The sequence below is a fragment of the Podarcis vaucheri genome, assembly GCF_965113315.1.
Source record: "Podarcis vaucheri genome assembly, chromosome: 9".
Taxonomy (NCBI): domain Eukaryota; kingdom Metazoa; phylum Chordata; class Lepidosauria; order Squamata; family Lacertidae; genus Podarcis; species Podarcis vaucheri.
This window is the reverse complement of record NC_138767.1, coordinates 49,376,685-49,448,773: the sequence shown is the minus strand read 5'-3', so window position 1 is coordinate 49,448,773 and position 72,089 is coordinate 49,376,685. Positions and strand designations below refer to the sequence as shown.

The 72,089-nt window shown below is 43.3% G+C and overlaps 2 protein-coding genes across 2 annotated transcripts; one reads left to right on the top strand and one right to left on the bottom strand.

Annotated features, from left to right (window-relative positions):
- The first annotated feature begins 15,799 nt into the window (after positions 1-15,799).
- AGA (aspartylglucosaminidase) lies at positions 15,800-27,881 on the top strand. The gene is made up of 9 exons (XM_082237278.1): positions 15,800-15,989; positions 17,791-17,944; positions 19,060-19,172; positions 20,705-20,817; positions 22,665-22,782; positions 25,018-25,093; positions 26,084-26,191; positions 26,861-26,994; positions 27,639-27,881. The coding sequence occupies exons 1-9, from the start codon at positions 15,851-15,853 to the stop codon at positions 27,737-27,739; spliced, it is 1,056 nt and encodes a 351-aa protein (XP_082093404.1). The 5' UTR covers positions 15,800-15,850; the 3' UTR covers positions 27,740-27,881.
- An 18,502-nt stretch (positions 27,882-46,383) lies between these two features.
- On the bottom strand, positions 46,384-71,595 carry NEIL3 (nei like DNA glycosylase 3). The gene is made up of 10 exons (XM_082237228.1): positions 70,942-71,595; positions 65,578-65,696; positions 64,235-64,369; positions 63,035-63,248; positions 61,852-61,926; positions 59,083-59,249; positions 55,299-55,468; positions 50,746-51,124; positions 48,609-48,783; positions 46,384-47,116 (listed from the first exon to the last, which is right to left on the bottom strand). Exons 1-10 carry the CDS (start codon positions 71,251-71,253, stop codon positions 46,934-46,936), a joined length of 1,929 nt encoding a protein of 642 aa, XP_082093354.1. The 5' UTR covers positions 71,254-71,595; the 3' UTR covers positions 46,384-46,933.
- Between the last annotated feature and the right edge of the window lie 494 nt (positions 71,596-72,089).

Genomic DNA, 72,089 nt, shown 5'->3' with positions numbered 1-72,089 from the left:
CTGAAGAGAGGGCTGAATGAGACCTGCAAGCAGAGAATTACAGTAATCCAAACCTGGTGTCACAAAAGCACAAATTAACATTTTGGTATCTCTGCAAGATGAAAGTCTCAAACTTGCTATATCTCTAAGCTGATAATAGGAGTTTTTCTCCTCGAATGCACATGATCCCCAAAGAAAAGCCCTCAATTAAAGTTTGCCCCTGTATTCAACACAGATACAGAATCCCGCATTTCACTGAGATACGGAAAAGGCAAAAACAAGAAGAAAGAACAGAAAAACCTTCAGGTACCATGTTAACAAAATTATTAAGCACCGAGGTTCATCTTTTCCACAACTGATGTAATTTTGAGGCCTCACAAGCTAGTCTGCACAAGATAAAGTGGAACCAGATGCCCCTATTTAATCTGTAGTGAAATAATTTTAAAGGATCATTTCTAATATCTGTGCCAACTTTTCAATTGTGCTGTCTATATCTTTTCCTTCTGATCTGTTTTGTCCACAATGCTAAGTCAAATATACAGCAATTTGAGATTCTAAGAAGCCTGCAACGAAGGCTTCATTACCCACAATTGTATACAACAAAAGATAGCAGCAACTAAATTACCCAATCAAGTCTAGACAGCAATGTCAGCAGGACGTTATCAATTCTTAATCAATCTCCCTAAGGGAAATCACAAATGTGCTCACTCTCTCTGTCTGTCTATCTCTCTCTCACACAAACTCATAGAGCAAAGGGTAAAAAAATAGAGATTTGTTGAAACCCAAAAAGCTGGTTTTTAAACGCGAATGGTCATATGCTAACTGTTTATGGGCAGGGACATAGATTTTTTTATCTGGCAACACAATATATTTTTCTACACTTTAATCAAGGTGTGGTAAAATCGCCAGTTTCATTCACAAGCAAAATAAAATTGTTTTGCAAAGGAAAGCTATTCAACATTTGAAGACTCCTTTTTCTCTCACACAAAGCCCAATTACATGTGTGTATGAGACCCACTTATATGTGTGCAGGCAACTTTATCACCCATGAAGCTGTTGATTTCTGTCGTAAATACACTCCTGCTCCCTGGACCAATAACAGGAAAATAGGACCTATATTGTGTCTGTGCTTTTGAGCTTGTTCATAAATGATCTGGAGTTAGGGGTAAGCATTGAGATTATTCTGAATGGTAAAAACAAAAACAGGGATTGTGAGCAGTTCCAAAAGGATCTCCCCAAACTGGGTGAAAGGGCATTAAAATGACAAATGTAAAGTGATGCACATCAAGGCAAAAATAATAAGAAGAATCTTAACTTCACATATACACTGGTGGTATCTGAGCAGGAAAAGGAATCTTTGGCTCATAGTGGATAACTCAATGAAAATGTCAAGCCAGTGTGCAGCAGCTGTGAACAGGTGAAATTCAATGCTAAGGATCATTAGGAAAGGAATTGAAAATAAAACTGCCAATATCATAATATATTTATACAAATCTATAGTGTAGCACAACTGACATACTTATAAAGTTTTGGTCACTGCATCTCACAAACCATGTTGTGGAAAGTACAGAGAACACCAAATAAAATGGTCTACATACTCCCATACTACATCCTGCACCTTCCAGTCAGTGTTTGGGGCATGATATACACAGGACATTAGCCAAAATCCATATCTATCCAGCTTTTTCTTATGAGATATGGTGTCTTGGTTTGTTCTTCTCCCTCTCTCATAATATTTGTGGAGCGATTCAATAAAGCTGAATGAAGGAGATTCGAGACAGACAAAAGGAATCACTTCTTCACACAACACACAGATAAACGATGGAATTCACTAACACAAGACATGGTGCTGGTGGCCACTAAGTTTAAAGGACAATGGGAGAAATTCATGGAGGACAAGGCTGCCAATGGCCACTAGTCATGATGGCTGCATACTACCTATAGGATCAGAGATTGCATACCTCTGAGTGCCATTTGATAGGGAACAACAGCAGGAAAGGGTTATTGGCCTCATGTCCTACTTGTGGGCTTTCTGTAAGTACCTGTTTGGCTTTGGCCTGATCTAGGAGGGGGTCTTTTAAAAACAGAGAAGCTACTAGTAATACAGAAGTATGCCAGTCATCTCTAGAAAGAACACAGTATTTTGAGAAAATCTATTCCACAGAGCCATGCTTCAACAATGATCTCGCACAGACAGAAAGTATGGTTGCTGCTCACAGAGAGGAAAGGACTAGTTATAGCTTTGCAAATGCTCTGTATAAGTTATTCTGCTTTAAACACATGGGTTTACAGTGCATGTGTGCTTATTTTTGTTGTGGCATGAAAGTGCTGCCTTGAGACCTTCTAGAAATCAATTAGGATTGTGACAACACACAGTCTGGACAATAGCTGATGAGGTAACTGTTGCTCATTCTTCTTCTCAGCATTCCAGTTTTAAGAACAGGCTTGTTTCTACATGGGGGAGGAAAACAGCAGTCAAATGACTTCATGCAAATCGAATCATCAAGTCTCGTTCAAATCTTGCTTCAGCTGGATGAAACAGCAATGAACACCTGTGCAGAAAAGAAAACTGCTAAATTCTGAGGTGCTTTGATCACCCCATTAAGTATCATCTATTTAACAGGATTTTCTGCCTCATTTCTTTCACAGACTTATAAGGCTAGTGAAATGTATGAACGAGATCAATGCAGTTCAATAAATATAGATCAGGCTGAAAAGGAAAACAAGCTATAGGGATTGCTTGTTACTATCACTTGCATGCACCATCCATGATGCCTATTTTTGGTGAACAAACAAAGAAATATCTCAAAAGATATCTAAAGCTGTGCACCATGCTTTGGACCTCATGGAGCACTTCCTGGGACCTGGAGCCCCAAACCAAGAGCTTTATCTCAGACAGGAAGGACAATATTAATGACAGACATCCAACATGTTGTCAAGTGCAAGCCACAGGTCTTATGGTTTGGGATGAGAGCTTGAAACAAGGTGAGCATATTTAGAAAAAAATGATTTCTTTTCCTTCATCAAATTTACTTTTAATTTATGGTATAAGTTTATATAATCCTATAGCCCTTCCAATGCAATGTAGCGATACTTTAAATCAGAGTCCTGCACTGTGCCAAACTGTTGTCCAGATGCCATGATGATGTGATGTATCTGTAAGGCTGCTCTGCATTGCAGGCTGTCAGTTCCCCTTCTCCTTCCATCTTTCCTGTCTCTCATAGCTAGAATGTACCATTCAGCCTTTAGTCCAAATTCAGCTGCCAGTTTTGAACATCAGGAATGCAACTCCTATCTCAATAAATCCACTCTAAAGAACCCCAGCAATGCTCAGTTTCCCCCTTTCCCAGTTTAAAAAGGGTCGGAAAAAACATTTTGGCCCAGCAGGCCTGTTCATTACCTGTTTCCACCCATCGGGCTAACTTTAAATGATGGGCACAACAACCAACTTGTCCACTGCCTGGTGTCATTATGACATCAGATGGGCTGTCTCATCCATTTGTCAAAGCACAACACAAACTTCAAAGGCTACATCTATTTCTTACAGTAATCCAGTCTCTTTGGCAATTTTTGTCTCCTTTCCTTAACCTTCTGCCACAGATATATTAGGGCCCCCTTTAAAGGATGACAAGATCAGGCATTTGCTGCTGCCCCAAGACTAGCAAAGGGCCGCATGGGCAAATGGTTGAGTTTTAGGTCATCACTCAAATCTGTATATCCAGGCTAATTCTCACCTTGCTTTCTTGCTCCTGCCACGAACCTGTGGCTCTTTAACAAATAGCGAACCACATTCAAACCTTGTCTAATCTCATATAATACAAAATGCTACTGAAAACTAAAGGGTGGCCTTCTTTCCCCATTTCTATGATAGGGAGATGGAATGCTTAGGATGACAATGATTTTTTAGCCGCCTTTTCAATTACCATGAAGATAAAGCATTGCATTACTGAATAGCAGTTGAAATGTCTGGTACAGTGGTACCTCAGGTTAAGAACTTAATTCGTTCTGGAGGTCTGTTCTTAACCTGAAACTGTTCTTAACCTGAGGTACCACTTTAGCTAATGGGGCCTCCCGCTGCCATGCTCTACTGCCATGCAATTTCTGTTCTCATCCTGAAGCAAAGTTCTTAACCCAAGGTGCTATTTATGGGTGAGCGGAGTCTGTAACCTGAAGCATCTGTAACCCGAGGTACCACTGTACTTTACATAAGATCTGTAACAGTTACATGGGGTTTTCTTAGGATACAGTGTTTTTATATGTTGATGTTCGTTTTTCGTTACTTTGGTCATGCATTGAACTTCTTCCCTCCTATTATGTTTGGCAAAACGAATTTGCGGCTCCAGGAAATTGCTGTGTTGGTGCATTGAAAGTGTTCTCTTGTTGCATGAGCTTGCACATTTTGAGCCATTTTCAGCTTTCAGGATCTTCTGATATGTGTAATTAACCAGATGCAGAGTGGAGGTGCCGAGGACTGTGCCACTATACATCTTTGCATTACTGCTTCTACACAATTGGGGGATGGAAATGTTCTGGGAAATTGAAATATGGAATGCTCAGCAACTGTACAACTTTAACAAAAACACTTATACAGGTAGTTTTAAACCTTGATTTTTCCAAAAGAACAAATCAATAACCACTGTAAAGTTGAAAATGTACTACAGGCCTAGCCTGATCATAATTAATGGGCAGATATATCAGGACCACCAAGGAATTAAAAGTTCACCTAACAATTACAGTAGGGGCTCAATCCACCAATGTAATATTGCACTAATGGAGACATTTCGACAAACTGTTCATTCCAAACCGACACTGGGTCAAGCTGAATGGGAAAACAATGTTATAAAGTACAAAAATTGCTTCAGAACAGAAGCGCTGTTGCTTTTGAAACAAAAGATGCACAATTTTCTACACAACCAGTTTAATAACATTTAGGAAAGCAGAAATCTAGCTTCAGAAGCATGAGCAGCCATCTAACTTTCCATGAGTTTGGTACACACACACACACACAGAGAGAGAGAGAGAGAGAGAGTAGCAAATCAATTTCATGTAAATTATTTCATTAAATTATAAAATATATTATGTTATTATAAATTATTGCAAGTTTTATAAAGATCCTTGAACTTTAATTCAGTACCTTTAATGCTATAGTATCCTGGTGTGTGGTTGTGCATGCATATATAGGAATCCAATTCATTTTATATAGAGCTGAGCAAAATGTTATATTTTGCTACAACATGAATAAATTTAATATTCTTAGTTATATACTTACTTGGTTTCAACTTCAATTGAAGGCATTTTTATTTAGACAAGCCTTCCCAGCAGTGTAATCCCAAGTACACCTCCTGCCAGTTTTATGAAACAGCAAGGTAATATTTTATATTGTTTTTCATATGCTCTTACTATTATCTTATATGCTTTGATTTGATAAAACTCCTGATAAAACACCACTTAGATATTCTTAAAATATCGGTATTGGTGCATTTTGTAAATAAATACATTAAATACATTGTGGCTTATTTATTTGTTTCTAAATATATGTATAAACTGCCCGTGCCTACAAAATTTCATGGCAGCATACAGCAATATATACAGGTACAATGAAACAATGCAGAAGAATCACTAAAATACAAACAACCAAATAAGGTCTGTTGGCATAAAAGGGTCTTTAAGCAGCACTGGACAGTGTGATTGTGCTGTGCCACTAATCTGACTGAGTCACTACAAAATATTGGGATGGAGGGATGCAGAGGTGGCAAGGTTGATATGGTGCAAATGTGTCTCACAGTCGCTGTGCTTGTCCCCCTCTCCATCCTGGTGTACTGCCATGACTCAGCTACACAGAGGTCAGCTGAGTGGCACAGCCGCATCACACCATTTGCCACTGACTTCGAGAGATGTCTTAAAATTAGAAGCAAAGACGCCTGCCAAATCTCAGGCTTCTGAGACATGGGGGACAACCAACAACATTCTTCTGGGTGATTGCAGTGATTGAGCTGGGATTTCAGGGCTTGGGTGATCCTTAGGGACCCAAGTTGTGCAGAACTTTGCATATTAATGCAAGAACGCTGAATCTGGTCTGGTACCATATGGGCAGCCAGTGCAGATGTTTTAGCAGAGGTGTGACATGCAGTCAACTGTCTGTCCCCATCAGTCTAGCCATTGCATTCTGCACTAGCTGCAGCAAACAGCACATATTCTAATGTTGGTACATTAGAAAAAAAAACTCAGCCCATTTCCATTTCATCTACAAGTAATGCTGAGAAATGGCCACATCCTCCACAGTCATTATAGTGAATTTTCACCACATTCTGGGAAATCAGCCCTCCAATGTATGAAGTGTCATAGGATGCCACAGAAGGATATGTGGCTAACCAACATATGCAATTCTCCCTATGCAATTCTAATTGTGTGGGGAAATTGACCACCTGAATAGGGCTAGTTCATGTCAACAGTTCTCAGGATATTCATTCAGGAGCAGTAGTGGTCAGCAGGATAAGGCAGCACCACTTACGTGATCTCCCATCACTGGCACCCCTGTGAGGGAGGGGGTTTGGTTGGTCCAGTAGAAATGCAACAGTGGAGCCAATCCAGCACTCCCAACAGTGTTTTTGCATTGCACTAGCCTTGCTGCTGACCTTGCCCTCCCAGTAAGCCCAAGTGACACTGGTGGTGGGAAGCCAGGTAAGCGCCACTGCCCTGCCTTGCCCTGCTGACTGCTGTATTTTCAGTCATTTCCACTGAGTGCAGTGGGCTTATTCCCAAGAAAGTGTGCACAGGGTTGCAACCTTAGTCCTTCTCCTATTCCTGATATCCGGCTTCAGATGCCTGGTTTTCTCCAATATAGGGAGATAGATAGATATATCCCTATATTGGAGAAAACCAGGCATCTGAAGCTGGATATTAGGAATACACACACACACACACACACACACACACACACATATATAATGAACTAATTACTCACCTAGGATCCTATGGTTATCCTTTACTGAGTACCAGCTCCCAAACCTTCCTGGATAACTGCTCTTGGTCATCTACGCTAGGCATAGGCAAACTTGGCCCTCCAGATGTTTTGGGACTACAACTTCCATCATCCCTAGCTAACAGGACCAGTGATCAGGGATGATGGGAGTTGTAGTCCCAAAACATCTGGAGGGCCGAGTTTTCCTATGCCTCTTCTGCTTCAATAAAGACCAAAGAATTATGTGTTGTCCTTCAGGTCAAAATACTATGGGTTGGATCCAGTGGAGCCATCTTGTCCTCAGGACTGTGGGCGCCCAACGCCTCAGTACAGACATGCAGGTGTGTGACGTCACACATCCGTGTTGCGGTGGCCAGCAGCGACTTCTCTTCCTCCTCCTCTCCACAGTCAGGAAGGCACCCTTCTCCAGGGGGAGAGGCTTGGACTCAGAGGCAGAGAGACTCTGCCTCCATATCAAACACCCCCACCCCCGGAAAAGGATGCCTCGCTGGCTGGCTGTGGAAGGTGTAGCTGAACTGCTTGCCTCTTGGGGGCAGCACCACTGCCGCCCGCCGGGTTTTTTCATTGACTTTGTGGGTTCCCAGCCCCCATGGCCCCCTGGAGTTGGCTCCTGTGGTTGGATCCATGGGAGTGTCCTTCAATGAAAAAAACGAGTTCCTAGAGAGCCAACAAACACTATGCACTGCATCCTTTTTCTACAGGCAAATATTTTTCACGTAGTGGCTTGGACAAACCCACCAAGTTTTAGATAAGTTTCCAGTGTTGTACAATGATATCCAACCTGTGAAGCAGCACAGTAGCATAATCACTCCCTTTCAGTAGTACAATGCGCTCATACAAGATGCTACTATGCCCATGTTGGTGTACACCACTCAGGGCGCCTTCGGAGCTAGATATATGTGTAGCTTTTGGGTGCAAATCAGGCTTATATCTCACTATTGGGATATAATTGAGCTATAGATGCCATTAGCCTTTATGAAAACGGATAGCTTTGGTACATGTCATCGTTTTTACAGTTTTTGTGGTGCTTTCGTTTCACTGTGATTTATTGCCATTGAGTTTAAAATACATTTTGGCTGATGCTTAATCTCAGATTCATTCCCAATACACAGAAGTCACCAAAATGGATGTCATTTTCCCCCATCAGCAAAAATTTCTAGAGCATTTTTGATTACTGCGCTTTTTATTCCTGTTGGTTTATCAACTATAAGTGAAAATATTCATCCAAGCAGAGATGCGCTTTCTGTTCGCATTAAAATGCCTCTCAATGAAAAAAACAACCCAGTGGGGGTGATTCCAGTGGAATAATATGTACCCCCTCTATTTCAGTTGTCGTGGGTGGATATGAATTTTAAATCTCCAGCTGGAATTCAATCAAGCAGAACCAAGCACCAGATGGTTATCGGTGCAATAGCCTGACAGATGTGTCCCTGGCTCCACAGCTGCTCTTGATACTCAAATGGCAATATTTAAATTACATAAATATACAATATTTTTTTAAAATGTAACTGAAGAGAAAGAGTAGCAATGGCTGCCCTACTGGTCCTCCTCAAAAATAAATATAAACGGTAAGTCACTGATTCAAAACACTAATATTTGTTTGTTAGTTTTGGCTGGGAGGCTGTTTTCTATGCAAGCACATCCCAGTGTCAGTCATATGCTACATCTTCCTGTTTCTAATGGTCCTTCTGGGTAATCATCATGCACTATTTTTCTCCATAGAAAAATAAGAATTCAGTTTCTATTTTAAAGCTAGAGTGTTTGGGAAATGAGTCATAATGAATAGATATGTAGCAGACCAGCAGGAAATGAAGAGCTATTTGGAAAGAAGAATCTAAGATATCGTCAACAATTCCGATGCTAGGAGTCCTTTTTCCCGTCCCTCTTGCTGAGTCTCGAAACCTACCTACTGTTATGTTTAACAAACAATGTTTAATAAGTAGCCTACTTTTCTTTACCCAAACCTCAAAGACATAAAAAGCATATTCTACGAGGAAAAATCTGTGTTTTCCTTCAGACACAGATAAAATGTGCCATATTCCTAGTAGCAGATGGTAAACGGTGTTATGTATACAGCACCATAACTGGTATAATAGTAAATAAGCATATATTTTCTATATATACACCATTTTTATGAAGCAAATGAACCTTTGTTTCACATCCCTTAGAGTTTAGAAACTATGCGAACGTTCCTTTGTGCAACCCTGCAACGCCGATTTTAGCACGCACATATGCAAACTACTACTGCAATGTAATTAATTCTCAAACTGCAAATCTGTGTGGGCTTACTTAGAAATGAACACCACTGAACTCAGTGATCCTTACTTGTAAGTAAATATGAACTGAGCTGCATTACATTATTATAATCCACAAACAAGGCTAGTCAAGATAGTTGAACTCAATCATTGCCTCTTACTGAGCCATTCACTCCGAGAGATCTCATATTTCTCAACAGCAGTGCGGCTGGCCATCCACTAAGAACTGGAACAAAGAGGTTCTCCTTCCTTTTTGAGGCCTGCTGCAGTACTGTAAAAGTGCAAGTGTCTGTATTTGTGCCACAACACGGCTGGGATGACGGCTTAGAAACAGCACACCTAGTCACCATGTCATCTAATTGGTGGAGGGTGTTCTGCCACATCCATATACAGCCATTTTGGGACTAGGAATGCAAACTGTGATTTCTGTAGAGGAAGCAAAATATAGCAAAAGCAGGAAAGAAATTCTCACTCAGGACATGGTGTTGAAGCAACCTTATAGTCAACATCAACTTCGTTGGACTGGTCATGTTGTGCGGATGCCTGATGATTGTCTTCCAAAGCAACTACTCTATTCCGAACTTAAAAATGGAAAGCGTAATGTTGGTGGTCAACAAAAGAGATTTAAAGACTGTCTCAAGGCAAATCTAAAAAAATGTAGTATAAACACTGACAGCTGGGAAACACTGGCCTGCGAGTGCTCCAGTTGGAGAACAACCTTTACCAAAGGTGTCACGGGCTTTGAAGACACCCGAACTCAGGACGCAGGGGAGAAATGTGCTAAGAGGAAGGCACGCTTGGCAAATCCACACTACCACATCAACTCCCACCCAGAAACCAATGTCCCCACTGTGGAAGGACGTGTGGATCCAGAACTGGCCTCCACATTCACTTACGGACTCATTGTTAAAACCGTGTTTATGGAAGACAATCTTACTCAACTACGAGTGATCGCCAAAGAAGAAGATATTTAAGCACTAGTCTGGTAGCCATAGGTGAGGAGGATTTGCATGAAGGCAAATGAACAAGCTGGTATTGAATGGATTGAGGGATCCCCCAGGGGACATAGCTAATGAGCATCCATCTTGATTTGCCAGCCCAAAGTGTGGAGGCGAGATTATATCCCGTCTGCATTATTTGTTCTGATTTGCTTACAGCGCCATTATATGACAATGATCATTTGTTCTGCATTCATCCTGATTTGCTTGTGGGGTGTTCGTATGCATACCATTTAACCATATTCCAATACATATGGTTGTCTTGCTCATTTCAATAGAATAAAAGATCTATTTGCTCCACTGAAATGAATGGGAAATCACTGCAAGCAGGAACCTTAAGAGCTCCTAGGCATGCTATATCACTGAATCAGGTCAAAGGATACATTAATCACTACAGCAGGCTTCCTCAACCTTGGCCCTACAGATGTTTTTGGCCTACAACTCCCATGATCCCTAGCTAGCAGGACCAGTGGTCAGGGATGATGGGTACTGTAGTCTCAAAACATCTGGAGGGCCGAGGTTGAGGAAGCCTGCACTACAGCATCATTTTTAAAAAATGGACAACCTTTTCATTAGGAGCATTATGTTTATAATATGTTGCATACCAAATGGACTTCATATTTGTTTTGGTGGGGTCATAAATCCTAGCAAATACTTATAGATTTATATAAAATTGATTCTGATTAGTTATCTTAGCTGTATGGTATCCTACCCGTAGCAATACATTTGATTGCCTGAAATTCTATTGTTGAAGAGTCTTAATTATCAATGTCACAGTATCTTTCAAGGTTGGGGTTAGGAAACAGCGAGTTGTAGCAGCTGTTCAAAAGCTTTATTATTGCAATGGATCACATTTATTAAAGCCTCATAAAGTTACAAACAGTTGTAATAAAAGAACAGTTCCAACAATGTGAAGTGGTCCATTACACGTTGAGTATGACAACTTTATTATTACTATTACAATTATTAAAGAGAAATATATTGCACACGAAACCAGAAGCAAAGGGCCATAACAGACCAACATATCATTGCAGCAACATAATCTTCCCTAAAATGCAAATAATTACATAGGACAATTCCATAAATGAGACAGTGAGTCACAATTACCAGGTAATATCTAGGAACGTGCTTTTCAATGAAACAAACTATTATTAGAGTAAAATAAGGAAACATACAGAAATTTGGGTTTTAAACTTCATTTGTACTGGACCCCAACATCTGGCATGTATCAGGCCCTCAGAGGCAGCTATGATTCGAAACCATAAAGCAGTAACATTATAAACACAATAATAAAACAATTGCTGCTGCAGTATTAGATTGTAAGGGCCTTTGAAATAGCTATAAATAAAGGCCCTCTTCGAAACACTTAAAAGCCATCAGTGAATGTCGCTGACTTTCCACCTGATGGAAGAGGTTCCCCAGAGTGGATGTCACAACTGAGGAGGTCCTGCCTCTCATAGCTTTCAGCTTTGTTTTCAAAGGCTGAGGCCCTTGGAGAAGGGTCTCATAAATTTACCCAAGCACACCAGACGACTCATATGGGAGGAGATGACCTTTGAAATATCTGGTCCTGGGACATACAGTGGTACCTCAGGTTACAGACGCTTCAGGTTACAGACTCCGCTAACCCAGAAATAGTACCTCGGGTTAAGAACTTTGCTTCAGGATGAGAACAGAAATCGTCTTGCGGCGTTGCGGCGGCAGCAGGAGGCTCCATTAGCTAAAGTGGTGCTTCAGGTTAAGAACGGACCTCCGGAACGAATTAAGTACTTAACCTGAGGTACCACTGTAGAAGGAATAGCTAACATTCAGGGGGTTTTGAGGGCTGCATTGAATCATAGTCAACCCTCCTGGGGACATGTGTTAAAAATAAGTGGGACCAAACTGTAAAAAATGGTATGTTGCGAATTCAAAGCTGCCTTCCAAAACCCTCTCCCATCATCTATTATACACTATTTTAAATCATTTTTAATCATTCATGGGATGATGGGAACTGTAGTCCCAAAATAGCTGGAGGGCCAAGTTTGGCCATGCCTGATTAAGAAAATAATATTATAAATTTAGAAAAATCAAAGGACAGATTTGAGGGAGGTGTCTTGGGGGTACAAAAACAGTTAGAGATCACAGCTGGGGACCTATGGAACCAATAAATAATTTCATTTTCTTAAAAAAATTTAATTTGTAAAAAAATGAACAAAATTTGTAAAAAAATGAACAAAAGCCGAGGTCCTTGAGAAGGCAAAAAACAACAAATTGAATTGCATTGGAAAACCCAATGTCTTTTGATGGCCTAGTGTCCCTCAGGCTGTCTGATGCAAAGCAATGCACTTCCTTCTTTATGGAAGCATTCAAACACTGGCAAAACTAGTGATAGAGTTTTCAGATGTTATCAATAGACTTGATAGATAACTCTGGGCAGCCCTTCATCCGGAGAACAGGATATTCAATTAAAAAAATCAGCTATTTCTTAGAGACATAGTTCACAATGACACACATAAATGAAACTTCAAGTTACATATTATAATTGCATGCATGGTCTTGCAAGAAAGCCACCTTCGTATTTCACAGAAATTGAAGTTGTTTTTTTTAAAAAACCTAATAAACAAAAACTTCCCACTGGTCTTAACAATCTCTCCAGCTGTGCAATTTTAAAAGATCTGGAAACAAAACTGATTACTACACATTAAGCATCTACTATATTTTTTTGGAAATGATTTGTCTGTCTGTCCAACTGTTCTCTGTTGGTTTGGATGCTTATCATTGCCAAACTCAGCACAAGGCTTCCTGAGATGGGGGTAGCAGTCATCAACATTTGGAAACTGGACACCATTTTGAATCAAGATAGAGGACTGAAATATAATTCAAACATGACTGACTTTTTGCCTTGGGTTTGATTGTTTCTCTAGCTATTGTCACCAAACTTGGCATGAAAGGTGTGAGCAGTAGTCTCCATCAATGTTTGGTGCCAGGCAACAAATTAAATCAAAATGGTGGACCAAAACATGACTTTGCCATAACATCACCATTTTGAGGGGTGGGGTCCAAACTCACAAATTACACTATTCACTTAAAAATCACAATTTCGGGGTACTACAAATTTCCAGGCATGGCTAAGTACTCCTCACTAGCAGCATATAATTTAGCCTGAGTGAGTAGAACATGTATATGATTGCTACTTTTTATCCTCCAACTTAAGTCTGCATGTGGAGGCTGCATACAGCAAAATTATTATTTCCTTAAGAACAGCATGTATATATTATCTAGGTCTTTACCACAGCATAATTGTCTATGTTGTTTTTTTCTTGCTACAATTGAGAATTGGGGTGTGTGTGTGTGCGTGTGTGTAATGGAGCTCACTGAAAAATCACTGTTGTTTTTGTCTGCTTGTTTGAGAACAGATATTCATTGTGTCCCTTTTTAACTTTTCTCTCCATTTAACCACATACATGTTTCACTCCTCCCCCCCGAAAGTCTATAAAAAAGAATAGGGTAGGAATACGACGTTTCATATCAGAAATGAACTAACATCAGTATGTTGGCTAAATTATACATTGTTGTTTTTTTCTGGACTTCCTGTAATATCATCCTTATGGAACTTCTGAGCAGAGGTCAAGTTATTGCAGCTCTTTATGGGTTTTATTATTTTTTGCAGACTTTTATAATAATAGGCTGTGAAGTAACTAGTCTTCCAAAGCCTGCAGCACCTTTTTTCTCTTTTTGGTGTTCTAATAATAATAATAACATAGCCTCAGGCTTTTTAAAATAGTTTGAACGCTCTAAAAATATGCATGCATCTTTAAAACTTATCTTGTCTTACATGAGGTCCTGCCAAGTTGTCGTCCCATTTTTAAGAAATATGAACTATGCATATGGAACCAAATTAACCTCTGGCACTTCTCCACTATGTAGGAGTATATTCTGCAAGTGAAATAATATTATAAACGAAGTGCATTTTCAGGACGGTTATTCCGAAACCTGAAGGAGCACCTGTACCTAAAAAAGAAATACAGCTCTAAATTATGTGTTAATTTAGTATTTATATTCATGTGTAGAATTGTGTTTGCCACTATTGTATAAGCATCTCTGTGACGACTTTCTGTGCTCTCGTGTTGAAAATAAAAATAATAAAAGGGGTGTGTGTGAGAAACGAAAGTGTTTTTTCCCCAGTAGTTATTCTATAACCTCCCTGCCACTGAAAAGTAGCATCAGCACCTGATTTATCCTAGGTGACTGCTGACTGGGAGTTACTGCTCATATGAGGCTATTCCTGTTATAACTCCTGTGAAAACAGGACATTCAATCCAACTAACGGCCAAACTGCATGTTATGATAGTCACACAGTTTGCCCTTAAGTGGAGGATTTTCCTCCCCCAACTTGTATCTGCAATGGGTCTGATCTGGACTAGCAATCCTCCCCCTTCCCACTCGCACAAGTGCAGTTATTCTGTGGTGTTTAAAATATTTTACTTTGTCACTGTCATCATGTATTTGAAGTGGACAATCTCAGGTCTAGGGACCCAATGTGGCCCTCCAGACTTCTCTTACTGGCCCATGGGATGCTTCCTTAGCCATACACACACCCTTTCTTCCCAGGACACAATCCTCACCGCTTTGCTTTACACCTTCCTTGAGTGTTTTGTCTGGCTGGAATATGACCTTCAATGACTCTTAAGTGGCCTGGATGGAGGATAAACAGTCGTTTTAGAATGTGAACAATCAGATTATTCCTTAGGGTGGGAATGATCATATATGCAAATATTGGGTGGGGGACACCTGTCTTGACAGCAAGTACATGTGAAAAGGATCTAGGGATCTTAGTGGACCAAAACTAATATGAGGGCAAACTTAACATGCATCAATAGTATGATGCAATGGCAGAAAAAGCTAATGCTGGTGTCCAGAGTAAGGGAAGTAATATTTTGCCTTGGTCACACTTCACCTGGAGTCCTGCGTCCAGTTCTGGACACCACAGTTCAAGAAGGATATTGACAAGCATGCCGATGAGGGTGACCAAGACAATAAAGGGTTTGGAAACCAAGCCTTATGGGGAGGCATGGACAGGTAAGCCGAGGCTGTAACTCTCTCTAGGCAGCACCAGGTGCCTAATCCTTGCTTGCCTGTCTCTGGCATGCTGGGGAGACGTGCTGAGTGGAGGAGGGACCCTTCAACACACACACACACACCCCATCTGAAATATACTCGGAGTCGAGTGTGAATTTCATGCTCTTTATTCAGCTCGTAGTAACGGACGTTTCTCTCCTTCGTGGCGTGCAAAAGGTGAAACATAAATGCAAACAAGCGCTTAGCCAGGCACCAACTCTGCGAAGCAACAGGAGCGGCCTATTAAGGCGACTAAGATGGTCTCACCAACACCCCTCGTGGAACTCGACGATGGTTCTCCCTCTAGCTCTCCAGTGCTGTTCTGATGAGAGGACGGAGGGGCGTCTGGAGTGACAAAGAGGAACCGCGCGGCGCACCCAGAAGGCGGAACTTGCCACCAGAGGCCGCTCCGCGCAAGACTTTTACGCGCGCCACAGTCTCCGCCCTTCGCGGGCTACTGCGCGTGCGGCCGATCCGCCGGGTGGTCACGGGATGTGGGGCTGACAGGGGAGCGACTCAGTGGGGCTGGCGGAGCCATGGGGCGTGGGAGCCGCCCGAGGGGAGCTTTCTTGCTGCCTCTGCTGCTGCTGCTGCTGGCGGCGGTGGCGAGCGGCGAGGCGCCCTCGCTGCCTCTGGTCCTCAACACCTGGCCCTTTAGGAAAGCCGCCGAAGCAGGTGCTGTCTCGCTTCCTCCAGGGCTTCCGTGGTTGCGCAGAGGAGAGGCTCGAGCGGGCGGGGAGGAACCCCTCGCCCCGTCCTAGGTTTGCCCCCAAACTTTGTTTGGGCTCCCCCCACCCCGCACCCCGTTCATGATCCAGCCCGGGTCTCAGCGCCACATCTGCAAAGAGCCTTGCAGGCGGTTGTGTGCGTGCTGGCATCTGTGGGAGAACATCGCGCGCTGGCATTAGATGTCTCGAGCAGGATGTGTTGAGCCTTCCTAAAGTCAGGCGTTGAGGAGAAACAGAAGAGCAAAGCAGTCGCTTTTTCGGAGCCTAGTCCGTCCGATCACTTGGGGCTAGTGAAGCAGTAAAGAGGCCCCCTGCTTGGAGGGTTGGGGAGGAATTCAAGCTAACCAGATTTGGGCTGGTTGGAGAGGGAGACTTCACCTTCAGCAGTGTCCTGCCGGACCCTGGGACCCAATTGTTCTCTCCTCCCCCTTCCCTTCCCCTTTTTCTTATTTACGGGAGCCACTATCTCAGTCCCAAAAATCTGTCTGTTGGGGGAGGAGTGGGAAAGGCACTCTGTGCATGTTCAACAGTGCCCTTTTTTAAACAAGACTTAATGTTTGCATTGAAATACGAGAAAGGGTGGTGACAGTTTAATCCTGGTCAGATGAACTAGCCGTCCACACTGCTACTGTTAAACTTCCTTGTATTAACACTGGAAACACTTGTGTGCTGCTGTGTCTGCAGAAGTTCAGCTTGTGTTGTGTTCTGTATTAGCTACATAATTTGGTCTACTAGGCCACAGCAACATCTTGTGGCCAGTTGTGCAATATAGATTTCTGCTGGCAGCTCTTGTGGTGGGTGTCTTCACTAGATTCATAACAGCAACATCAGACAGTGCACAGATATGATTTTACACAGTGTGTAAAAAGCGTACTCACTTCCTTCTAGTGAGTGTGCATGCATCTGGGAAAAGATTAATGAGTCCTCTCCCTTGCCCAATATATCCATAAAGTTTGTGCTAAAGTCCATCTTGAGGAAATTCTTGCACCATAAGTGACATGCCTGGCTTGTGAAGGAAGCATATGGAGCAACATTAAATGGTTTTAAACCCGTCAGTGAAATGCCATACAAATGGTTTAAAAAATATTTTTTCCCCTTTAACTAGCACATTGTTGCCATATAGTGAGGGTTATCCCATCTCCACCCAGCCCTCCACCCCCAGTCCATTCCTGTTTTGCTGCAACTTGATGCAGACATGTAGCCAGGAAAACTTTCCCCGCCATTTATCACCATGCCAGAAAAAGCTTCCCCACTTAAAAGAGCAGGGCCAGGTTTTTTTATTATAAAAAATGGAAGTTATCTACTCTTGTGCTGCTTTGCTTTTACTTCTAAACATAATTGGCTCATTGGAGACTCTGGGCTTGAAGAAAAAGAAATTAGAATGAACTCAACATTTGTCACATCATACAAATATGCCATTTTTAATCTATAGCTTGCTTGCCAACTGTGGCTGATGCCAGATTGGCAGGGCAGGGGGAGAATACAATGAGAAGCAGACAGTTGACAATTAATGTCTAGGAATCCCAGGTTTAAGAGTTTTGCCACCGATGCCGCATTCCCTGAACATGATGGATTTAGTTTTCTTGTACTTATTGACTAGCCTCCAAAAAATCAGGACAATGAACACTTACACATTTGCACTGTACTGTGTATTCTAGGGATGGGAATTGGGGGTGTGCTTTTTAAGAATATGACTTCTACGTACTTTACATGTGGAGTGAGTGGGATTTTGTTGTTGTTCCTTTCAGCTTGGAGTACCATACTGGCAGGTGGTTCTGAACTGGATGCAGTAGAGAAAGGCTGTGGTCAGTGTGAAGTTGAGCAATGTGATGGAAGTGTGGGGTATGGAGGACACCCAGATGAACATGGAGAAACAACATTGGATGCTATGATTATGGATGGGTAAGGAATCCCACATCATTCCTAACAGGCATAGGGGTTCTGCTATCAATTGCACGCAGCTCCTCCATGTTCAGAATCTTCCCCATTCACTTCAAAGAGTAGACAGTTTTGTTCTTGCTGCCCTCTCCATTGAAAAGCTGATGGGAACCTATGAGCCCAGAAGGGCATGTGTGCATCTGAGACTGAATGGGCTGTTACTAGGGATCGGGTTTTTCTTCTAAATCTTTATGTCAGTCTTATCCACACATATATTTTTTTTTCTAGTTTCTGTTTCACTCCTTGATCTCAAGAAGTACAGCTTCTTTACTGGCTTATTGCATTATTATGCACATTATTTCATTCACACTCCAGGGTCTCTAAAGTAACTAGCAGATAAACAAACATTGCAATGTATGTAACTGGCCCTGCTCTCAAGAGAAGCTGTGCACTAGTAGCAATAGAGTGTATGCATTTGGTTTAGCAAGTCAGGTTTAGCTCTATTTTTTCCTATCACTAAATATGCTTTAAAATGTCAGTTTAAAGAGAGCACATGCCCATCTGAACTGTAGTCTATAGCAGTGGTCCCCAAACTTTTTTACCCACAGACCACTTGCAAATTATTGAGGCTGACCATTTAAATGGTTTTTTCTGCCTGCTGTAGCAATCGTACTGTGCTAGATGCTGTATGAATTTTAATTGTGTCTTTATTGCTGCTTTAATTTCCTGCATATTGCATTTTATTCTATTACAATGTGAATTCCATAGAATTCACATTATAATACATTAAAATGCAATATGAGAAATTAAAAGCAATTAGAATGCAGTTAAAAGTCAGAATGAATATTTAAAGCAATAGATGTGTTATATTCAACTACAAATCCACAGACATGCCACAAACCACCTGAATAAACCACTCATGTTCTGTGGAAAGTCATTTGGGAATTCCCCATTTACAGGTTCAACCCATTTAGTCTAATGGGATTGCAAGTAACGTTTGGACACCAATCTTCATTTTTATACTTGCTTGTCCTTTAGATGTGGCATACATTATTCTTATACTCTGCGTTTCTTGATTTAAACTTAAGACTCTGTTTGTCTGTTTTGCTTTTGGGTACATTTGTCTGTCTTTGGTCCAGTAATACTATGGAAGTTGGGGCAGTAGCTGATCTCAGACGCGTAAAAAATGCTATTGGCGTGGCACGGAAAGTGATAGAGCATACTCAGCACACCTTACTGGTTGGAGAGTCAGGTAACTTCCTTCATTTTGCTCCCTTGAAATTTTGGCTCCGCCATGCAGTGGTGGAAGGCAGCCGCCTCTGTCCAAATGAAGTTAACTTGCCTTGCTGGTGTCAAGAACTTTGTCACGAGTTGGTTGTGACCAGTTACTTGATTTCATTAAGATACAGTGCAATGCTTTAGCGCAGGTGTGGGGAACCTCTGGCCCTCCAGATGTTGCTGAACGACCACTCCCATCATCCCTGGTCATGCTCGCTGGGGCTGGTGGGAACTGTCGTTCAGTAACATCTGGCAGGCCAAAGGTTCCCCCCACCTGCTTTAAATGGACAGGGGCCACTGTGCTCTGGTTTGGCTTGATAGGTTATTTCTGCCCTCCTCAACATGCACTCCAGTCTCATTAAGTTCACTGTTTTGTTTTGTTTGTTTATTAAATTTCTATACTGCCCTTCATCTGAGGATCACAGGGTGGTTTACAGTATAAACACACACACACATACACACATTGGCAGCCAGTGCAGTTGAGCCAGGATTGGTGTTATATGCTCAAACCATCTTTCTACGGTTTTTATCGTAAATTTCGAGGCATCTTCAGAGGCAGGCCCATGTATAACACATTGCAGTAATCGAACCTAGAGGTGTGGTGCTTACTCCCAGTTTAGAAAGGTCCCTTCTCCTCAAGGTGGGAAGTTGAGGCATTTTTGTTCTGCCAAATTTTTGATGTGTTAATTTTATCAAATTATGGTTTTGTTTGTGTATTTATTATGACTGAATGCCCTTGTGTGTAGAAGAGGGTTTTTGGTTTTTTATATACTTGGTTGGGGAACTCTTTTTGGAGAGCAAAGGTAAATGTTTTTTATAGATTAAAATAATAAATTTGTATTGAATCGCAGCCTTCAGTGAAAAAACTCATCACTGATTTTTGGAATTTTAGCATTAGAAATTATTATTTTAAAAGTATAGCTGCAACAGATAGCTCAGAAAGGATTCTGTGAAAACACAAGCTGTGCAATTATAAATATGATGTCCCCAAAAGCACTTCTCTCTTTTAAAAATTTATGGCAACAGGAAAAAAATAGAAACATACTTCAGATATATTAGATAAAAGCAACAGAATTTTTTTAAAAAATAATACAGTCTAAAACATTCTACTTTTAATTCTTAAAGTTTCTATCTGACAGTGTTGTGGAACTTTGCTGTTTCTTATCACAAGTCTTTTATTTATGGATTCCATATTGCAAATTGATATACTTCCTCTTAGTTTGCTATCAGTCTTCAGGATTCTGAAGCCCCCTGATATATGTTCTTGTTCTAGAAAATGAGAAAGGCATTTCTGTTGAGGACTAAATCATAATAATGTATACACTTGTATAGGGCAGTGACTTTGGCTCTGACTGCTGTAATACAATATGAAAATGGTTTACAAGTGTCATGCCGTGTTTTCATAGGGATCTCGATGAGATGAAAAGTGTCCTCTTGCACGCTTGTTGAATTGCAAATACAGTTATATAGAAAAAGAAATTACTCATTATTTTCTGTTCCATAAAGCCTCACTATTTGCGGAAAGCATGGGGTTTCCAAGTGAAGACCTGACTACACAGAGCTCCCTTTCAGTGTACTTACAGTGGCTTAATCGAAACTGTCAGCCAAACTTCTGGAAGGTAAAACACAACTTTTCCCCTTGTTTTTTCTTGTTTTATAAACTTGGTGACTACATTGTATTAAATATTGTTCTGCAGTATGCCTCTGAGTGCCAGCTGCAGGGAATTGTAAGCGGGGAGAGTGTGGTTGCACGCAAGTCCTGCTTACAGGCTTCCCATGGGCATCTGACTGGCTTTGGGCTTGATACAGCAGGGCTCTTCTTATGTCTGCAACATTTCCAGCACCCCACTCCATCATTGGAGCAAGCTGTGTACCAAAGAACAAATATATGTGAATGTGTACAAGAGAGTTCTCTGAAGGAGCTAGGCCTATGGAGCCAAATGGTCCTGTTGATCAGCTTTGAGGGTCCTGCTCTTCGGTTCTCTTTGGCCTCCAATCGAGCTAGAATTGGTCACTGCTGATACCAGCTTCTGCTAACCAGTTCAGCTTGAATCCTTCCACTGCATCTGATGCTTGCTGTTTCATATTGTCTGCCTTGTAAGTGTTGGGCACCTGATAATCCTATCTGTGTCCACCTGCCATCACTGGACAGTTGCTTTTAAGGAGTTTTATGTACCCAGGGACTTCCCCATGTTCTTCTATTCACCAGATCCTCTGTGGGAGCTAGGTTTAAGCTTCTTGGTTATTTTTCTCATATGTTTTCTGCTCTTCCCCCACCTTGGAACTTTTAAGCTTTGTGCCATGATTAGAATCCGCACATTGTTATTTCATATAAACAAGGCCAAGCTCTGCCTGCTGTTTGCCTTATTTTTAAAACCCTAAACTATTTTTATGTTCTGGTTAAGATTTTTTTTAAAAAAATTGCCTCTAGCCATGCATCTGGAATGCAGGCTCATTTTAAGATCTGCTCTGAGCCTGCTGTGATCCTGATAAGTGTGTAACCATTAAGTCTATGTGGACCTGTTCAGCATGGGCATTTTTTGTTTTTATGCTACCTCACTCAGATGTATAACTATGGGCACACTTAAAAAAACAAATCTCCAATTAGATATTTACTGTTAAGAAATATAATATGGAGCTCCAGTACTATTCATTTATCATTGAATCAGAAGCCTATTGTGATTTGTGTAAAATGTTTTCTTCCTTCGTTGTGCATGCAAATCCCACCCTCTTGACTATCTATACCCTTCAAGTTATCCCTGCAGAAAACACAGACTATGTAGAAACCTGTAGAGGGACCTCTGCACTCAAGACCATAGGAAGAAAGTTGAAAGATAACAACCTTTAAGGCTAGCAGGAGAAGTCTGTGTGGCGGAAGCAAAGTCTTTCTTAATTATTTTAACTTGAGCCACCAGCAAAAGGGGGAAAAACAGGGTGTGTTAGATTGTAAAGGGTGTTTGCAGGGTATGTGGAGTGGAAGTAGAGCAAGTTGAATTATCCGGCTTCAGCACCTTTAGCCGTATGGTTTGTCTATAAAGTTGTCTCATCACAATCAGCATGGATGCTCATGAGGATTGAGAAAAACTGATCTTGAATTATAGCGGTAGGTGGTAAGACAAATTATCATGCTGCGTTTTTTGCACATAGAATGTTGATGTATTATTTCTCTGCTGGCTGTTCATTGTAGGAAACATTTGCAAATCACATAATGTGGAATCTGAGCGGGGCTGCGATAACTAGAGTGTTTTGAGTATTGAGTTACTCTAAATTGAGGGAGATGCTTTTGTCTGTTCATTGTTTAAAGCATCTGAGCTACAGTAATTTGCCTTCGATGAAACTTCTTCATCCTTGGCATATACAGAAATCTTACACTATTCTTTTAGGATGACGGGGGGGGGGAGGGATAGAAGACAGGTTTGTTTGAAATGCCAGTTTGTTTTTAATGTGAATGAAACTTTGATTGCAGAGTGTGACGCCAGATGCTTCAAAATCATGTGGCCCATACAAGCAGGCTGCAAAGTTCACCAAAGAAGAGCGGAGTGTATCAAAGAAAAGAATAGATGTTCATAACCATGACACTATTGGTATGCCTTCTTGACAGCAGCTTATTTCATGCTGCAATCCCTCTGCTTGTTTTAAATGAGTCACCAGAGAAACTGAATGTGAATAATTTTAAGCAGGATATAAGGACACAATCCACTTAAGAACAAACTCTGCCTGATGCAGAGATAACATCAGTGATTCAGCAAGACATTTCCCAAGCGTGAAGCCCTAGCACCCCATAATGTTGAATGCTGTGCTGTCAGATTACACATAGTTGCCTCTCTGCTGGTTGTGGGGCTCTGCCCAGGAGGTTGAAACGCTACTGCGTGCAGGAGCCTTGAAATGAGGAGTCTTGAAGCTGATCATCAGCAGCCTTGGATCCACTTGATCCAAAAGTTCCTCGGGCTTCTTAGCTATGTCAATATATTGCTGGCATAGTGAAATATTTCACGGAAGCCACCTTCCACCTTGGCCAGCATGAGCTGGTAGGACTTGGGATGTGGAAGGACACCTGCCATGTTACCCCTCACCCCATTCTGTAAATCTCCCTACTTACTGTAGGAACCTGGCCTGTGCTTCTCTGTTTAGTTCTAGAATTAGGAATGTGACATTCTATTCGCCTTTCACCCTTCCTTCCCAGTCCCCGTACATTCATACATTCATTCTACAGATATACGATGAGCATTTTACATGGTCTGATGAGGCAGAACTTGTGTTGGTAGAACATGATTATCATCCAAAATCGAAGCAACCACTTTGTTTTCAAGCAGGAACAACTTAATTTACTCTTTTTTGCTTGCTACTTTGCTGAATGTGCATCAAGAGTGCTCCTTCTTGAAGAAGTAATTTCAAAATGAGCTTATATATTCCAGTGAATTGATCATCCTAGTGGATATTCCAGAACTACATAGGCCTGGAAGTTTTGTTTTTTTTTTTTTCAAATAAGCTCAAGTTTCAACTTTACATTTTGCAAAATTAGCTGAAGATGGGATGGGGCGGGGGACGACGACTTTGTTTGGATCCAGCCTCTTCCATCTGCATAGTAATTAAATTTGGAATTTACAGAAGCACCTAAGTGACTTGGGAGCACAAGCCTCATTCCCAGACACTTAAGAGGCACTTCTAGTGTGATGATTAAATTCGTCACCACCAAGTAATTAGCATTTTAAAAATGTCAAATGCCAGGGTTCTTGCTAATCTAAAGGTGTGTCCTTATGAACTTTTGCACCTTGGCAGTTTGCCCAAGCCAGTGATTTATTCTTTGCTTCCCTTCTTTGGGAGGCAAAGAAAGAGCAAAACTGAACTAGGCTACTGTAGGCAGTTGCATTCTGTAGGCAAATTGCCTACTTGGCAAATAATTGAATGCAAACTTTGAACAATTGCTTCATGCTGTGCCAGTTGACACTATGTTTATGGTACTCGCTGCCTTCCAGTAGCCAGTGCGTGAATTATCTGGATGTGGGTCTATAAATTAACAATTAAGTGTCCTAAAATATGTATTTCCACACTTGAAGTGAATGATTATAATGCCTCCCATCTGAAGCCAGGAGCCAAAGCCCATGTTTCTGGCTTAATCTGCAGAATTATGGGGCAGACTGTGATCCTGGTGATCATCTGTCTTCGCAGATGGAAGATTTTCTTTCTTTAAACGTAATAGATGGACTCTAGGGTGGAGTTACTCCAAACGTGAAAGAGGCCTAAGGAAGGCAAACAGTTCCCAGGTGAAGTGGATCCCATCACCATCTAGTTGTGATAAGAAAAGATTGTGGCGACTGTCGTATATTACCGGGAACTCTTAAAATAGGTGTGAGGGACCCCCAGCTTCCAAACCTGATTGCACCTGTCAGGCCTCCCATTTGGCCTTCAAGACCATTTTGGCCCAACTGCACACAGCTGCTGTCATATATGTTGTCAGTATGGGCCAGGTCAAAAGGTGGCTTAGCTGAAAAGGGGTTTGCAGGCCCAGCTGATCAGCAGTGCCTGCAAAGCACTATGTAAAACAATGGGCAAGATCGTGCTTTGTCCAAGGGTTACATTGCCCAGAATTTAGAAAGGGGTTTCCTGAGCTCCACCCACCTGTCAAATTTGGCCCATGAGGGGATGGGGAGATAAACATTGTAACTCACTGGTCAAACCCAGTTCCCCACTTTTGTCTGAAGGACAGCAGGAGCCTGGTCTGTTTTAAAGGGTGGTCGCCTAACATTACCCCTATCCAATTAACAAAATCATTAACCCATAGTGCTGCTTCTAAATTCCCTACCTGTTTTCATTTGTAGGCATGATTGTGATTGGTCAGAATGGAAGCATTGCTGTGGGGACGTCAACAAATGGTGCAGACCACAAAATTCAGGGGTTAGTGTCACAATAAAATCAAGATTCCTTATTGATGAGATTTGTTTTCCTTTCTTGAGTGCTGCTTATAGTGAGCATGAGTGTGTATGTGAACTGCTGCTGTAGTGGTAATGATTTTTATATCACTTGAAAGAAGGATTTTGTGGGAAAGTGGATATGTGAAGAATGCGTGAATTTGTTTTCTGTCTTCTTCCTCTTCAATTCTATCCGTTTTAGAGCTGTGCTTGATTATATTGGATGTTTAAGTTAAGTGTTGCCTTGATATTTCACCCCAGTTCAGCAAATATAATAATAAATATTGCTGTCCAAAAAGAATGGAATTGACGCATAGGAAAACAAAATCTGCTATTATATACTGAGACTTACCACTACATCTTCTTGAGGTGGTAAGCTTGTGTCTGGGCTGTACTGACTACAGTCAGGGACCCCCATGACTATCCTCTGCACAGAAAACTAAATGTTGGGGAGAAGCAATTCTAAGTTTTGTGGTTTTTGGTTTGGGGGTGTGTGTCTTATTTTTTAATGGACAAACATTCTGTCATGTATTTTGCAAGGGAAATTCGAGCTCATAGTAGGAAACTTAGACATGCGCAATGAAAGTGCTCTGTATAGAAAAGTGTGGAGTGGACAAATGATTGATGGGAAGACACCCCTAAAGCAGATCAGGATGAATGGCCTTTTGTCCTCAGAAGCTCTCCTCCTAAAAAAACCAGAAACAAATCTGAACGAATGCTCAGTAAATACCAGACATGGTGTAACCTCTGCCTAAGCTTTGTACGAGCAAATCTGGACAAATGCTTTGTCTGGCAGAGTCCTGAGATTGTACATATAGCTCCAAGAGGTTTACTCCAAGCAGGCACAGGTTTACTGCCTCAATGAGAAAGTTGTGTCTTTGTTGCTAGCTTGTTTGTGACTCTGTTGGAACTATCGGAATCTTTCCCCATCGCCCGGCTGTTTTCATTGGATTAACATCGCCTTCATCTTTCTTAGACGTGTGGGAGACTCTCCAATTGCTGGAGCTGGAGCATATGCAGATAGTACAGCTGGAGCTGCAGCTGCCACTGGAGATGGGGATTTGATGATGCGCTTCTTGCCCAGGTTTTTATATTCTGTGAACTGCTTTGGGTCTTTTGATACTGGGCTTAATTGTGAGACCACCCTGGGGTAAAAGATGGGCTTTGTACAGGCAAGCTTGGAAGTTGCACTGCACTGCTTCAAGCCTTGGGGGTGTCACTAGGCATGCCCATAGGTCCTTCATGACGTAGAAAAACAACATCATCTTGGGGATGTTGCTTAGCCTTGTCCAAACAGTAGTTATCCATCAGGATTTTGAACTAATAATAGCTATTTCACATTTCGTTTAAATATGCAGACTCTCTTTCTACATTCCTAGCCGTAGAAGAATTTGGAAGGGAACTAGTGTTCAGTTCATATTGCACCCAAGCATTAAGACCTGGACAAATTCATATTCCAAACCAGTTAATTATGAGTTTTTGATAACAGTTAGACCCAGGGGATTTGGTCACAGTTCATCACTAGGGCCAAATCAAACCATTCCAGAGATAGGGAACCACCACTAAAAAGGCCCTGTCTTGGTTTTTTATCCCGTGTCAACGTTGGGGCAAGTTTGTGCAAGATTCCCTTTTTGTTATCAGCAGAGGAGGAGTTTTTTAAAGGTTCATTTCCTCCTCCTTGGCATACTATGCATACTATGACACTTGGAGAACCTTTGTGTTAATATCTGTTTGTTTATTTTCCTTAAATCAGCTATCAAGCCGTGGAGTATATGCGAACAGGAATGGATCCCACCATAGCCTGCCAGAAAGTTATTTCTAGAATTCAGAAATATGAGCCATACTTCTTTGGTGCCGTTATCTGTGCCAACGCGAGTGGAAGCTATGGTATGTCTACCTCAGAAGTTTGTTTCATGCAAATTTATAGGTTGGAATAAGTTCGCAACACTCGGATTCTGTGTTCGTTGCCCATTTGTCACATCAGCATGCAGGAAAGGGCTCAAAACAAAATATTCACTTTTTCGGGGGGGAAACAGAGTCTGCTTCAAAGCAATCCAAGATCAGTCATGCTGGGTATCTCATTATTGAGCCCTTGGATCACCATGCAGAATCATTTTGCTAATCGATATGACGTATTGGGTTAGGCTGCTCAGTGCACTTCTTTTATCTTTGATTTCCCACAGTTCTCCGTTTGAAATATTAGAGACCCATGGACTCATTACATTTGCCAGTATTAAGATGTAAATTGAAACAAAATATACTAAACTTGGAATTATATTTTAGGTTGTGAAGGCCATAGTGCTAGCTGGAGACTCTTTCGTCTTCAAGAGTTTAAAAAAAGTGAAGGAAAGATGACTTTTTTTAAAGAAAGCGCAATGCTGGGTTAATTAAGGCTATAAAAGAACAATTGCACAATTGTAGTTGAATTAATAGTGGGATCTTTAGATGTTAAAAGCACAAGGAGACAGATTAATGCGCCTCTCATAGTTTGTTCTCTCTTTATTCTCTTATCTCTCCCTTTCCTGACACAGGTGCTGCCTGCAATAAAGTTTCAGGATTCACGCAGTTTCACTTTATGGCTTCTAATCCCACTTTGAAGCAACCATCTGAGCAAATAATAGACTGCATTTAACACAGCCCCCCCCCAAAAAAAAAACTTGAAGAGTTCACTGGAAGAAACGAAGAAGACAAAATTAAACTTTTGCCATTGCTAGTTTTTACAAAAATTAGTTGTGCAAACAACTTCCCGATAAATTGTAGCGCAGAGGGGTTACTGATTTGTGCCAAGGAGCCTCTCTTCTCTGTCTTAAGACTGTAATCTTTTGGCCCTTGGGAGGAGAGGGGGGCAGGGAAAGAGAGTGCCAGATCTCCACCCCCTAGGCTTTCCTGCTGCCCTACTGACATCAGGGAGAGAGCAGGAGCCATCCCTCTTGCTGTTCTGGCTTCTGAGATTCAGAATATTTTTTTTCTTGCTGTCCTCCTCCAATAGGTGCGTATTGTGGTCTGGTGCGTCTTATAGAGCGAAAAATACAGTAGTTGGGTTTTTTTTAAAAAAAAAAAAAAACCAACAACACACCTCCAAATGTGTTATAATCAGCTACTACTTCCATGCCCTTTCTTGCTGCTAACAACAACAATGATAAAAAAATTATTATTATTTATACCCCACCCACCTGGCTGGGTTTCCCCAGCCACTCTGCTAACTTCTGGAGCTCTGCGGTGAAGCTCGCTTAGGCCAGTTACTATCAGTCAACCTAACCTAACTTTCCTTTTGTTGCCAAGCCGATAAAGTGGGATCGCCTTGTGAATGTTGCCCTGTGTACGCCCCCCCCAAAAAAAAAGATGGATACAAGTAGCTGCTAATAAAAGTCCTTCCTTGGACCCCTGTAAATTCCTTCCTAATTTGCAATATCTCTGCAAAATGCTTCCCACCAGATCTGTTTCCAGATCATTTCAGCCATAGGGCCAAAATCAAGAGCTTAGTTTCCAAAACTGTGTCCTAGACCTGCTGCGTTTGGGTTGCAACCAAGATCAGTATTAATGCCATCTTTGCCTTGGTGCAAGATTAACTTGCTGGACCCAAGTGTCACGCTTCTCATTTCACACCTTTCATAATAATAATAATAAAAATAAATAATAATAATAATAGTAGTAGTAGTAGTAGTTTTTATTTATACCCCGGCCTCCCCAGCCAAGGCCGGGCTCAGTAGTCTCTGGAACCTACAACCTGTTTTACTCAACCGGACCAGGTAAGAGATTTTGCCTATCCGCTGGTCCCTGAGACAAGAGCCAATGACAATACTTTGAATGGCACTGATAAGGCTTCTACTTCTCCATCTTGATTTACTCTTGAAGGACAGACCCACAGGCGCCGTGCTAAACATAGGAAGCTACTTTGTACTGAGACCGTTGGTCCATTTTCACATGCTGGCTGGCAGCAGCTTGCCAGGGTTTCAGACAGGAATGTTCCCCAGCCCTACATTGGAGATATGTCTGGGATGATCCTGGGACCTTCTGTATGCAAAGCAGATGCCCTTCCACTGAGCCATGGACCTTCCCAAAGCGCCATTAATCCCAACCTCCTTTTGGACCACTTTCCAGTTCAGGTCCAGCTTCTGGAACCTAGTCTTCTTTGCAGAAACCTATTAAAAGGCATTTAAGGGATACATCCACTCTCAGGCCAGGATGCAGCTGCCTCTGTCAGCTCATTCCCTGTTACTTATCCCCATGACTCTGGGATAGTGTATGTCTCTGTGTTGGTTTTGCTGGAAGCAGACTTTGCTCACGCAGGGTTTCTAAGTGTAGGTCAAGTCCCTAAATGTATGGCGGTCAGAAATATTTGTTCGTGTTTGTGTTGTTTCAGAGACTATTTCAGGTGACTTTCCTTTTTCCTTTTTTATTACCAGTGTTAACTAAATTGTTTCGGTGAAGCTCATTAAGCTATTGCATCTGTTTTTTGGAGATGTTTTCCTTTGGTGCGGCTTTGTGGAACATAACATTTGATTGGGATCGTGCTTTTAAAACAACAAGGGGCTCCTGAAGCAGGTCTTCAGACAAAATAAAACATTCTCTTTTTGTGTGTTTTGCAAGAGAAGGTCTTACCTGTTTGTTAAAATTAAGTGTTTAGGTTGATAAGGACATACTAGTCTGAGGACATACTATTCATGAGACTGAATTCGGATTGTCTCATTGGATTCTAACGTTTCTAAAGCCATTTTTAAAATAAAAATACATGTTTCTTTGGGGTCTTACACTTCTCTCACTGGAAGCAAAAGGTGTATTCTCTGGAGGCTAGGACCCGAACCAATGGCTTCAAGTTACAAGAAAGGAGATTCCGACGAAACATTAGGAAGAACTTTCTAACAGGAAGAGCTGTTCAACAATGGAACAGACTCCCATGAGAGGTGGTAGATTCTTCTTCCTTGGATGTTTTTAAACAGAGGTTGGATGGCCCTCTCTCATATATGCTCTTGTTGAGATTCCTGCATTGCAGAGGACTGGACTAGAGTCTCTTCCAGCTCTATTAATTATAAGCATGGACCTTAATAGGCTTTAGTCTTTTCTTACGATTTCCCCCCTACAGCAGTCTTAACAATCCTGTAGCGTGCATATCTTCTTAGAAGTAAGCCTCATTAAGTTCAACTGACTACCAGCTAACTGATTATAGGATTGCAGCCTAAGTAAAATTTGCAGAGACAATCATTTTAATGATTCCGAATTTCATTTTATCTTGTGTGGAATGGCAGGGAGAGGGTTTCTTTGCAACATTAAAAGGGGGGGAATGGAAGCTGTCCTTTGTATTTGGATGAATTATTCTTCATGTATGTTTTGAGGATGAGAATCTCCTTTTAAGATTGCTCAAATAAGTACTTCTGAAGATCCCAGAGTCGGTGAATCTAAAACATTCCATATACCCCCTGCTTTGGAACAACCCAAATTATGATATTCCTTAATAGACTCTGTCCTAATAGCTTTGACATACTGTGCCCAATGAAGATAATTTCTCCTTATCACCATTATTAATTAGAACGTGAGACGTTAGCTGCAGTGTGGTTTAGGGAACCAATTAAAGGACAATAAGGATGGCAAGTGAAGTTGTAATTTTATTTGACTACTAAAGTATTAGCAACTGTATTGACTGAATTAGCTAGAACTAGTAATTTTGTCCTTCCGAGTGGGGTAAAATAAACTTTGGGTACCCAGCTTACATTGTAGACTGCTATGCAGAAGTAGACTGCCTAGGGACAATCTCACTTCTGTGATAGTAAACAGTGACCCCATGTGAAATAGTCATGCCAGGCAAGGAATTGTACCCCGGGTTCTCCCGGTCTTCATTTGACACTCTCATGCGGAATAGTCCGGTTGCCTGGACGAGTCTGCTTCAAATATTATTGACATGAAGAGGCCTCCCCACAATCAAGGGGCTGCAAGACCACGCTGCTGGCATTGCCTCTGAGGTTTCATGGCTTTCTAAGTGTAGACATCTGCTTAGGAAGAGCTGCCCTATGTAGATCTCTCTGTGTGTAGGCTTCCCCTGGAAGCTGGAATCCTCAGCATTCAGGATTCCAACTCCAAAGAAAGTCTCTGTACATTGGCTTGTGCAGATGTCTACAGCTAGTTCATGGATGATGAGGACAATTGTTCATCCTATACTTTTTTGTTCTCTCCCCCATCAATTTACTAATCACAAGAAGTATGGGTCTTTATGCTAGAGTGACAAGAGTGCTTTAATCTTCTTTAATTCTGCAAACCTAAAGTTCTGGTATGTACTTGAATCTCCCCTGCAAAATAGTGAAAGTCTGAAGGCATCCTCCGGGAGAGTTCCTATACCTTTGCTGTGTAATGGTGGAAGAATTCCATCCACCATATCTTAAGTCATTCCGCTGCAATTCTCCACAGCTCTAGGTAAATGAACCTTCTCAGGGTCTAGACCTGCCAGCCACAATTCACGTGAAAACAATGGAGTTACATGACTAACTGGAAATTAGCATTGCCTCCCACCTCTGATTGCAGGAAGCTTTTCTAACTGTCTAACACTCTACATGGCCTCTTCAGAATTAATAGCAACTTCTTATTAACATAGTTTGTCCTGCACCAGACATGTCAAAAGTAAGGACTGCAAGATCTCAAGTCCAAAACATCACTTTTATTGTTCCTAATAAGCTGGAAGAGTTTTCACAGGTTGTCAATTTGCCTGCATAGATTGGGCTTATGAGTACATGACATGCTCATCTACGACATGCCTACCTACATTCATATAATGGTACAAAATCCAAAAACATCTGTTGGTCTACTTCTATCTATGATGGTTGCATTACTTCCATCCAGACCAGCGGCTGGAGAAAGCAAATTTAATTTGCTTGGAAACAGCAAAAGAAAATAGAATCCTGAAAAGGAAAACAAAAGAAATGCTCCTTAACTAAGCTCTTGTATTTGAAGCAGTCATTTTATACACATCAACAAGCACTGTAAAGACCAAAGAAGAAAACTGTCATATTTCATGCCAAAGATGTCTTGTCTCTAGCAGAGATCCCTACTGTTCTGATAGCCATTGTTAAAATTATATACTGAACCCCTACAGTGATGTCCCACTCCAGGGGGAATAAATCAAAGGTCAGCTATACAGAAAACAAGACACTGCTCTCATTAAATAAGGGTGAAAATGGCAACGGCATCACCTTTCAAATGTTCAAGCTGGCACTACTTAACATAGGACTAATCTGCTTCTCACTCTGCTTGCTTGGTCATTGGGATTTAAAAACAAAACAAAAGCAGGCCTTTAGTGAGTGCATAGTATGGTAAATTAAAGAATGGTATACAAATAGAAACCAAGCAAGCTGGCTAATAATAGTGTCTATTTGGCACGGAGAGCATATTAATTTATATTAACATTCTAAACTATGATTTTAGCTCACCAGATCATTATAGAAGAAGGGTGATTTGCAACATACATCACTGCACATTCCTGCTCATTTGGACCAGGAATTTAAGCAGGCACAATGCAGGTAAGCTGGTACAGTCAACAGGGGAAGGCAGACTTCAAGATTGCAGGATCTATTTTGTGTTTCACTGGAGCCCTGAGCAAAAGCACATATGCTTAGATTTAAAGAACAGGTTTCTCTGAGTAGTTGCTGGGCACACAGATTTCTTGTGCGTATCACAGCAGAACTTCCATACTTCCACAGGGGGGGGGGGAACTGGTTACCCCAAGTTTTCTTAATTTCAGAAGTCTAATCCGAGGGGAGGGGCATTTTGTTGTCATTGTTGAACAACTGGGAACCAGAAAACCTTGCTGATCTATTTCAGACCATCCATAGATGTACTAGGGCAGTGTTCTTCAACCTTGGTTTTCTGTATCTTGTTGGATTACAGTAATAAAATGTATGTCAACTTGAGTGCATTGAAGCAAAGTTGGGATATAAATAAATAGAAAGAGATAACTCTGGAATAGGAAACCTGAGGACAAAAAGTTCTGGTCATGATTTTTTCTTTTCTTTTTGGGATAAGGAAAAGCAACTTACAGCCATCAGTAAAAGTCCTCAATCAACCAGGCTCTTCTGTCAGTAAATACAGGCTGCGTACAATCACCTAAGTAGTCATTAAAGGACTCTTCTCTATTTGCGAAGACCATTCTACAGTAGATACCCGAACAATTACAATTAACAGACGAAAGTGCTACATTGCTGAATGGTGTTTGATTAATAGCGGCCTTGTGGGAACTTTTCTTTCTTTTTTCTTTTAAAATCAAAATTATCAATTGTTTTCTATTACTGTGGAGAAAGCTTTACCAAAGACAAGCTGAGAGGTGGGGAAATGAATGTGTGCACAATGCACAATTTAACGAATTGTGGTGGTATGCATGTTAAATGTTAAAGATGCATCACAAACACAAATTCAGCCCCACCATAGATTACCATACCTCACCACACGCTCCTTTTACATTACATGGAAACGATTCCAGTTATTTGTACAGTGTCATCTATGGGCGTAATATTTCAGAATGTGCCTTTACTGCTTAATGCTAAAAATGTAGCATGTTTTCCCAGCTATGTTTGGATTAAAAAAAAGAACAACTGTATTTTGGACTGTATTTTTGTTGAAAGTGCAACAGCAGAGATCATTCTGTGTGCAACTTAATGGTTAATTCTGTTAGTATTGAAGTCAACGGGCCAAGAAGGGTATAGGTAGAGGTATAGCTTAGCAACTAGGCAGGGGGAGGAGCATGATGTTTACTAAGGTAGCATGTTTCCTGATTGGCTGTGTAGTTACAAGGGAATTTTTTCTGTGTATATTTTATTGAAGGTGTCCCTGCTCTGTTGAAGGCCTGAACTAAGAAAGAAAAACCTTTCTGCTGCTTTTCCCTCAAATTATACACGGTTTAGTTCTGGGGTGTTTTTTCCAGTAAATTGCTAGCAGGATTTTTCTCTCTCTCTGGATGGTGTCTGCATTGTTTAAGTGACTTTAAGTCTTATGACATTACTCTCATCCATATTTTCCCGGAAGCTGTGGCATTCAAGTATTTGTCTTGATCCCTTCCAAACCACCGAATATACAAATACTTTTTAATCATGGGAATACTGTACCTATCGATGGAGGCATGCTTATCTGAACATTTCCTACCACATGTGGTCTAGAACACAGTTGGTGTCCAAAATATGTTCTTCTCCGCACCACTGTAGTTATAACTACCTCTGATTGTTTGCTCACCTGCTTCAAACAGGAGCTAAAATTGCTGGCCGGTTGTCACTGTTACAATATGCAGCTTCATTTGGACAAAGCAGCTGCAAACTGTTTTTGCTGTGAGAGCTGATTGCAACAAACTGATACAAAATCACACCTGCCTTTCCGCAAGGTGTATTGGAAACTGCGGTCTGAAGGTGACAGAGATGGAGTTCAAATCCCATTGCTTTTGATGGGAGAAATCTAGAAGCAATTCAGGAAGCAGATAGTGGCATTATACATTCTGTAATGTTTGCAAGCTGGAAACAAAATTGAATAAGTAGGGATATCCATGCCATGTCTCCATGGCAGTTCATTTTCTTGGGCTACTGTGTGTGTGTGTAGCCTATTTGGGGACCCAGCCCAGAACAAGACAGTGGGGAAAAGAAGCTCTGACCATCCAAATAGTTTTCTTCAGTTTACCTTGGACTGATATCTTGCTGTGCAAACAGATTCCAACGTGGAGGTGTATTAAGGATTACGTGATGATGCAAGCATGTCCCAAGACACTTTATCTTATGACTCAAGGAAGGAGACAGCTTACCATGGACCTTAGATAGTGTGATTAGACATTGTATGTCAGGGCAATCCCTGCTCACCAGTCCTACATTATGTATAAAAGTCTTTTCTTCTTTCCATTTATACATCACCTTTCCTCTAAGCAGCTCAAGGTAGCATACAAATTTCTCTCCCTCATTTTATCCTCAAAAAACCCCCTGTGAGGTAGGTTAGACCTAAAGCGTGTGACTGGCCCAAGGCCTCTTCACGCCTGAGTGTGGATTTGAACTCTGGTCTCTCAGGTCCTAGTTGAACACTCTAACCACTACAGCACAGAAGTCTTTCATATTTCTCATGTGAAACAACTCAATCTGCCCTTTATAGTCATGAGTTAAAAGTACTTTAAAAAAAACCCCAACCTTTTATGTTGGAACTTGATGGTGAACTTTGTAATATCATTTTCTCACCTAGGGCTGCCCAGTTCAGGAGAATTCAGTACTTTAAATGATTAAGAGAAGGTAGCATTTGGGAAGGGTTGAGTTACCCTGCCATCAAGCTGCCATAGTGCAAGAAGCAGTCTCTGCCAACAGTTAAAGGCCCAGGAACTAACTAACTAACTGACTAACTCTCTTTTTCTCTTGTACTGAACCTGCAGCAACCCTACAGCTGCTTGGCTCAACAACTGAGAGGCCTTCTAATGAAATCTTCCAGTAAATGGGTGTAACAAGACCCTTTAAAAACACCAGCGCTGCAGTGTTAATTACAACAAAAAGCATTTTAAATATTTTCCTCTATCCAAAGTGTCTTTCCTTGCTTTCAGAGAGAACCACAATTGACTGTTGATATACTATTGCCATTACATTATCTTTTCTTTTTCCAGCATCTCCCAGAGCAGAAGCCCAAACAAGATGAATGGCTGTATAATGCCGCTAAAAAGCTTCTGTGGGTTTCAGCCATCAGTGTTTCCACCTCCCAGCTGTTAGCATCCTGAAATCTGATGCTTACAATTGTTGCCTAACTTGCACTTAACTATACTTATGCTTAAATGGATCTCTCATTCCGACACGCGGTGTTCATCATCTGCTTCAAATTGCCACTCTGTACTTGTCTTCCTGCTTTCTTCTGATGAATGGTGTTAGGTTTGAATGCCGACTTGGGGAGAAATTTGGGGGCTAGCGCTGGGGTTGTGTTTTATGTTGTAAGCAGCCTTGTCAGGGCCGTCTAAAGAATATGAAGCTTTCTTCACGTGCCAGTCAAAAGGTCCTGTTCCTGGCATACACCTTTTACGAGGCCTGGAGAAGGCAAGAGCAGGAAGAGGCAGTGTCCTTGGGCTGATGTTAGCATGGGATACTGGCCTGCAGATGTGATCGGGGTCAGGGGTTGGCATTGGCCCACACCTCAGCAGGGGGCTGGTAGCACTGCGCTAGACACTGTCTCACTTCATAGCCTAGTGTGAAATTTATTTATTGCATTAATATCTTAATATTCCACCTTCTTCTCCAAGGAAGCACATGTGGTTCTCATCATTTAACCCCCACAACCACCCTGTGAGGTAGGTTAGGCTGACAGGCAGTGACTGGTCCAAGGTCACTTGGTGAGCTCTATGAGCGAGTGGGGATTTGAACCCTGGTCTCCCAGGTCCTAGATAAGCTGCCAGGGACTGTGCTGAGGAGGGCTGCACAGTTGAGGAATGGTGGGAGCCTCCCCCTCCCCCTGATCAGGATCCTGAATCTTCCCAGGAAAAGTGGGACAGTATAGATTTGGAACAGTGGTTTCCAGAGGGACATAGTTCAGAAGACAAAAGTTGGGAAGAATTGGGTGGTGAACAGCTAGGAGAAGAAGAACCGGGAGAGAGAGAGTTAACAGATTCCAGTTCACTGGATAGCGTCCAGCCAACCAGTCCAAGGTCACAGAGATTAGATAAGTAGCTGCACAGAAGGCACAGTGGTTGCGAGATCAGGATGCAAGATGAGGAAGTGGCGAGGGTGACTCAGGAGGAAGTAAGTGTAAACCTTAATTGGAAGTACCTTTACTCCGAGAATTGACTCTTTGTTCATTCGCTGTGATCATTAAATCTCTTTAAATGGTAATAGACTATTTTTGCTTTGTTCTGCTTATCCATGGCCAAAGGGAGGGAGGAAGCCGCTCCCCCAAAGCCTGATATCAGCACTAACCACCACACTGACTCTCACTGGAGTTTTCAAAGCATGCACCTCAGCTGGTATCACAGAAGATATGCAGGTCTGATGATTACTTCATCGTAAGAGCTTTGTTGGATCACACCAAAGTTCCATCTAGTCCAGCATCCTGTTCTCACAGTTCTCACTCCATGCCTAGAAGCATTCAGACATGACATGAGCCCCACAGCTGCCTTCCGCTTCATGTTCCCAAACAACCAGTATCCGGAGGCCTAGCACCTCTACTAGAAGTAGCTAAAAGCAATCATGGATAGAAGCCATCAAAAGCTTAATCCTTCAAGAATTTTACCAACTCTCGTCGAAGTTGCTGGCTGCCACATCTTGTGGTAGCAAACCCCATAGTTTAACTATGTGCTGTGTGAATAAGTGCTTCTTTTTCATCTGTCCTGAATCTCCCGGAATTCAGCTTCATTGGATTGTCCCAGGTTCTGCTATTTCTCTCTATCCACTTTCTCCACAACATATAATTTTATAGACTTCTATCATCATTCTTTCCCTCCCCCCCTCCCTTGCAATTGCCCTTTTCCTACACTTAAAAGCACCAAATGTTTTAACTTTTCCTCATAGGGAATATTCTTTCCTCCTGAGTATCTTCATAGTTCTCATGGTTTTTCAAGGTTGTGCCATAAATTTTTGTGTATCTTTCTAGCCTTTGTTGAAGCTAAAACGGATTTCCTAAGTATTTGTCTCAGTTTTCTGTCTCCTAATACAGAAGTCTTCATTCCTCCATCACAGCAACTAAGTCCTTTTCCACCTGTGTTATGTTTTGCAAAGAGAAGTGAGCGCATAAGATATCAACTGTAACAGGCACCCCTAACCTTCGGCCCTCCAGATGTTTTGGACTACAGTTTCTATCATCCCTGACCTCTAGTCCTGTTAGCTAGCGATCATGGGAGTTGTAGGCCAAAACATCTGGAGGGCTGCAGGTTGGGGATGCCTGAACTATAACTATCACCTAGGGAAGGAGTTGGGGACCAGCGACCCACAATATATTTTTAGACTTCTAGCTCCCATCAGTTGATGCTAGCTAGCATGGTCAATGTTCAGGGATGATGTGAGTTATCCTCCAACAACATACATATGGCCAGATTCTCCACCTCTGCCCTAGGGTTTATAGAGGTGCGTCTTTCCAGCATGAAATCTGTCCTGTTTTAAACCCATTTCAGTAATAAATATTTGTAGGGGCATCAACCAATGATACATTCAGGATGTTACTTCAAAAGCTCATTGCCTAGTTACTTCCCATTATAACTACATTCTATGAAAGTCATTCGCAGTTCAAACCCAAAGGCCTTGACGCTTTCATTATATTTACATGTTTCCTTCATACCTTCTTGTTTATTCCTGCTCCTGTCTTCCTTAGCTTTGTTCTGCTGTATTGTTTTCCCCTCCTCAAGGTATTGTATTATGTGTAAGACCAGTTCTTTTTATTTTAGGAGAGATACTGTGCAAACCCACAAAAACTTCAGCTGTAACTGCACAGTTGCCGACAATCTACTTTAATCTGCTTTAGTCTGATTCTAAGTTAGCTATAGCAGCACCTCCATTTGTTGCTAAAAGCAAGCTTCTGCATTTCTGTGTAATTTGTTAATGTGTTTATTATATCCTTTGCTGCCTCCCAATAGGAACATCCAGGAAATGAGATACTTGTAGAAGAGTTTGTTTATTCCGTGTTTAAATGACAGCTGAAGGCTCACTATTCTATTTACATTTACAGTTCTAGAATTTTTTAAAACAGCATTCCACATCTAGCTAAACTTTGGAAAACAGAACCATTAAAAGCCAAGGTAACGATTATAACAAAATCTTACTCTTTAACATCTTGCATTCTCTTTTGCAGAATTGCTATTGCTTTTCACAATCTACAATAGAAATGTTAATGCTGAAAGAACTATTAGATGAGAATTAAGCTATTGCCTTAAATAGCGTAATTTCATTTTGGATACTCTCTTTAAAAGATTTGCAATCCTAATGAAAGGTAGGGTGTCTTTTAATAGGCTGGTAATTTTAATAATGCCCTAATTTAAATTCAACACATTTTAAATGGGGGGATAGAAAAACTAAAGTAATAATAATAATAATAATAATTTATTATTTATACCCCGCCCATCTGGCTGGGCCTCCCCAGCCACTCTGGGCGGCTTCCATAAAAACCAAAAATACAATAAAATATCACACGTTAAAAACTTCCCTGAACAGGGCTGCCTTAAGATGTCTCCTGAATGTCAGGTAGTTGTTTATCGCCTTGACATCTGCTGGAAGGGTGTTCCACAGGGCGGGCGCCACTACCGAGAAGGCCCTCTGCCTGGTTCCCTGTAGCTTTGCTTCTCGCAGTGAGGGAACCGCCAGAAGGCCCTCGGCGCTGGACCTCAGCGTCCGGGCAGACTGATGGGGGTGGAGACGCTCCTTCAGGTATACTGGACCGAGGCCGTTTAGGGCTTTAAAGGTCAGCACCAACACTTTGAATTGTGCTCGGAAACGTACTGGGAGCCAATGCAGGTCTTTCAAGACCGGAGTTATATGGTCTCGGCGGCCGCTCCCAGTCACCAGTCTAGCTGCCGCATTCTGGATTAGTTGTAGTTTCCGAGTCACCTTCAAAGGTAGCCCCACGTAGAGTGCATTGCAGTAGTCCAAGCGGGAGATAACCAGAGCATGCACCACTCTGGCGAGACAGTCCGCAGGCAGATAGGGTCTCAGCCTACGTACCAGATGGAGCTGGTAAACAGCTGCCCTGGACACAGATTTGACCTGTGCCTCCATGGACAGCTGTGAGTCCAAAATGACTCCCAGGCTGCGCACCTGGTCCTTCAGGGGCACAGTTACCCCATTCAGGACCAGGGAATCCTCCACACCTGCCCGCCTCCTGTCCCCCAAAAACAGTACTTCTGTCTTGTCAGGATTCAACCTCAATCTGTTAGCCGCCATCCATCCTCCAACTGCCTCCAGACACTCACACAGGACCTTCACCGCCTTCACTGGTTCTGATTTAAAAGAGAGGTAGAGCTGGGTATCATCCGCATACTGATGAACACCCAGCCCAAACCTCCTGATGATCTCTCCCAGCGGCCGCATGTAGATGTTGAAAAGCATGGGGGAGAGGACAGAACCCTGAGGCACCCCACAAGTGAGAGCCCAGGGGTCTGAACACTCATCCCCCACCACCACTTTCTGAACACGGCCTAGGAGGAAGGAGCGGAACCACTGTATAACAGTGCCCCCAGCTCCCAGCCCCCCAAGACGGTCCAGAAGGATGCTATGGTCGATGGTATCGAACGCCGCTGAGAGATCCAGCAGAACTAGGAAACAGCTCTCACCTTTGTCCCTAGCCCGCCGGAGATCATCAACCAGTGCGACCAAGGCAGTTTCAGTCCCATGATGAGGCCTGAATCCCGACTGGAAGGGATCCAAATGGTCCGCTTCTTCCAGGCGTGCCTGGAGTTGTTCGGCAACCGCTCGCTCAATCACCTTGCCCAAGAATGGAAGATTTGAGACTGGGCGATAATTGGCCATCGTGGCCGCATCTAAAGATGGTTTTTTAAGAAGCGGTTTAATAACCGCCTCTTTCAGCGGGTCTGGGAAGGCTCCCTCACGGAGGGAAGCATTCACCACCCCACGAAGCCCATCGCCCAGTCCTTCCCGGCTAGCTTTTATAAGCCAGGATGGGCAAGGATCCAGGAGACAGGTGGTTGGTTTCACTCGTCCAAGCAGCCTGTCCACATCCTCGGAGGTAACAGATTGGAATTGATCCCACTCAACTTGACTAGACAGAACTCTTGCACTCTCCCGCCCCGGCCCTGCTCCCACGGTGGAGTCTACTTCTTCCCGAATCTGAGCGATTTTATCTGCAAAGAACTTTGCGAAATCATTGCAGGAGAACATGTGGCCCGTACTGGGCCCCGATGTTGCAGGTGGTTCCGCTAAATTGTGAACCACCTGAAAAAGTCTCCTGCTGCTGTTTTCTGCAGATGCAATAGAGGCGGTGAAGAAATTCTTCTTCGCCGTCGCTATCGCCACTTGGTAGGCTCGACGTTGAGCTCTAACCTGTGTCCGGTCAGATTCGGAATGAGTTATCCGCCACCGGCGCTCTAGCCGTCTCAACGATTGTTTCATTGCCCTCAGATCCGTGGAAAACCACGGGGCTGTCCGGGCTCCATGCAATCGGAGAGGGCGCTTCGGAGCCAAACAGTCAATAGCCCTGGTTAACTCCACATTCCAGCGGGCCACCAGGGAATCAGCTGAAAGGCCATCAACATGGGATAAAGCATCCCCTACCACTCTCTGGAAACCATTTGGATCCATTAAGTGGCGGGGGCGGACCATCCGAATTGGTCCCACCTCCCTGCAGAGGGGATGGGTCGCAGAGAAGTCCAGTTGCACCAGGAAGTGATCTGACCATGGCACTTCTTTCGTTTCGCTTTTACTTAGTGTCAGATCACCAACATCCATAGAGGTAAACACCAGGTCCAAGGCATGTCCACGGCTATGGGTTGGGCCAGACTTATTCAGGGACAGCCCCATGGAGGCCATGCTTTCCACGAAGTCCCGAGCGGCCCCTTGTAAGGTCGTGTCGGCATGGATGTTAAAATCCCCCAGGACGACCAAGCTAGGTGTCTCCAGGAGAACATCCGCCACGACCTGAAGCAGCTCGGGCAGGGAATCCTTGGCGCAGCGGGGAGGTCGGTACACCAAAAGGAATCCTGTACTGCCCCTATTGCCCAATTTCCAGAACATGCACTCAGAAAACTGGGTCTTCCCAATAGGACGCCTGGTGCAAACTAATGACTTCCTAAAAATCACTGCAACCCCCCCTCCCCGCCCACATGACCTGGGTTGCTGTGCGTAAGAGAAACCTGGTGGACAAGCAGCGGCAAGGACAGGCCCATCTGCTTCATCCAGCCAAGTCTCTGTTACACATGCCAGGTCAAATCCTCCATCCATGATCAAGTCATGGATGGCAGTGGTCTTATGAATCATTGACCTGGCATTGCACAGCAGCACCTTCAGGTCATGTGGGTATCCCTTGCTGATTCTAGTATCCATCCGGTCAGGACCAGACCCGGAGGCAGGGATAGTCCTCAGACAACGACTAAACCTGCCTCCTCTGTAATGACATGGTCTGGTCTTAGCGTAACTCCTCCTCCTACCCGTGATCACTGAGATCGGTTGTCCCAGTGCATCCCCCCCTGTGGAACATGCCCCAGCCATTTTGTGGGCTGGGGCCCACTCCCCGGCAGCCCTGACCCCTCCCCCTAAAAACAAAAGAACACCTTAAACAAACAAACAAAACCAATAAAACAATACAAACAAAAAATGTAAAAATTACAAAAACATCAAAATAAAAAATAATAATTCCCCAAGCCCAACCAAACATCCATCCCACCCCCACATACAAAAAATCCAAAGAAAATTTTTAAAAACATTTTAAAAACACTCTGTGCCTCTCCGGCAGTAACAACTGTCCTAGTGAGGCCTGTCAGGCCCCGCCCTGGGCCAGGTGGTAAGTGGCAGGGAGGAGCAGGGCCCTCAGGCACTCACTCAGGGGAGTCCTCCTGGGCAGCAGGCAGCAAGCAGCACACAGTCCTTATGAGGCCCCAGGCCCCGCCCCAGGCCAGATGGTAAGTGGCAAGAGCAGGGCCCTCAGGCACTCACTCAGGGGAGTCCTCCTGGGCAGCAGGCAGCAAGCAGCACACAGTCCTTATGAGGCCCCAGGCCCCGCCCCAGGCCAGATGGTAAGTGGCAAGAGCAGGGCCCTCAGGCACTCACTCAGGGGAGTCCTCCTGGGCAGCAGGCAGCAAGCAGCACACAGTCCTTGTGAGGCCCCAGGCCCCGCCCCAGGCCAGATGGTAAGTGGCAAGAGCAGGGCCCTCCAGCACTCACTCAGGGGAGTCCTCCTGGGCAGCAGGCCGCAAGCAGCACGCAGTCCTTATGAGGCCCCAGGCCCCGCCCCAGGCCAGATGGTAAGTGGCAAGAGCAGGGCCCTCAGGCACTCACTCAGGGGAGTCCTCCTGGGCAGCAGGCAGCAAGCAGCACACAGTCCTTGTGAGGCCCCAGGCCCCGCCCCAGGCCAGATGGTAAGTGGCAAGAGCAGGGCCCTCAGGCACTCACTCAGGGGAGTCCTCCTGGGCAGCAGGCAGCAAGCAGCACACAGTCCTTATGAGGCCCCAGGCCCCGCCCCAGGCCAGATGGTAAGTGGCAAGAGCAGGGCCCTCAGGCACTCACTCAGGGGAGTCCTCCTGGGCAGCAGGCAGCAAGCAGCACACAGTCCTTGTGAGGCCCCAGGCCCCGCCCCAGGCCAGATGGTAAGTGGCAAGAGCAGGGCCCTCCAGCACTCACTCAGGGGAGTCCTCCTGGGCAGCAGGCCGCAAGCAGCACGCAGTCCTTATGAGGCCCCAGGCCCCGCCCCAGGCCAGATGGTAAGTGGCAAGAGCAGGGCCCTCAGGCACTCACTCAGGGGAGTCCTCCTGGGCAGCAGGCAGCAAGCAGCACACAGTCCTTGTGAGGCCCCAGGCCCCGCCCTGGGCCAGGTGGTAAGTGGCAAGAGCAGGGCCCTCAGGCACTCACTCAGGGAGTCCTCCTGGGCAGCAGGTAGCAAGCAGCACGCAGTCCTTATGAGGCCCCAGGCCCCGCCCCAGGCCAGATGGTAAGTGGCAAGAGCAGGGCCCTCAAGCACTCACTCAGGGGAGTCCTCCTGGGCAGCAGGCAGCAAGCAGCACGCAGTCCTTATGAGGCCCCAGGCCCCGCCCCAGGCCAGATGGTAAGTGGCAAGAGCAGGGCCCTCCAGCACTCACTCAGGGGAGTCCTCCTGGGCAGCAGGCCGCAAGCAGCACGCAGTCCTTATGAGGCCCCAGGCCCCGCCCCAGGCCAGATGGTAAGTGGCAAGAGCAGGGCCCTCCAGCACTCACCCCTCTCAATGAAAAACTCATGGCAAATGAGAGATCTGACTTTTCCTTTTTCTCTGAATTTCAGCATTTGGCATCCACATCGTTGTTTTTTCCTGCATATATCCCCAAACGCTATGAAATGTACAGCTAGCTATATGGCATAATTGGTTTCAGAGAGAATTCTGTGCATTTTGTTTCATAATACTTGCCGTTTGCCACCTTTTCACCACTGACAGATAATCTTTAACAATGTATGAGATAAATGCAACAGGTGGCAAGTTTTGGGCAGTGCTTTACTTCTTGAAATTCTGTTGTTACAAAAGCAGCATCTCTACATCATTTGTGCCGCAACAAATATTGAAGGCTCCTGCATAATCTCTAGTAGTCCCCCCCCCACTGTGAGTCATTCAACGCTAATTTAAGATGTTATGTATGTCACATATGTACATACAGCATTGATTTCCTGCACTGAAACATCTGGCAATAAGTGCAGGCATGTCATTCCTGTCATAGAAGCAGAATGCCTTTGAAGAGGAGGTGGAATACTGTACTGCAACTAAGCATGTCAGGAGGACAAACTTCAGTATTGCCCTCATTAGACAGAGGCTGCCTACAAAATGAACTCTGGGTTCTAAGCCTAACATTCTGTGAAGGAAAACAAGGTGGCTCTGTGCACTTTAAGAGGGTTCAGAAGAGCAGCAGTCTTGTCACAGGGGGCAGGAAATGTTTCCCTCTGGGTTTACCAAGGCGGTTTTCCTGCCCGCAATGCATCTCTTCTTGTACCTATGGTAGGCTGTCCTTTCGAAAGATCCCTCGTCAAAGTTCACCGCACACAACCATAGGGTTTCTCCATAAGCTGCTTTGCTTTAGGCTTTCTTGAACGACAGCTGTGTAAGCACTTTCAAAGTGACCTTAAAGAATAAATAGGACTTCGTCGGCATTAAAGCACTTCAACACAATTAAGTTCTGTCGCTGGCCCAGGATGATCTTAATAGGTGAGCTGAACAAACGAAGATGAGGTACAATTCAATTGCCAAGGGAGGTGCTCATTTTAAGAGACTCCCAGGGAAAACTATATGCCAGGGGAGCAAATCAAAGAAGCAGAGGAAGTCTGGGATAGGAGGAGCAGCCATGGGGAGAGCATTTCATCTTTGAATGAGCAACTACAGGAAAATCTGTGCCAATCCACCAACAGAATCTACCACAATGGTACTGCTACACCTGCTGCTCTCCTTGCTGACGACCCCCACCCATTATATTTTAGCGGGCAGTACCATTTTTGACGCGGGTGGCGCTGTGGGTTAAACCACAGAGCCTAGGGTTTGCTGATCAGAAGGTCGGCAGTTCGAATCCCTGCGATGGGGTGAGCTTCTGTTGCTCGGTTCTTACTTCTGCCAGCCTAGCAGTTTGAAAGCATATCAAAGTGCAGGGAGATAAATAGGTACCACTTCAGAGGGAAGGTAAACGGCGTTTCCGTGTGCTGCTCTGGATCGCCAGAAGTGGCTTAGTCATTCTGGCAACATGACCCGGAAGCTGTACGCTGGCTCCTTCAGCCAGTAAAGCAAGATGAGCGCCGCAACCCCAGAGTCGTCGGCTACTGGACCTACCTGTTAGGGGTCCTTTTACCTTTTACCATTTTTGAATGGGCTTCCATCTGTGATGGCCACCCATCACCTTAATTTGCCCCAAATGCAATGCTCCACCATGGATCTATATTCCTAACCAGCCTATAGATTTTGTAGATCTATAGGCTAGGGCATTGCATTTTGGGTAAATTTAAAATGCTGGGTGGACACTGCAGGTGGGAGCAGAGGTTTGCCCCCCCCCCAAAAAAAAAAAACCACAACCACCCAGGGACTTGGCAGGGAGGGCAGGGTAAGAGGTGCTTCTGAGTTCATGGGGCTTTTGGCCAGTGCCTAACCTAGCTAATGTTTAGAGCCAGAGCTGTCTTTAAGAATTATGCCAAGAGCCCAGCCCTATGCATGTGTATTCAGAACTAAGTCAACCTAAATTCAATGGGACTTACTCTCAAATAGGCATGTGTCCAATCCATTTGCACAGGTCACCAATAAATGAGAAGAGAGTGGCCAACTCTGCCATGCTTGTTAGCCAAACTCCATGGATCTAAAAAGATGGGTAAAGTGCTGTCCAAAATTCCACCAAATTTAAGTGCAAGTGGCCTATGCAGACCTAAGGGCACCAAACCACCCCAAATGTGTGTGCCTAATTCTGCATAGGGGATCAGGCTGATTGCATAAGCCAAGCTAAATTGACCACCTGTTCAGTTCCAAAGGAGCAACATTTTTTTCTTAGGACAGGTTCCTATATGAAGAAATATAAGGTGAAGAGAAAACCATCACAAGGTCACCTACAGATCTGCAACAAACAATAAAGCATGTTAGTTAAATGCATCCCTTCTACTTTGGCAAGAAGCTCATTCAGAGCAATCCTTAAGAACAAACAGAGGCTCGTCATTGCTAGAAACAAGTTTATTGAATATATTAATCTTTCATAACTGATTACAAAGTGTATTAAAATCTATTCATCTTAAATGCATTGAAATATAAATGTTTATGGAAGCACAGCTTAAGAAATGGGAGTGGGGGGGGAGCGCTGAAGGACAAACAACATGTACAATCTCCGACTAAAAATGTATGTTTTGTTGACAGATTGTAGCACATTGTGAGAGACAACTAAATCCAGATAATTCCTGAAGATTGTATTTAAGCAATTTGGGGTGGGGTGGGGTGGCAGGAAACAAGACAACAAAAGATACGACCGGGTATTGTTCAGATATGTTAACCCTTCCACATGAGAGCTTCTACTAGTGTTAGATAGATAAAACAAATCACAGAAGCAGTTAGAAGGAGGGAACAAAAGAAAGCATGTCCAAATGTATAATTTAGATGGATTTGCAATCGCAAGATACCACTTGATCATGACCCTCCTAAAGTATCTCCCAGAGAAGAGCAGCGTTGTACACACAGTTTGAGAAGATTAACGTCAGATGGTGTATTGGAGATGAATTGCTCAGCATCCTGGGATAATCTTCATTCCTGGACCATTTTCTGCCCACTGAAAGAAGTCACACTGCTTATCCTTCCCAAGAGGGCACACAAAGAAATTCTTTCCATTATTAGGACCAATCTTCAACACCGTCCTCATAATGCTGCGCTTCCTGTGATTGCAGAAGGGAAAATGCAGGTCTGCCCACTGTAGAGAGAAATCATTTCTCCTTTTAACATCAGATCCCTCTTTTAGACCGGTGGCAAGAAACTCGACTTTAATTCTGCCAGGTAGGTGGCAACTGCTAATAATCAGGGTAAATGGCTCTTTTTCAAATACACTATATGTTTCACTGCCTGAGCTCCACTGGTTTGACTTTGTGAGAGTACAGTTTTCGGGAGTTTTATCTGACTCTGGAGGCAACATGGGTTCAATTTATGCAAGTAAAGTTCTGGTACCTCATAGCTGAATAGCAATAGATCTCACTTCCCCACACTTCTAACTTCCTTCTCTCCCTTTTCAGAATCTGAAGGTCAAAATGACATTACTGCACCTCTTACTGCATAGCAGAGGCCAGCGCAATCGCTGTGTTAACAGAACAAAACCCACGTGAAAATAATCTATTATATATTGCGTTCAGCCCATCCTTTGGAAGTTAGTTAAGAGGGCCTTTTACTCCCCTTTCAGAACTTCCCTCCATGTGTATATTAAGCATGTGGAGAAGGGAGGAGTGTATACACTGGCCCCACTCCCAACCTATCTGTCCGCTGCTGGTCCCAGCCCCATGAGGTAGAAGGTCTGAAAAGGATGCCAAGGTCCATACAAAGAGACTCTTAGATTTTATTTTATTTTTGCAGCGACTACCACTAATTTGCACAGGGAGCCCTTTTCAGACCTTTCAACAAGCTGCAATGCCGTCTGGGAGAAGAAAGTGCTGCTCCTTCCTCCATACATTTACTCTGCATATGGAAGGAACAAATCTGTCTCCATCTGAGCAGGCAGGAGGTGCCACCACACATTCTACAATGTGGCAAAAACATCCCAGGAGGATGTGAAGCAGGTCTGTGGCCTGGAGGGAGCGCTGAAGACCTGACCGAGAGGCCCAAGGTGAACCTCATCACTGAGGTTCCCCATCACTGCCATAGATGGCTATTGGTTGAAGAGGCAGAGAAGTAGGGGGAGAACCCTCTCCCAAACTCCCTCCATTCCCATTCAAGGACAGCAATGGCTACTTGATTGAAGAATAATCTCTACTCCCATGTCTGCATCAATTCCACTCTTCAAATAAATCCCCTCTTGTGCCCTCCCCGCAAGAAGTCAATCCTAGCCAGGTGGTTAAATTCTGCTTGTGACTGACAGGAGCATACCCCCCTGCTTCTGCTTTCAGAACTGGGGAAGGGATATCAATAAGCCATATCTTTCTATGTGTCTATTAACTCTTCATAGTGTCAATAAATGAAAACCTTTTAGTGTAAAATCTGAATTCAAAGTCCAAGACTCTACTCCATGCAGAAAACCATTCTGCAGTGGCCAGGATGCGTCTAGAAGTTATCTAGGCAAAGCTAACTTCATCAGTGACATTGTAATTCTCCTTCCAGTACACTAAATACGAATGAAACCCATGAGTAATCATAATGGGTTGGAGGAAAAAAGTTGTACCCTTCAAGGGTGCTCGGCAAGGCTACGCAATCTCACGTACTTCAAAGTAGTCGCACCGGGCTTCTCTGGGTAAAGGACAAGCATAAAATTGCCTGCCCTTGTTTTCTCCGTCCTTCCTCACCACACGAAGAACGCAGCAGCGGCTGTGTTTACTGCAGCGAGGGTTGCCAGTATTTAATGTGTAAGAACCATCTGTCATATTAACTGGAGGTGCTCTGCAATGACAGGTTGCAAAATAATAATAAAAACTGCATGAAGTTAAAAGGGATTAGTTACAGCAGCAGCAACACTCTTCCTCCCTTCCACCAAACACTCTTGCCTTTCGTACACAGCTGTCAATAATGCATTGTTATACACGTGTAGGGTTCAAAATAGAGAAACCGGATATTTTACCTGCCCTGCTTGATTTTTCTTTAAATAAAACTGAAGGAATCTGCACTGAGCATCCAGGCAATTGAAATGAAGGGCAAGTGGCAAATTTAAAGTCCCAAAATTGCATGGCCTCTTATTTTATCTCATTTTTAAAAAAATATAAAACAGCACTATTCCGGTGTCGCTGGCATAAATTTTGTCCTTTCATGTTGTTTAAAAGGCATTCCGAATTGGCAGTGGCAAGACATACTCGAGGTCCAATTCCCTCCAATTATAGTCTCCCCCTCTGGAAAGCTATTACAAGTGTCTTAGACCAGGCCATGGGGATCTCTACCTACTTGTCCGCTTCGGAGACAATTTTCCATGCTCTTTGATCAAAGCTACTTTAATGATCCCAATCATGTTCCACAGAGGAGGAAGTCTGACTGGCGGAGCAGAAAAGTATATTTTATGAAGGTGGCAGGGAAGCTTTACTCTCCCCTAACATTAGCGTCACCAGAAGAGTTGGAGAGCATCTTCGCTTACAAGGCACAAGGGCATCTTCCTTGATGGTTAATGTTTAAACAAGGTTAGTTCGCTCCCTGTTACTTTGATTTAGAAGCAGCCAACCTTTCTTTTGCTATAATTCTACAAGTCAAGGCCAAATTCCACCCGGCGGTGCTATTCTCGCGCTCCTGTATACATCGTAAAGTGCTACCTGGGAACTCTGACATCCTCCTCCAACCCCCTCTCAGTCTTCGCCACCTCCCCAAAGGTCCAACTTTGGGTAACGGGGGTTTAATTGGCTCCTTACTCAAATGGGTTATATACACCCCATACCTTTACAGTGGAACCTTGGTTCTCGAACTTAATCCATTCTGGGAGTCCATTTGATTCCTGAAACTGTTCGAAAACCAAGGCACAGCTTCCGATTGGCTGCAGGAGCTTCCTGCACTCAAGCGGAAGCCGCGTCGGACCTTTGGCTTCTGAAAAACGTTCGAAAACCAGAACACTTCTGGGTCTTTGGGATTCAGGAACCAAAATGTACAAGTACCAAGGTGTACGAGAACCAAGGTACGACTATATACCCAGTCTTTTTCTCCAAGGGGCTCAAAGTGGCATACCTGGTTCTCTCCATCCTCAAGTTTATGTTGTGAACTGCCCTGAGATCTATGGGTATAGGGTGGTATACAATTTTAATTAATAACAATAATTCACCCCTACAATAACCCTGTGGGGTACGCTAGACTGGCCAAAGGGCACCCAGTGGGCTTCATGGCCTAGTAAGGATTTGTCTCCCAGGTCCATGGCTAACACTTTCAACCACGGTGCTACACCTGCTACACCACAATGCAGTTTTGTTTCTGAGCTACCAAGTAGGGAAGCAGGCAGCAAGGAATGCATTGCTCTGCTGTGCAATAGAGAAGCCCACTAGCCCCCTTGCACCTACCATAAAATTCTGTAAAGTTCCAGGGCTTCTGCCCTGCTTCATTTCTAAGACACAGCAACTAATCTCTTGCCACTGCAGTTAGCCGCTTGGTAAATTGCCCTTTCTTCTGATCTAACAAGTTGCCTGAGTCACAAGCGATTCTGTGACAAATAAGGGACACACAGCAGCAACAAACTCTGTTTCATGAGTTACCCATTATCCTTATTGGACGGAATATATATTATATCAAACCACTTCAAAAGCAAAACACGCAATAAACCCCAAACCAATGTTTCCCTCTAAACATTGCCTTGCACCCATCAATTTCTACCTTTCAAGTCCACATTCAATGAAATATACTTTAGAGGAATCCTGTTTAGATCTGGAATTAACAAACCTGATTGCTAAATTCTCATTGATTGCCCCAACAGATGAAGATGAGGAATCAATCTTCTGTTTCTTCTGTGCCGGCTTTAAAGAATTATATTGATGGGAGAATGATACGGGTGTATTTACAGCATGGTGGTTGGTGCTGTTATAATCATTTCGTGAAGAATCACACAGAGAGTTTCCATCTGGAGTTAGACTTCTGCTTCCATTATGCTTTGGCAGAGGCAATTTGCTAGCAAAATCTGACAGCACTAATGTTGTTGTCCCAAACACAGTTTTCCTGTTGATCTTAATTTCTCCCCTTGGTTTTCCCAAGTTATTACATGGGTACTTGATTAAGCTGCTGTTAAAGGCTGCCAAAACTTCATTCTTCTGTATTTCTGGAACTTAAAATTGATAGCAAGAAAAGGAAGACATCCCAGTTAGTATCCTCTTTGAACCACTTATTCCTCCCCCACTGAAATCCCCCCCCCCGTGCTCTTGAACTACATCTATACTGCTCTACACACTACTAATCATAGAATCATAGCATGGTAGATTTGGAAGATACTCCAACGGTCATCTAGTCTAATGCCCTGCAATGCAGGAATCTCAACTAGATCATACACGGCACATGGTCATCCAACCCCTGCTTAAAAACCTTCAATGAAGGAGAGTTCCCAAGCTCCCAAGGGAGCCTGTTCCACTGTCAAACAGTTCTTACTGTCAGAAAGTTCTTTAGTCGGAATTTCCTTTCTTGCAACTTGAATCCATTGGTTCAAGTCCTATCCTCTAGAGCAGGAGAAAACAAGCATGCTCCCTGCTCCATGTGACAGCCCTTAAGATATTCGAAGGTGGCTATCATATCTGCCTCCTCTTTTCCAGGCTAAACAGACCCAGTTCTCTCAACAGACCCTCTTAAGGCTTGGTTTCCAAACCCTTGATCATTTTGGTTGCATCACGCATGTTCTAGCTTGTCAAGATCCTTCCTAAATTGCAGTGCCCAGAACTGGACACAGTATTCCAGATGTGGTCTGACCAAGGCAGAATAGAGGGGGACTATTACTTCCCTTGATTGGGACACTATACTTCCATTGATGCAGCCTAGAAGAGTATTCACTTTTTCTGCTGCTGCATCACACTGTTGACTCATGTTAAGCTTGTGGTCCACCAAGACCCCTAGATCCTTTTAATAGTTGTGAACATAGGAAGCTGCTTTACACCAAGTCAGACCACTGGTCCAGTCAGCTCAGCATTGTCTTCCCTGAATAGAAGCAACTTTCCAGGGTTTCAGACAGGGAAACATTCCCAGCAATCCCTGGAGATGCCAGAGATTGAATGTTGGACCTTCTGCATGCAAAGCACTGAGCTACAGTTCTTCCTTAAGAAATAGTTATCCATAATGTCTACTAGCCTTGGATGCTGATGCACATCCCCATTTACATCAGTAGGACTCAACTCAGTTCAGGTTAGCATTGTAAAAAGACAGCAATAGTCTTATGAATGCACACTAGCAACATATGCAAGGATGGGGAATGTAGAAAGGGCCTTTTCAGAGGAAGTAAAATTTCATACATTCAATTAATTAAGGGAATTTTACATACATTAATTAAGTGGAGGGGGGAAACTGCAAGCACATTTGCAAAGCTAAGCAGGATCCGGTATGGTTTCAAATTGGGTGGGAGACCATCTGTGCATTGATATTCCTGCATTGCACGGGCTTGGACTAAATGACTTTTGGGGTCCCTTCTGACTCTACAGTTCTGATTCTAGCACAAAAGTATTAATTATAAGCATTAAGGAAATCATTTTACTTACATCATCTTTTTTATTAAAAAAACCTCTCTAGATTTTATTTTAATGTAGATTTTTGAGATAAAGTTGCTTTATTTAAACATATGTTAAAGAAGTCTTTAGATGCCAGCATTGGACTTTGATAACAGCTCAAAAGCTTCACAACTGGAATGAAAGATGCCGAGAGAGAGAAAAAGAGCATTATCGTGATTTTCTTCTAAAGCCCTAAGCCACGCTGCCTTTGTTGTATTGGGTCCGTTTCAGCTTCTAGGGAACCAGCTGGGTGCATAAATTCCAGGAGAGAAGTTAATTGGCAAATCTGACTTTCTGAACAGACTAAATCTTTAGGTTCCTGGGGCTGACATTTTAGTGGAAGACAATCAGCCAAGAGCAACTTTGGCAGACAACAGAAATCCTTCCCGACTGCAGATACAGTTGCTCGCTAACCTCTCTTGCCCGGCACTCTGCTGGCTCCAGAAGGCCTACAGCAGGTCGGCACATCTTTTCTCAACCTTCCCTTACAGTCAGTCGTGGTCCAGAGTGTGAAAGGCTTCCGGGAGCTTCTACTGGAAGATCTTACCAGATGCTTATAGCATCAGTGCTCCACTGACAGCCAAGCCCACTCCCGGCATATTTCACTAGTCTATGTCATCCTTATGGGTAAAGGCACCTTCTCAGGGACTGCAATTGGCAGACCAAGTGCAAAACAAATAGACCCGACAGAGGAAGAGTGACAAGAATGGACAGCAGTCCGAGGGTCATGCAACCTTCTGGGGCCCCATGCCCACTGCTGGGCAAGGAAGAGGCAAAAGTGGGTGTTTCCCCACCCCTGATTTGCAGTTAGTAAGAATAGCCAGCAATTGATCCAGGTGAGACTGGACATGCAGGAAAGATTATATTAACCCAAACTTGGGGAGCCTCTTAAAAGAAACTGGCTTGTCCGTTAGAGGGGGGAGCCTGATAAATTAGAGCAGCACAGCAGAAAGCACAAAGGCAGGAGGAAGCAGAGGAAAGGGATAGCAAGGAGGACAGAATCATGGAAGAGAAAGGAGGAAATACAATCAGGTAGGGCAGGGCAGAGAAGTAGAGTGCCTCAGAGATTAGAAGCTGAACACTGCAGTTGAGAACAGCTCTTCTTTGTGGGAGAAATGAAAGACATCATTGCTGAGTGATTGGGGTTTGCTCCAACAGTAAAGGTAAAGGGACCCCTGACTGCTAGGTCCAGTCGTGGCCGACTCTGGGGTTGCGGCGCTCATCTCGCTTTATTGGCCGAGGGTCATGTGGCCAGCATGACTAAGCCGCTTCTGGCGAACCAGAGCAGTGCACGGAAGCGCCATGCTCCAACTGTAAAAGGTGTAAAAAAATAATAATAATACCCATGTGAAGTTTCAACACTTAGTTTTAAAATCACAATTTTTATTACAGGTTTTAAACACTTTTCATGCGTGTGCGCGTGCACACACACAAACACGTCTATTGTTTTTGAAATACTAACAGGATGGAGGACAGCTTTTGTCTCTTCCAGCTATAAAAGATTTTTTTTCTCCTTACAAATGCACTCCCTTTCAATTTATGGAACATTTGGTCTGACAATTCAGGGAAGTTGCTGAAATCTGCAAAAAGTACCAAAGGTTTAACTGAATAATTCATGCAGCATGGGATGGGATAACAGCTGTGAAAGTATATATTTGAGTTACAAAAGGAACATGCTATTATTGCACAAACAGTTGTTCCTTGAGACAAGTTTCTGGGTTTATAATGCAGATTCTAAGAAGACGGGCATCTGCTCAGGGCTGTTTCATATAACCTTTCTCTATCTTAATTTTCTTGAGAGAGGATTTCCTCTGAATTTCTTTCCTGAACTGTGGAAAGAAGGGCTGTCTATTCTTCCCACCCCATATAGCTAGGACACCTAAGGACCTTCTCATTTTTTAGTTTTTAATTGGGACTTTGGGGTGGCTAGTATATATTGGCCCTGTCCAACCCTCCATGCCACACATTCACAGCACAGCCTCATCTATGAACAGATGCAAAAGGCACACCAGCAGACTGCCCCCCATCCCATTCCACAGCTGAAGCATACAGATTAGACGAATCATAGTTGGCTATCATTCTTTCTCCCCACTCATTAGTCATTGGTGTAATGACTGGGGAAGGGAAGATCTGCATCCATGTCAGGAATTTGGGCCCTGCCAACCCCAGTGCTGTGTTCCACTATTTTTTCCTTCTTGTTGATGCTGTCATGAAAACTGGCCAGGTCTTGGGGTCCCAGAAGAATTTGCCTGGGGAACCAGAGCAGGCCCTCAAACTAGGCTAGCTACCCCTACAATTCCTACACATCAAAGTGGTCAAGTCCACAAAGAAAAGATAACAAGCAGAAAACATGTGTCAGGAAGCCACATCCAATAGCAACTTCTCAATTCCAACCACATGTCTGTCACATGTCTCTAAATGTTTGGGGACATGTCTAGCTAAATGGGAGTGGGATTTTCTGCAGAGAGAAAAAGAGAGGGGAAGGGAACAGTGCATGCACCATACCACAAAGTATAAAGCACCTCTGAAATAAAATAATATCAGTTATATCCTTTGTCTTCCTCCTCATATAATATTTCAGATTTGAAGCATTAGGGCAAGTAATAGGCATTTAGGACCAGCGTATTAATGAACATATTACCTGTATGTTGTGAACAGGAGTAGAAACAACACACAGCAAGCAAAACGGTCCCATGTTACTTGCACTGCTGAAATACATTACGATGCCAGACAGACAACCATATATAGACTTACGCTCAGGCCTTGGAGTCAGGCATGCATCACAGAGTTTGACAGACGGCTTGTTTATCAGCGTGCATAGTGTACAGGCCCACTCCTCTTCTGATTGCTGAGCAACTTGTTCCTTACAAGACGACCCCCTGCTGTATGCCCAGCCAATTAAACCATTTCTTCCTGGCAGTTTGCTGCACAATGAAAGAAAGGGGGAAATTGATGTTAACATGTTGAGAGGTTTGTTCTGAGCGTTGTGTTCCACCAGGGGTTATATGGGAGATTCAACACTGGATTCTGATAGCTTGGCCACCAGCGAGGGGGAAAGTTGGGCTTCTGCGTCTGATAGCTTGGAGGCTCCAGTTCACCTTGAGGGTTTATCAAGGCTGTGAACTTTGCTATCGAGACATGGAATGGGAAGGGCACTATTCCCGCTCCTCAAAAGTGTATTTCCCAAAAAACAACAATAAGAGTTTACTTATTTCAAAGCACTGGGTGATAAAACACAGTGGCATATGAGCCACCTGTACCGGGTATGGCTACTGTTTGGCTCTCTGGAAGCTCTTCAATCATTACGCCAACCATTCCTGGTGGTTGGCCATGCTGGCTTGAACTGATGAAGTCCAACAATGTCTGAAAGGTCACAGGCTGCACATCCCTGATCTATGCAATCCAGCCCTTCTAGACTTTCCAAATAGATTCAATACACATGCTAGGCCAGGAAGTGATGGAGATTAGGTTCCTCCCTTTCCCTGTACAGTCATAACAGCTGCCATATATAGAGGGCTCTATACACATGTTCCTATGGACGCATGTAGATCAGAAGAGGTCTGCCCACTCTGTCCCCCACTTGGGATTGGAGGCTGTACTTGGGATGAGAGGAGGCTGCTGCCCTCCTTGTGGGTTTTACAGAGGTATCTCGTGGACCAAGGTGAGAAACAGGATGCTGAACTAGGCAAGCCTTTAGTCTTAACTAGCAGAATTCTTCTTGTGTTCTTAAAACGATCCTCCCTGAAAATCTCTTCCAATTTAGCTAGAAGGTAGCAGAATTTTTCTTTTCTCCTCTTTTCTGAATCGTGGAGAAAATATTCTCAATAAAAGCTTGCACCCCTGGTGCTCTCAGTAGACATCCTCCATCTGCAGCTTAACAAGCTGAAACCCTGCTGCCTGCATTATTTTGCATAAGAGAAACAAGGGGATGAAAATAAGATATCTGTGTGACTCCAGCAGTGAATGCGCTCCTTAACCCTACTGTTTTAGAATCAGGGAATACGGCCCTAAAAATAACCACTTTGTCTAGAAGAAGAAGAAGAAGAAGAAGAAGAGTTTGGATTTGATATCCCGCCTTTCACTCCCCTTCAGGAGTCTCAAAGCGGCTAACATTCTCCTTTCCCTTCCTCCCCCACAACAAACACTCTGTGAGGTGAGTGGGGCTGAGAGACTTCACAGAAGTGTGACTGGCCCAAGGTCACCCAGCAGCTGCATGTGGAGGAGCGGAGACACGAACCCGGTTTCCCAGATTACGTGACTACCGCTCTTAACCACTACACCACACTGGCTCTCTAAGGGAGAGAAGAGGTGGGATGGAAAATATTTAAAGGAAGATGAAGAAAAAGTAGGTGGGCTACTTACAGCACCATCCTATGCATGCCTTCCTTGAAATAAGGCCCACCGTGGGGGCCACTAGGGGGCGCATTGGAAGATGGCTGACAATAACATCTAATTTGGAGGCTATGATGGGGGTAATTAGCCTCCTTAACCCCCCCCCCAGGATTGTGGGGGGACGGCCCTTGCCTGCTGTGCCCTATACCACCCCCGAATTTGTGGGGGTGGGGGCACTAGGCACAAAGCCCTCCTGTGGGATTTCGACACTCCTGGACGCCGTCCCTGATTCGCGCCACTAGATGCAAGAACTTCAAAAGAAACAATTTGGATGAAAGGAATGCACATATTTCAAGAAAGAAGGGGGCATAATTACTGCTAACAGAAGAGATCTCTGACAAAACAAGATAAGAATAAAACATGAGAAGATACTCCAAGACAAGGTACGGCAAATGACTGAGGGGGGAGGGGGGAAAAACTCTCCCTTCTTTTCTTATGTGATTAAACAAGAATCCCCTCCCCTTACGAGTCAGAAATGTCGTTTTAAGGACTTAAGCTGTGGATTTAAGGCTGTGTGGAGATAAACTTTCGAACCAAAGCACGTTTTAAGAAGAGCGTGGAATGTGTAAGAGCTTTAGAATGACGCAGTTAAAAATGCCGTCGCCATATTGGGAAGCTCTGTCGGAGGTCTTGAGTCTGGGAGGAGAAAGAGAGAAATAGAGCTGTTTATATATTGTGGGTTAAACTCCTCAGTGGGACTTAAGAGCGACAGTTTTACGAGACTATGATGGAAAGAGTGGTGTTATCTATGAAGGAGATGATATATGGAAACCATCTCGATTTGAGGATTGGAAGAACGGAAAATTCACACAGGACTATTATTACTATTGGTGTTTATCAGCTTAAGGAGACTATCAGAAGAGATCATAAAGAAAAAAGAGAAAATATATGAACAAGATGTGATGTGGAAACAGCAAGATAAGACAGGATAGAATTATGAACTCTGTTTGGACTGATTTGGACTGATTGGGACATTAACGCAGCAGCAAGAAGATGATCAGAATTCCCCTTCGGATCTTGAAATATGGGTCCCCCCAACAAAATTTAAAATTCGGTTTTGTAATTCGGAATTTATGTGATATGATTTAATTTGATGTGATAGGCCAGTTAATAAAAAATATATAAAAAAAAGAAATAAGGCCCACCGTGTTCAATGGGACTTCCTTACCAGGATTTAGGATTGCAGCCTTGCTGTACCCCACTTTCTGTGGAAAGTGCCTTTAGGATTGCAGCCTTGCTCATTGAATGCAGGAAATGTTCATTATATCACTAAGTTCCATTGATGTACTACAGGGAGTCCCGCTCCCAAGAGACTGCAATCTACTCACACTATTAAAAAACTGGCAGTGATCTACCCATTGGATTGACCAAAGTTGTTGAATTGCTGTTTTGATTTGGGGGTGGATCAGTCAGGATCACACAAAAGACACGGATCAACCAGGGAGGCCCTGCGATCTACTGGTAGATCGCGATTGACCGGTTGGACATCCCTGCTATATAGCAATACTTTGGGTGGGTAGGGAGGGAGGGGAAGAAGTCTGTTGCCTGATTAATCAGGACATTTAAAAAATAAGGTGATTCAACCCTGCAGCCCTAGTACAAACATGCATTTATTTATGAGCAAAGATTGCAAGGAAGCAACTATTCTCCTGTAAATGTGGAGTACAAATATGTGATCTTACTGTTATACATGTTATATACCCTGATATTTTGTGAGAGAGCAGTATATTCTTTCGGATAACAACTTATTCATTTATTTCCACTGTATTCAGGCATTTTGTAAACATAGATTGATAGCAATTGACCGGTTGGACATCCCTGGTGCACATTCAACTCTTTTCCTGTGGTAGCCTATCCATATCTACTTGGTCCCAATAAGTTCAATAGGACTCGCTCCAAGGTTTAGCGTACAGAATTGCTGGCTTAATTCAGGTGGCTGGGCAATGGGCAGGGGTAGCCCAGAAAGAGGAGGAAGGAGTGACAGAAAAATACAGAATGCCATTTAAAACAAACAAACACCAAAGGTTGGGTTTTGACACTGGACAAGCTGGAGAGCTCTTGAGCAAAAGGTTATCGTTTCTAAAACCAGCTCTTCTCAGAATGCTGAGATAATTTTGAAAATGTTTGATAAAGGTGAACAACCTACCCAGGATCCACAAGCTGAGGCTTGTCCTTTTGGCACAGAGGACAGAAGTACGTCATTCTGTTATTCTCTCCTAAGCGGCACACCGTGATCTTTGCTCTGCACTGACTACAGTTAGGGCGCTTGTACACCCTGTAATGCTTATACAATGCTGATCCCGTCTTGCGACACTAGAACAGAGAACTGAATTATTATTCATGTGATTTAGAAAGCCAGAGCTCCAGCCCATTGTCAAATCATTTTATCCTTGACTAGAAAAAATAAAATAAAATCCAAAAAGAGAGATTTAAATACATTCACACTTTGGGCAGTTAAAAAAAGTTCCATGAATTTGAGAAATTCCTGTTTTTCTGTCCTGGAAATTAGCTTCCCCTTTATAGAATGATCTCCCCAGAGAGGAATAACCATGCATAAGCCTTGTTTTGACACCGGGCAAAGAGGTTTGTTTTCCTCGGGCAGCACAAATGATGCTATTTTGTTAAATCTGCTTTTAATTTGTTCTTATAACTTTATCATTCCTTTTTTTAAAATTGCTTGTCAATCATTGCAGGGCTTTTGTTGTTGTCAGAAAAAGACAATGCACATTTTTTCTCTCAATTTTTAAAATAAATTTTCACTAAATTATAAATGAACAAAACAAACAAAAATCATAACCTTATTAAAAATTATACTTATTGACCTTGTTAAGTGACTTCCTTGCTTCCCCTTGGTTGAAATTCAACAATGCACTTTTTTTGTGTGAACCAATAAGCTCTTTAATTATATATATATAATTATATATATATAACTTATATATATATATATAATTATATATATATAACTTTTGACAACTACCAGTTTGCATACAGAGCAAATAGATCCACAGAAGACGCCATCAATACCACTCTCCATGCTGTTCTGTCCCATCTGGAGCAGCCGGGGAGTTATGTGAGGCTGCTGTTTGTGGATTTTAGCTCTGCTTTTAACACTATCCTCCCCCATAGACTGGTGTCCAAGCTAGAGGCGATTGGACTCTCCAACTCCACCTGTCTCTGGGTTTTGGATTTTTTGTCAGAACGTTCCCAGAGGGTTAGAGTAGGGTCACACATGTCCACAGCCCTTAGCCTTAACACCGGCTCACCACAGGGTTGTGTGTTGAGTCCCCTGCTCTACACTATCTATACGTATGACTGTACAGCCATCTATTCCAGCAACAAAATCATCAAGTTTGCTGATGACACTACGGTGGTAGGGCTCATTTCAGGAGGGGATGAGTCCGCCTATCGGGACGAGGTGGAGCGGCTCTGTGTTTGGTGTGGAGAGAACAATCTGGCTCTTAATACGGCTAAGACCAAGGAATTGGTGGTGGATTACAGGAAAAAAAAGGCGGACATTCAGCCCTTGTATATCAACGGGGAACGGGTGGAGAGGGTGGCGGAATTCAGGTTTTTGGGAGTAGCTATCGATCAGGGCATGACTTGGAGCGCACATACCACTGCTCTGGTGAAGAAGGCCCAGCAGAGAATTTATTTCCTCAGACTTTTAAAGAAGAACAATCTGAGTGAGAGACTGCTGGTGTCCTTCTACCGAGGCTCCATAGAGAGCATTCTTACATACTGTATTTGTGCTTGGTTCTCCAGTTGTACAGCTAGGGAGAGGAAGGTGCTCCAGAAAGTCATAACCACAGCCCAAAGGATTATTGGTCATCCTCTCCCATCTTTGGAAGAACTGTACGGTTCCCGTTGTCTTAGGAAAGCAAATAACATCCTGCAGGATTCATCTCACCCGGGACACTGTCTGTTTGCACTACTGCCTTCTGGCAGAAGATATAGAAACATCAAGTCAAAGACAAATAGACTGAAAAACAGTTTCTATCCAAGAGCTGTGGCCCTTTTGAATGCTGTAACTCGTTAGTGTGACCTGGGAGTTTGATGGGTGTGGTGTGGGTGTGGCTGGAATGTGGTTTGTTTGGTTGTTGTTGTTGTCTTGCTTTTGTTGTTTTAAGGGATGGCATCCAATTTTGTTGCACTTTGTGCAATGTTGCACTTGTGTAATGACAATAAAGAATCTATATATATATATATATATATATATATATATATATATATATATATATATAATGTTACAAACCCATATTTCTTATTTGCAAAATAAGCAAAAGGTTATCAGCAAGAAAAGAAACCATCAACATTTCCCCTAGCTTTCTGACTTATAGGTAAGCAAGACGTCAAGCAATGCAATTCATCTTTTAAGGACAGTGCAAAGGATGATGGGTTAGTTACCAGTTCTCTGGCAGTTGCCATCAATGGTGCTTAAGCACCAACCACCTGGACAGAAAAAGCTGATAGTACAGCACTCCAGGAGAGTTCACATTACATTTTTCTTATTAAAAAAATAATCAAACAGAAACCTAGCATGCTGAAGACCAAAACCACTTCCCCTGGTTGTGCTACCTTTCTACCTCCAGATAATTTCTGATGGCTTGGGAACATTGAATCATGTAATTCTCTGCCTGGGCTCTCTAGTGGAGTGGCACAGCTCTTTCCTACTTTTTCTAAATACATCAGTTGGCCCCAAGTCCTATGAAAATTAAAAGACTCAAGTGCATTTCCCTTTGGATTCCACAGGCAATTTTCAATCAGCCAGGGAGAAAAAGCCTCTTCAATCAATTGGCTGGGTGAAGCAATTTTATACTAATGGTGTTAAAAACATTTTTACTATCAAGACACATGTTCAGCATTTACATTTTAATGCAGTTTTCGAAGATCTCTTGAGAAAGGGCTTTCTCCCTACCTTATAAAAGAGTAGCGTGAAATCCCGAGTCATTTTCACCAAGTGATGTACTTGCTCATCTGTTAGCTGACAGGCCTGGAATTTGGAGCAGAGGTTTAAAAAACGACGGCCAAGGACTCTCCAAACCACAGTGGGTCACTGCTTAAAACGAGGAAAGGCTGGGGACTTGGAACCCCTATCTTAAGATGCCATATCACTGGTGGCGGGACAGCTAGTATTGTTTTAAGTCTGGTATCCTATGGATATGTATCTGGGAGTATGCCACATTGAACTCTGTGGACTTTCTTCTGAGAAGACATGTATAAAATTCTACCACAAACATGAACACCAGGTAGTGCCATTAACTTTTGCCTTGACAATCACTTAAAGGAGATCAGTGCTAGAATTTTAATCAGCTTGGTTACAACTGAACTATAGCTGTTTCCAGGTCCCCTTTCCCACTGTAGGGGGTTGATATACAGTGGACCCACCATTTACAAAGGGATTTGGTTCGGGGGGGGCACACATAAAGTCAGGAACCCCCAAGGAGATAAATATCATCATAGTACTTTTCAGGCACCAGAAAATCATCATCAGGGACCAATTTTATCATCGTATGGCTTTTTAAAAAGATACAGCAGTACCTTGGTTTACGAACTTAATCCGTTCCTGAAGTCCATTCTTAAACCAAATCCATTCTTAAACCGAGGGGCACTTTCCCTAATGAGACCTCCCACCAATAGTGCCCTTCCACCATTTGGCTTTGGTTCGTAGACCAAGGTAAAGTTCGCAAACTGGTACACTACTTTTGGTTTTGTGGAGTTCGTAAACCGAATAGTTGGTTAACAGGGCTGTTCATAAACCGAGGTACCACTGTACTTGAATACTTTCTGAGTTTTTACTACTTTTTAAACTGTTCATTTTAGCACAGTTGCCCAATATGAAAATATCAACCTGAATTATTTTCTTCTCAAGACCACTTATTTAATTTGTAAGGAAAAGCAATCTTGGTTACTTGCATGCCACATCCCTTTTGTGAGAAGATTGTTTTGAAGATTCATCTGCTTTTTGAAACTGCCATGGCCAGGTGCCTAATATTCTGTTACCATTATGAAAATGGTACAGATTTGCATATATTTTCTTAAACTCTAGTTCTCGCAATTCAAACCTGCAAGCAGGAGGAAGCCAGGAATATTTCACATACTTTAACAACTGGATGGAGACCACTGTCAAAAAGTGCTTCATTCTTTATTATGTTTCCCACTCCAGGTAGGACTGCCTGGTCGAGCAACACATCACATAACATACGTCCCTTTTGCTTCTTAATTTCACTTTCTGCTCTTAGAAAACTAAATTTTGGAGAGCATACATCCAAGTTTTCTAGCATTCTGACTTTCTGTTCACATTCAGCAGCATTCCTGCAAGGTTAAGGGGGGGGGTATATGTTGTAAGCGGACAGTAGGTGAGCAATGCATTGTGCAATTAAAATATTTAAGTAGTTGTTTTATCAGTAGGTAGTATCAGAGAGAGAAAACAAAACTGCCCAAAGCCAGGCTGGACTTAGCAGGAAGCAATCCATAGTTCTAAACCAGGACCTTTTTTTAAAAAAAAAGCTCCATTCTGATTTACCACAGTTTAACATTATGCCAGAACCCTAAACTGTGGTTAACTGTAACTATGGGTTATTGAATAAAACTTCATAAGCAAAAGTTTGAAATTAGCTTGTCTAAGCAAACCAGGGGTGTGAAACCTTTTCCAGTGGATGGAACAAAATCCCATCCCAGATCTCTTTGGCAGGTGGGTGAGGCTACCAACCAGTCAATCACCTGATATTTGTATACCAACATCTGGAAGGCTACAGGACCCCCAGTACTATATAGCAATACTTTGGGTGGGTAGGGAGGGGAAGAAATCTGTTGCCTCATTAATAAGGGCACATTTTTGGTCAACTTTTAAGAAATGAATTAATAACTTGATTCAACCCTGCAGCCCTAGTACAAACATGCATTTATTTATGAGCAAATATTGCAAGGAAGCAACTATTCTCCATTAAATGTGGAGTACAAATATGTGATCTTACACACATGTTCTTATATCGCTGTGCAATGTAGTGTTGTACATGTTATACCCTGATATTTTGTGAGAGGGCAGTATATTCTTTTGACAGTTTTATGGATAACGATTTATTCATTTATTTTCAGTGTGCATCCAGGCATTTTGCAAACATCTATTCTTCTACCACCACCACCCCGCTTATAAAGCAAATAAAAGGAACTACTTGAATTTAAGCATAGTTTTAGCCTGATTTAAGCCATCTTGCAACGTTTCCAACTTGGAGCCACAGTATTTCCCCCTTCAGTAACTCTTGTAAAAACATATCACAGGAAAACATTCATGGCTTTACCTAAGTTCAACAGTTGCATCGTAGAAACAAACCAAATCATTAGTAAGCTGTATTTCCAGAACTGCCAATTCTCCACTTCTGTTCTGGCTTGCATCTGCACTTATACGCAAGGAACCATTCATGCCAAAGTGGATCCTAGAAAAGAAAGACATTTATGAATATCCCTCAGTTCAGAACATTAACTATTTCTAGCTTATCCCCTACTCTGGCATAACTCCAACTACAATGGCTATGGCTGCTGGACAGACTGATGAACTGGGGTATTGTTTGGGGCTTTAGTTGGGGTTCTTCTTTTGCTGTAATTGGCATTATTTTTTGTATCTTAATCTCCCCCTTCTATGGTCATCAGCGGTTTAGCTATACAGTGGTACCTCGGGTTAAGTACTTAATTCGTTCCGGAGGTCCATTCTTAACCTGAAACTGTTCTTAACCTGAAGCACCACTTTAGCTAATGGGGCCTCCTGCTGCTGCCGCGCTGCCGGAGCCCGATTTCTGTTCTTATCCTGAAGCAAAGTTCTTAAACTGAAGCACTATTCCTGGGTTAGCGGAATGTGTAACCTGAAGCATATGTAACCTGAGGTACCACTGCATATATATTTGTCTCAACACATTCACCTCCATGTGAGCACCAATCCGCTAAGGAAGGCCTTTGTCACACTGCGTGAACAAACAGGTTTTTGCTAGACTGTGCATCTCTTACAAACAGACTCTTGTCTACCAGCTTCCTCTCTTTTCTGCAGTTCTAGACAATCACTGCAACCAGATGCAGAGCTCTTCTTATATTCTTATGTCAATGGTTGAAAGGTTTTAAGTCGGTATGAGAATGTGTTCAGTGGCCTAGTTCAAATGCCGCACTAAGCCAAACCACAACTTATCACAAAAGCGTGTGGGTGCGCAGAGAAGTAATGCAGCCACTTTGATCCTTCCTGGTCATCGTCATGCTTTCACTGAGCTAAGTCATGGCTTGGGGTGTGATTTGAACCCAGGCTCATGGTTTAGCTCTCTCCAGACCCACCATGAGTTTTAACGAAGGTTTGTCCTGTGGTTTATGGCTTGTGGTTTGTTCAGGATAGCTAAACAAAGAACCTTGGTTTGGATGACAGAGTAAGCTGAACCATGGGCTTAGCTAGCTCAGCAACAGAACCACTAAGGAGGAGCAAGGCAACCATGAGCTCCTCTCTGGGAGCTGCACTTGAATGTTCATGCTAAACCATGGTTTACAAACCATGTCTGTGTGCAGAGATGGAGAGTGCAAGCAACACCTTTTTTTAAAGCCCAGTTTTTTCAACAAAGCTTAATAAAGTTGGGCAATATTTCCTCCAAATTATGTACACTTTACTTACCTCAAGGCTTTCTGTCCAAAATACATGAACAGCTCCTTCCCCAGAGTTTCCACACCACTGTAAACACATCCATTAAGCACACTCAAGACGTCTTGACTGGATACTTTATTTCCAATCACCTGAGTGGTACGAAAACAATAACAACAACAATAAAATAAAAATAAGTAAAGGGAATTTTGTGCCAAATATAAATCTAAGACTGTATGATGGAACTCCTTCTAGATATATTTTAAAAGCACAGAAACCAAATAGGTGCACCCAAAAAAATCTGAGATCAAAATGTTGGTTTTAAAAACACAAATGGCCACTTGGACAAATCTTCCAATGTTTGTACAAAAGAAAACTAATTACATTCGTGCTTAGCTCCGCTTTGGTCCTTGCCAGTTTGCTCCGAGTTTTCCAGCTGAAAGACTCGTGAAACCAAATACCCAAATATTTGTATGAAACCAACTTGTGCAAGTCTATGGTTATCCACTAGGACCCTTCTGTCAGTACAACAGAATGTAAGAAATGATTCAAGCAAAAGCTCTTGGAAGACTACACGCTAAATGCATCAACACTTAGCTATTTATTTGCCAAACTACTATAATATGCTGACACTGTTTATGAAATATCTTCCTTGCTACTCACACAATATTAAATAATTTAAAGGCCCAAGATTACTGTTTTCTCAATTGCCAATTTGTTTTTTGAATTTCTAGATGTCTTTGTGAAATAGAACATGTTGTAAACTGAAGGTGTAATTTATGATTATTTCAGACAGGATAACAACTTGCTGTTGGATGCATAAAATCTGAGGGTGAATGGGAGCGAACTTAGGCTTCTTTAGAAGTGGTTTTCCATCAGCCTGACCAAAGCCAGTATCAGTTTTGAATAGTTTGGTGCATTTCAAAAACATGTTTCAGGGCCAATTTACTTTTGAGTGCATCCAACAAGGCATACAGTTGATAATGACCTCGTTTTTCAGATGTTTTTCTACACCAGCCCTGCATAACTGGTTCATTCTCAAGCCAAACTCAGCCCACTGCCCATACATTGTGGCCTGACAGATGCTTGACAACCGCTTCATTTTTGCTCTCCCAGTCACACCACAAAAGCAGGAAATTCATCCAGCTTTGTGACTGTGATTCAAGTAAAAATAGGCTCATGAGGAAGGGTGGACTGAAGCTTATTCTGTTCAACATGTAACGAAAGAGTTCCTTAGTTTACAGTGTGCCATGCTGGCTGTAGCCTTCCACATACTATGCTCTGCCATTGTTAACCATGAATGTTATTTTTTCCTCAAGCTAAGCCAGGCTAGGCCATCACTGGCGATCATCTGGAAGCAAATCCACCCACGGCATGGTGCCTTAATCTAGGTAAAGGTAAAGGGACTCCTGACCATTAGGTCCAGTCGTGGCCGACTCTGGGGTTGCGGCGCTCATCTCGCTTTATTGGCCGAGGGAGCCGGCGTACAGCTTCCGGGTCATGTGGCCAGCATGACTAAGCCACTTCTGGCGAACCAGGGGAGCACATGGAAACGCCATTTACCTTCCCGCCGGAGCGGTACCTATTGATCTACTTGCACTTTGACATGCTTTCGAACTGCTAGTTCGGCAGGAGCAGGGACCAAGCAACAGGAGCTCACCCCATCGCAGGGATTCGAACCACCGACCTTCTGATCAGCAAGTCCTAGGCTCTGTGGTTTAACCCACAGCGCCACCTGCGTCTAGCAGAGGCCATGTACAACAAGCAGATGATACCTTTTCCAAGTTAACTATGCACAAACTGTTTGAAAACTACTTTCGGGAAATGACTTTACTTTTCAAAGTATATTCTCTGGAGAAAGGAGCTAGAGTCTGGTTAGCATACGGAAAAATGAACGGTTACTAGCACAGTCAATTGCATTGGTTCTTAGTAGTCTATAATCACCCTGCCTCCCAGCCCAGTGGTCACTTCAGCTTGGAAGAAATCATACAACTGACTCATACAACAAGCCACAGGGCTTTCATGTCACTGGCATTTAACATGAATGGGGACTAAGTCTCCACAAACCTTTATCACAGGATAAAAGTGTTCTTAGATACCCCAAAACTGAGGAAAGGGGATGACATGGTTTTGTGAAAGACAACCCTCACTGAATGAAAACAACAACTAGAGAGAAAGATTATAACCTCGTATTACACTACATGTAGTTTTCTGTGTGCGCAAGTTTGGGAGGTGCAGTTAGTCATGTGATTCCCTTGCCTGCCACTGAGGTGTGAAGAAATTCAAGTAAGTAAGATTGACTATTTTTATTGCTGTGTTTAGTGGGGGTTTTTTTCATGATACTGTGAGCTACCTTGGATAAGGCATGTCCCCAAAGGCAGAATACAGTATAAATAATTTTATAAAACAATCAAATCCAGGATGTTTTACCACATGATCTGCTGTTTGCGCAGATCAGACAGAAGGATTGTAGCATAGGAAGCTGCCTTCCATCAAGTCACACCATAGAATTCAGGAAATCATGGAATCCTAGACTGGCCCATCTAGCTCAATACTGTCTCCCCTGACCAGCAGTGGCCTTCCAAGGTTTCAGCGAGGGTGTTCTCCCATCCCCACCTGGAGATGACAGGTTATGAACCTGGGACCTTCTGCATGCAAATCAGATGCTCTACCACTGAGCTATGGGCATGGCCTGTTCCCAAAGGGTTGCACTAAGTAGGAACACAGGCAGCTGAATTATATGGAATCAGACCAGTGGTCCATCTTTAGTTCAGTGCTGTCTAGGCTAGACTGGCAGTGACTCTCCAAAGTTTCAGGCAGGGAGCCTTCTCAGCCCCACCTGCAGATGTCTAGAGATTGGATGTGGGGCCTTCTGTGGGAAACACACCAGGCTCAGTGCCAAGTGCTGAGTTGTTTGGCTTTGTGTATAGCTACAAGGTGCCCAGATTCTAGTGAATAAAAAAAAAGCTACAGTATCCCAGGGAAGAGCAACACAAGTTATCGTTACAAAGGCAAAATACAAGTTACCACTTGTTAAAAATATATATATACGAAGTGCTGTCAGGATTTACTATTTATGCCAAACATGTCTTTACAAACAACCTAAACAGAGAACGCTTTGTGCATTTTCAAGTTGGAATATTTACTATATATTTCCAACGAAAGACCACGTAACCAGAGTACTTTTGAGGATTAGGTTTCCTCTAATAAAATTTCCTTGCTTGCACTTGAACAAAGACAGGGTGGGTGGGTGGGGAGTCTCCTCCGTACCCCCCACCCCAGCAATCAGGAATACAGCCTTGGATGTTCACAGCTCATTAACCCAAGCTGCTCATTTATATTCCAACATCTTTTCCTCTATAAAGTTCCACAAGCCCCAACAGAGTAATTTTATGCTGGCAACACAAGTGATCAAAACTTGTGGAGAAATTGCATGCTGTGTACATGGGGAAAGCAAGTGGGGAAGCGGAGGAGGAGAACCCTATTCCCTTGTCCTGTGCATTCACACCAACAGCAGGCCTCATTAGTACATTTTTAAGCAAACAAACAACTCCATCCACCTGCTTTGTTTTTTCCCCCCCTGTGAACCAATTTCAGTATGTGATCTTTCCCTGTACTTTTCTTTTTAAAAAAACAAACCCTCAATGACAGTGACTCTATAGCAGATATTGTATAACGGGCTTCCTTATAATATTTTTATTTAATTTTTTTTAAAAAAAAATATTGCCATCTTCCTAATTAGGCAAAGTGACTCGAAGACACTTTCCTCATTATTTCTTACATGTGTTAGATGTTTGCCCAAGCTCTACCAACTCTTCAAATTAATCAGACTCGTTATGGTTGATTTATTATGTTAATGGCAAGAATATATTACAGATTGCCAGTTATTTCTTTTTAAGTGTTTTGTGCAGGGGAAAAACAAAAAACAAAAAAGCCCTCACAAACAGCTGCCCGAAATCGCTGAAACAGTCAGAACTGATGATTACTGGGGACGAGACAATTGTGTCAGCTATACAAACCTCATGTCAATCAGTCATGTCTGTTGTAATTCTGACATGCGACAAAGGAATGTTTACTGGGCAACCTTGCAGATGCTTAGTTTTAGGAACAGGACTGGCAGCCTGTTCAATGTTTGACATGACCTGCCCAATACTGTGCCACAATATTATAATATAGAGCCTAACAAAATGGAATGAAGGGAACCAAAGGGCACCATACTGGCCATGCAAATATCATTGGTAAAAACTCAGTGGTAAGATTTATTTAAGTACAGTGGTACTTCAGGTTAAGAACTTCATTCGTTCTGGAGGTCCGTTCTTAACCTGAAGCACCACTTTAGCTAATGGGGCCTCCTGCTGCCGCTGCGCCGCCGGAGCACGATTTCTGTTCTCATCCTGAAGCAAAGTTCTTAACCCGAGGTAATATTTCTGGGTTAGCGGAGTCTTAACCTGAAGCGTATGTAAGCCGAGGTACCACTGTATTCATGCGCCATTTCCCCCCTTTACAGTCTGCAAATCTGCTTATGGCAATAACCTTTGTAAACACATCACACGCTAATACAGCCCTAAAATCCTATCAACACATTCAGACCTTTCCATTAGTTTAAATGGGTTTTCTATAATGGATGCATTTTCGGGAGCAGCAGCTGAAGTAATCCTAGCAAGTCGTTTCAATCACGGGGCTTTGGGGCTGAGGCAGGAAGCGCTGTTGTTGCAACGCCACACCCTCATTGCATGGAAGCCTAGACAAGAACAGCTTCCTCCCGGGAACACCTCTGTGCCAATGTGTGGGTGTTCAGACCCAGGGGCCAGCGCTTTTCCAACACCAGGGAGCAGAACTAGCAATCTGCCCTCTGCCCTTATCACACCCATAATATGCAAAGCGGGCTTAAAGCAAGCTGGGGTGTGGATCCTGCTCACTGATCTTCATAGAATCGGAGATGGAAGGGACCTGAGCATCAATCGAGTCCTCCCCCTGAAATGCAGGAACATGGATCAAACCTGCAACCTTGGCGATATCAGCAAATACTCCCATCAGCAGCAGGCCCGCAGCCAACTTGGAGGCTGGTCAGGGATGGGGGGGGGGAGCTGCAGTCCAAAGACACCTGGAAGACCACTGCTATTCCTCGTTTTTGCTTGTGGGCTCCCAAAAGCAGATCTGGCTGGATGTGCCTTTGGGTAGCCCTAGAATCATAGGGCTGGAAGGAACGCCGAGGGTCATCTATCTTAACTTAAAGCATCCCTGACAGGTGACCATCAACCTCTGCTCTTATGAGGGGGGAGGGAGCCCTGCGAACAACGCCGCCCGACTCCTTCCCTGCAGTCATTCCTATAACCACAGCGGGGGTGGAGCGGAGGTTTAGATCCGCGCCGGCTGCGGAGTGCAGACGCTACTAACCGCGTTAGGGGAAGAGGCGGCGGCGGCGGCAGCGCCTCGTCCTGCCGTGATGGTAAACCGGGACGGGGGCGTCGTCGGGGCTCTTCCCCGCACGCCCCGCACCGCCTGCCCGGGGGCCACGCGGGCCCGGATCTTCTCCCCGTTCAGCGCGCAGCCGGGACCTTCCACCATCCTCCCGCCGTGGGGGAAAAAAGAAAAAGCGTTCAAATTTCCCGCCTGCCTTGCCTGGCCGCTGCCCCGCCCCGCGCTTCCGCCTCCGGGAGTTTTGTGCGCAGGGTCCCGGCGACTCTGAGCTCGAGAGCGCCTTCGCATGTAGAAGGAACGGCTGGGATTTCAGGGTTCCTGCCAATGTGTTTTGCAGCCCCTGGATCCCTTTCCATCCCTCTGTCTTCTATAAAAGAGAAGGAGAAACTGCTTGCGTGTCTGGCGCGTATTCAAGTTCACAGATATTTGAGCTGCAGATCCTCTTCGAATTTACCGGGGGTGCGGGGAGCAAGCCCTATTGAGCTCAGTTAGGTTTCTGAGTAGTTGGAAGGGGGCTCCACGGGTCATCTAGTCCAACCCCCGCTGCAGTGCTGGACTCTCTTGCCCAACGTGGGACTTGCGATTAAGAGTCTCCTGCTCCACCGGCTGAGCTGCTGTTGATGCAACACAGAGTATATTTACACCGAAAGCGAAGCCTTAGAGTTGCCAGGGCTTGGGCATGGTTGTGTGGCAGAAGAGAGACTTGTTTTTCTTAAAACTGCGAAAGCCTGCAGCAGCACAGTGTGTCATAATTGTATATGCCACGGAAGTCCATTGATAATGATGTTTGTTCTGAGTATGACTTAGTTGGGGGGGGGGAGGCGTGAAAATATCATGTAAGTGCCCTTACAAAGAATTCCAGTTCATATCCATGCATTTGTCTGAGGTCCAGTTCATACAGTGCCCCAGTGCATAGGCTGTGTATATGAGCCGGGAATAGATATGTGTCTTGAGATTGTGAATGCGTGTGCATGCGTGCACATTCACACATGATCATGTAACCAACGCTGGATAATTTAGCTGGTTAGAGCATGGTGCTGATAACATCAAGGTTGCAGGTTTGATCCAGCTGCATATTCCAGCCGATGATCCTCAGGGCACCTTCCAATTCTACAATTCTCTGA

Excerpts from the sequence above, each read along its gene's own strand:
- NEIL3 (XM_082237228.1), bottom strand. The coding sequence starts at position 71,253 with ATGCGAAGGCGCTCTCGAGCTCAGAGTCGCCGGGACCCTGCGCACAAA. Across the intron at positions 65,697-70,941 it reads CCGCCTCTTCCCCTAACGCG|GTGATTGGAAATAAAGTATC; the intron begins GTTAGTAGCGTC and ends CGTACCACTCAG. Across the intron at positions 51,125-55,298 it reads CCTGACTCCAAGGCCTGAGC|TTCCAGAAATACAGAAGAAT; the intron begins GTAAGTCTATAT and ends ATCAATTTTAAG.
- AGA (XM_082237278.1), top strand. The coding sequence starts at position 15,851 with ATGGGGCGTGGGAGCCGCCCGAGGGGAGCTTTCTTGCTGCCTCTGCTG. Across the intron at positions 17,945-19,059 it reads GATGCTATGATTATGGATGG|TAATACTATGGAAGTTGGGG; the intron begins GTAAGGAATCCC and ends TCTTTGGTCCAG. Across the intron at positions 19,173-20,704 it reads CTTACTGGTTGGAGAGTCAG|CCTCACTATTTGCGGAAAGC; the intron begins GTAACTTCCTTC and ends TGTTCCATAAAG.